The 62,691-nt window shown below is 40.8% G+C and overlaps 5 protein-coding genes and 2 long non-coding RNA genes across 8 annotated transcripts; 6 read left to right on the forward strand and 1 right to left on the reverse strand.

Moving 5' to 3' along the window:
- The first annotated feature begins 309 nt into the window (after positions 1-309).
- chrna5 (cholinergic receptor, nicotinic, alpha 5) lies at positions 310-17,162 on the forward strand. Its single transcript, XM_042062242.1, has 8 exons — positions 310-432; positions 1,133-1,309; positions 5,752-5,903; positions 7,465-7,509; positions 8,608-8,717; positions 13,817-13,994; positions 14,295-14,999; positions 15,914-17,162. Exons 2-8 carry the CDS (start codon positions 1,237-1,239, stop codon positions 16,070-16,072), a joined length of 1,422 nt encoding a protein of 473 aa, XP_041918176.1. The 5' UTR covers positions 310-432; positions 1,133-1,236; the 3' UTR covers positions 16,073-17,162.
- A 1,687-nt stretch (positions 17,163-18,849) lies between these two features.
- On the forward strand, positions 18,850-20,425 carry LOC121682196 (UDP-glucuronosyltransferase 2B1-like). The gene has a single exon (XM_042062243.1). The coding sequence runs from the start codon at positions 18,953-18,955 to the stop codon at positions 20,423-20,425; it is 1,473 nt and encodes a 490-aa protein (XP_041918177.1). The 5' UTR covers positions 18,850-18,952.
- Positions 20,426-22,052: 1,627 nt separating this feature from the next.
- LOC121681726 (UDP-glucuronosyltransferase 2C1-like) lies at positions 22,053-23,950 on the forward strand. Its single transcript, XM_042061644.1, has 2 exons — positions 22,053-22,082; positions 22,345-23,950. Exon 2 carries the CDS (start codon positions 22,349-22,351, stop codon positions 23,948-23,950), a length of 1,602 nt encoding a protein of 533 aa, XP_041917578.1. The 5' UTR covers positions 22,053-22,082; positions 22,345-22,348.
- A 2,038-nt stretch (positions 23,951-25,988) lies between these two features.
- On the forward strand, positions 25,989-30,600 carry LOC121681730 (UDP-glucuronosyltransferase 1-2-like). The gene is made up of 2 exons (XM_042061650.1): positions 25,989-26,272; positions 27,698-30,600. The coding sequence occupies exon 2, from the start codon at positions 27,702-27,704 to the stop codon at positions 29,304-29,306; it is 1,605 nt and encodes a 534-aa protein (XP_041917584.1). The 5' UTR covers positions 25,989-26,272; positions 27,698-27,701; the 3' UTR covers positions 29,307-30,600.
- Positions 30,601-41,981: 11,381 nt separating this feature from the next.
- Positions 41,982-56,672, forward strand: LOC121681731 (UDP-glucuronosyltransferase 2A1-like). Its single transcript, XM_042061651.1, has 2 exons — positions 41,982-42,116; positions 54,967-56,672. The coding sequence occupies exon 2, from the start codon at positions 54,978-54,980 to the stop codon at positions 56,553-56,555; it is 1,578 nt and encodes a 525-aa protein (XP_041917585.1). The 5' UTR covers positions 41,982-42,116; positions 54,967-54,977; the 3' UTR covers positions 56,556-56,672.
- LOC121681733 lies at positions 49,537-50,406 on the reverse strand. The gene is made up of 3 exons (XR_006022264.1): positions 50,383-50,406; positions 49,932-50,020; positions 49,537-49,578 (listed from the first exon to the last, which is right to left on the reverse strand). It is a non-coding gene; the product is annotated as an uncharacterized LOC121681733 (long non-coding RNA).
- Positions 56,673-59,751: 3,079 nt separating the features above from the next.
- LOC121681732 lies at positions 59,752-62,121 on the forward strand. 2 transcript variants are annotated; one of them, XR_006022263.1, is made up of 3 exons: positions 59,752-60,028; positions 60,153-60,245; positions 61,428-61,696. It is a non-coding gene; the product is annotated as an uncharacterized LOC121681732 (long non-coding RNA). The 2 variants fall into 2 exon arrangements; XR_006022262.1 differs by adding an exon at positions 61,751-62,121 and having other exon boundaries at positions 59,754-60,245; positions 61,428-61,623.
- Positions 62,122-62,691: the final 570 nt, after the last annotated feature.

A 62,691-nucleotide genomic window follows, 5' to 3' on the forward strand; every position in this document is an offset into this window, starting at 1 on the left:
AATAGAGAAACATTGGATCTTTCTCTCTAGTTTCATACAGAGACAATAATACAAATACATACATAAATACATAATAATGATAATGTAATGATAATAAAACACTGATTGTTGTTGTTGCTGTGATTTTCATTATTATTAGAGTAGCCTAGGGATAGGCGCAGGTCTAGGGAGCTGCCTCGCTGCAATGGAGAATCTCAACAGCAGGGAAAAAGGCGGGAGAAGGGGGCAGGGCTTTGCCTCTGGAGGAGGAGGAGGAGTGTGTGTGTGTGTGTGTACACGCACACTGGCGTTTGTGTGTGTGTGTGTGTGTGTGTGTGTGTGTGTGCATGCTCATTAGGAGACAGCTGGGGAACAGGCAGCATCGTGCTGAAGCAGCTCTGCATAGAATGGTGGATCTGAGCATCACGTCTCCTCTCCCATCCCACTGTCAAGGTAAGATAAGAACAACAAAAAAAAGACAGACATAAAGAAAGAAAGGAGACGGACAGATGGAGGCAGAGGAAACAGGAGAAGGAGAGAAGGAGAAAAATGGAGATGAGTGATGATGAAAGAGGGCTGAGAAAAAACCTCAAGAGCTGGGATGGAAGGGTAGCACTGATCTGATTCAGTGCTACTAACATGTATAGTGAATAGTGTGCCGTGTGTGCATGTGATCAGTAGACAGGCAGCATTTCTTTGAGACTTACATGAGACTTATGTGCTCCTTTGCAAGAATATGTGTCCTGGTCAGAGGCATTGCAGAATGGCATGCACCACGAGAAAACACCAGTGGATGTTCCTGAATCAGTTATTCTAATTAAATAGCATGACAGTGTCTTATTGATTACAAATGTGTTAATGTGTGTGTGTGTGTGTGTGTGTGTGCTTCTGTCATCCATATCAAAGCCGACTTTCATTTACTAGACATTAGTATTGCAGGAGAAATGTATTCATGTTCACGTCATCCAACTGCTCAGGCTTTTTTACCTGGGAGGCTGATTGCTAGATTGCTGTTGTAGTGGGGGTTAATGTGTATATGTGTGTGTGTGTTTGTGTGTGTGTGTGTGTATGTGTGTGTTCATGTGTATGTGTGTGTGTGTGCACTCCATATGTGTGTGAGTGCCCTGACGTGTTCCCTGTGCTCCTGGGCCAGGCTCTAGCCCTCTTCACCTGCACTGAGTGCTTATGAAGGACCACCAGGGCATCACCATAGCAGACCGCTCCAGGAGCTGAGGGTACTCCACTATCTCTGGACCAATGGCGAGGTATCGCCGAGCAGCGTACGCCTTGGCGCTCCTGGTGTGTTGCTTTTCGGGCTCTTCTGCACTAGGTGAGATCACGTTTACCTGCTATTGAGTTTGCTTATGTGACATTATGGCCGTGATTTAACATAGGATTTAATGCAAGTATTGTGGGTAAGCAGAAGCGCGAAGCTACGCATTGAATGTTTTGGTTGCCTAGCTGCCCTATAGCCCCATAATGCATTGTGTTTTGATCACATGGTTTCTCACAATTCACAATTCTCATCTCTCTGTCTCTCTATGAGTTCCTCATCCCACCAATTAGATGTGATGACAGCTTTTCTTTCTCCCTATCTGGTTTCACTCAGTCCTTTTCTCTCTGTCCCTTATTACATTTTCACCATCCTTCCTCCCCCAATCTCTTCTTCAACCCTTCCGTCTCGACTCAGTTACCCCTCTTGTTTTGCTTCTGCCATCTGTATTTCTCTCCCTCTGTCTTCTGTGTCTATGGTTTATCTGTCCTCGCGTTCTGAAAGTACCTGCATAGCAGAGACATTATATGTATTTTGGGCTGTGATTAAGAGCATAGTTATCAGTACAGTTCTCTGACTCTATTACATTCCCAACTGATAAGCAAAGAGCAGTGGTCTGGAGAATTTGGGAGAATAAGGATATTTCACACACTGTACAATTATACTGCTGATCAGATATAGTGTTTTGATTTTGCAGACACAATGCAAAAGAATGGTTGTAAAAATGGTTGTAATGACTATGTGTTTTACATTCTTCAAAGTCTACCTTGAAATTTGCAAGAAAGGAAAAAAGGCAGGATGTACAGACATAAAACATAAGCGCTACACGGACATAATAAAAGATTTGGCAGTTTTACAGTGAGAGTCAAGCCCTGAGGCTAACCTGCTGCAAGAACACCTCTCTCTCTCTCTTTCTTTCTCTCTCTCTCTCTCTCTCTCTCTCTCTCGGGCTCTCTGTCTTTCTTCCTTGCTCTTTCTCTTAAGAGCTATTGGTTTTTTGCTAAATTCCTTTCAAATGACCAACCTCATGATGACCCATGTAATAATTATACTCACAGAATGAAAATGCTTCCTCGCAAGAACTCTTAAGAGTGCTGAATCAAGAGGTATACCTCCAGAACTCACAACTGGCATGATTCTTCTGTAACTGCTGGTAATTCTTCACAAATGATAAACACAACACAATAATAAACAAAAAATATTTCACAAACAATGCTTATTTTGAGGCTTTAAAAAGTACCGTTTAAAAGCATATCCTGTATCTTGCAAAAAGGGACAAGGAAAAATGAGCTCTTGACCATTTGAAATGGCACTCTGTTTCTACGAGTGTAGCTGGATTTCTGGGCTGAAGGGTAGGCTGCAGCAGCGTGTCCAGCCAGGCAGCATTACTCATTCCTCTGGACAGGCAGTGCCGAGGTCTGGCTCACAGGAGAGCATGGAGATGGAATACAATCCTGAGTCTGTTCCACATGGCCGCTTTCTGATCTGACCTGGCAGGAAGCAGCAGAGATTGTGGTACAGCAGCACTCTTAAAACAGTCTGTTTAGGCCTAATATGTTGTTTGTTTTTTCCTACTGGCCTAGAGCCAAATACTGAACCAGCCTTAGTAGTTTCATACAGTGGTGAAAGGAGGTGTCAGTTGGTGATTGATTTTACTTAGTGGTGGTCTGCATTCATACTGTATACCTTTGAAAGACCCTGAAACATTATTCTGTCAGCTACAGTATCAGCTGTGTTGTTACAGTCCATTACTACATTTCATGGAAATGGTTTGCCCTAGATGACATGTCCCCAGTTACAAATTTGATCTTGTGGCTAATAGTATTATACTACTGGACAGTAATGTATTTTACTGCTTAGGCTATTTGTCATTGTCGCTTCCTCAATTATCACCCTTAGTCTGGTCACAAGTCAGATTTAAATATTAAGTCCTGTTTTTTTTTTAACAAAATACTAAATTGTAGCCTAATTACAAAGGTGGGGAGAGCAGTATAGTGAGATTAAAAATATATGTCTATGCTTAGTTAGACACTCTTCAAGTAAGAAATAACTGCACAATGCATCTAGATAGAACATCCTGCTACTGATCACATGAAGGATGCAGCAATAGGGAGACAGACATGCCTCGGTCTGATGCCAGCATGAATCTGCGCCAAAGGTGAATCTCACCAGGCGAACAACGCAGGAGGAATGGAAGGTCACTCCTGAACATTCAGCAGTCAAACCCCATGCTGAGAGACCTCTACCGCAGCACTGAAAGAGTGATGACGCTCTCAGCGTTTATGTGTGCTTTGCTTTTATACTGCAATGAGGATGCAGAGATTATTCTAGCCCTTCTGTGTTCACTGGAGCTAAAAGAAAGAGCTCATTCTCACCGCTCCTGCAGTCGGTAGAATTCCCTTTAAATGAAAATGAGAAAATGGGGTTTGGGAGGTGTGTGTCGAGAGATGATATATTTGCTAATCAGTAGCACATTGATCCAGGAGGTCCAGAAATGTACTCTATTGACCCACCCTCCTAATGGGGCATTTCTGGAGACTGGGGCTGGATCCAGCGCCCAGTCACCCAACCTTGAGATTTACAGTGGATCCGAGTGCATAAGAAATAAACTCATATGCATATTAGGGTCGATTTAAGACACAGCTCTGATTTAATATGGCAAGAGCTGCAGTCAATAAAAAAATATTTATTTTTTGCTCTCACATTGGGTCTTTCAGTGACTGACCACTGCAATAATGTGAGTTCTTACCCAGAAGCAAAGCCAGTACACGCTCACACACGCTAACACACACACACACACACATACACACACACACACACACACACACAAAACAGCCTGGATCATATAAGTATTTTATGTCTTTTTTTGTTTTTCCCGGGTTGGTCAGACACTCAGACATCTAGCACCCGAAGGCCATAGTGTTGGAGAGTCGGGCTGAGCAGCTGTCTGTGCATCTAATACCTCTAGCTGACAGGTTGTCCTTGAAGCACCACATGTCTCCCATCTTTCGTGCATCTGTGATTTATAACACCTCCAGCCTGTACCTATCTCCTCCGTGAAATCTCTATGGGCAACATTAGGCTGCTGCCACTACTTGCCAGCGCTTGCTCGTACACACAGTATGTAACCTAATATAGCCGACAACACATTACATATCCATCTCCCACTGCGCCGGTGTTAATTAATGACAGCGATGCATCTCTCCCTGTGCTTTAATGTACTTACAGAGACTATAACACACTGGGCTTTCCTCCGGCTAATCCAATTCCAGGAAGCCAAAGAGGCAAATGAAATGAGATCAAAGGATGGGCCTGCGATTTGGGACTTCAGTGTTGAGATCCAATCAAACACAGCCGACTGAAAGCCATCAGAGTTGGCTGATAGCAGGATCATTAAAGTCACAAACACACACACACAGCATAATACAATAAAGTCCTCGTTAGATTTTCATATTCTGAGCTATTTCTGTACAGCAGAGAGAAACAGGCCTGCGCCTGAGTGTACGTGAGCAGGCCTCACGAAAAACCTTTTCTTATTTTTTTTTGTTAGTTTTTTATTATCACATGGACAGATGATCAATTTAAAATGTTCTGGATGAGCTTACAACCGTAATCGTGTACCACTCCCATACCTCTACCATAATTCTCCTTGACCCCTCAACCCCAAAAGGAGGCCAGTGAATTCAAATTAATTCAAGTGAATTCCCTTAGGATGTGCCATTGGGAGCAGATGTTTCCACCATCCATGGGAAAAGGTGACCATGTTACATGCAAAATTATTTAATGATCCAAACAGATTTTGTATTACTGTGACAAACCCGACACTCATGAGTTAGGGAAAAAAAAGGATAGCTGTAGAACTAACACAAGCATGCAAAAAGTAAACTGTTGCATAAAGAACTAAAATAATAGACATTAAAGACTTTGTCACAATATAATTCTCTGTAGCACAAATTAGACAGATTACAAGGTAGATTTATTTGTACATACTCACAACGTTCCATGACTGGATCTAAACATTCTTGATGTGGAAGTGTAGCAGTTGATTTTGGGTGTGGGGACTTGCTGCTGTGCTCACTGCAGTGCCTGTGTAGCTAGAATCAAACATGCGATTTACTGCATGTTGGTCAGCAGATTAATGGTGTTATTGATTGACAAAGTCTCATTTACATGGTACACAAGTCACTGGTCATTGTTTTCCCTGTGAGCACATGGTTGTTGTGTTGGCCAAGTAATTGGATCTTTGTTTGGAGATGTCCATCCATCCTCCCTCTCTCTCTCTCTCTGTCTCTCTCCCTCCTTTCGTCCCATCCTTAATTGTGATTGAACATAGATGTAATTGAGGTAGTTTATGTGCTTATCTGCAGGGAGCCCCACGTTGTCTAACAGATTTCCATCCATCCTCTCTCTCTCTCTCTCTGTCTGTCTCCTCCTTTTGCCTCCTTAAATGTGATTGAACATAGATGTAATTGAGGTAGAGTTTCTGTGTCTCTCTGCAGGAAGCCCCAAGTTGTCCTCCTATGCCAGGACAGAGGACCAGCTGTTCAAAGACCTCTTCAGCACTTACCAGAAGTGGGTTAGACCAGTGGAGGAGCTCAACGGAACAGTGAGGGTTAAATTTGGCCTGGCTATCTCACAGCTCGTCGATGTGGTGAGGAAGTGACACATGACATTTACAGGGGCTACAGACATAGACATAATATACATAGACGCCGCATCGACCGCTGCTCCCTACTAGCGCTGACGAGATTTGGAGCCGCCATCTTGGACCGGTCATCCACTCCACTCAGTGTAATCTGTTTGGCCGGTGCAATGAGCTGTCAGCACACTTAATTAATCATATCTCACTGAATACCGAACAGATTTTCACGCGTTTTTTTTGCTGCAAAGGTCATACATGTAGCTATGATACAGGCCACATTGTTCGAAAATACAAAATACAACCAATAGTACGGTAATGTTAAATCTTACTTGTGAAAAGTAAATCCCCCTGAGTATGGTCCGCCGATTTGAGCAGGAACATGCTGCACAGTGCTGTCATCTTGTGTTTTCTGCTGCAACGCAATGAGGAGTATGACAGGTCCAAGATGGCGGCCGCATTACTTGTTTCCAGCAGCCAATGCGGCGTCTATGTATATTATGTCTATGGCTACAGATGCACATACACATTTGTAATGAAGCAGGAAGAGCCAACAGTCACTCATAGTACCTATCACAACAAAGCTGCTTTTGCAAGTTGTTTTATTGTACTTTTTATGTCTGTTGCCCTCAGGCCCGGGGTGGGTAATCGGGAGAATCGGGAGAATTCCCGGTGGGCCGCTTTACTTTTGGGCCGGTCGAGGATTTTTTTTTTGACATTTGTCACGTTAGTCTAACTTCTCTTAAAGTAGGCTACACGTTCCGCATTCTGTGCATGGCACCGTTGCCTCTGCATGGGTTGTAGCCTACCGTGTGAGGGAGTTCTCCCCCCCCCCCAAAAAGAGTTGGTTGGGTCCATATAGCCCGTCTTTTCCAAAAACTATCACTGACAACTGTAGTCCGGCCAGGATATTGCCATTTAAAAAGTGAAGTTGCAACCCTCAACTGATGTTGATGTTGTGTTTTGTCATGTCATGTTGTGTTTTGGCCTGATGCGCCACCCTCTACCTATCTACTAATCACGAAGTCAGTAGTGTTTTGGCATCCGGGTTGGCAACCTCGAGTCAGGGGGGAGGGGGAGGGGATACACCGCTCTACAGTAATTTGAAAGTGATTGCAGTTTTGGCCAAAATTTTACATATGGTTCCTTTAACTTGTGGAATAGTGGAATATTTTTTGTTAACTTCTCAGTTGAAGTGAATTATTATATAACCTTTACACATTTGTTGAACCATGGTACTAATAAAAACTACAGGATAGTAAGAGCTGAAATGTTGCTTCATTTATCCAATTTCCACCACTATGGAAAACGTGGGCCGGTCTTGGGCCTGAAACTCCCGGGCTGAAAAGTGGCCCCACTCCGGCCCTGGTTGCCCTTGACAGAGCCAAGCTCATTACAGTAATGTATCACTGTAATTTGTTTTATCCCTGACAGGAAACATTAGTGTGAATCACTAGGCACTAGCTGAGGCTGAGTGTTATTTCTCGGAGTAGGTGCTCAATGACCTTTATTCGTCTGCATTCACTGATATATTTAAAAGCTCTCTCCTGTGACAATTTGCCTTCCTCTCCAGAATGAAAAGAACCAGCTGATGACAACAAATGTCTGGATGAAACAGGTACAAACATGTGATGTCCCTTGTGATAAAAAAGGCAGTGCTTGACTAGAGGCATATTAACAACCACAGGAGAAATATGTATCCATTTGTGTTAGATTGGGTTTTATGGCCTTTTGTGTCTAATGGAGCCCTCTCCTAATTTACACCCACCACTCCATGCTCTTTTAACAATCCTCTGCAGCAGACTGCTGTGATATTTAACAGCGCGTTTGCTTTAATCTTTCATCCATCCCATCATGCCCACCCCCACCTCCACACCAACAGCACGCACACCCACTCCCCACGCTGCAGTCTGACAGCTTTATTCATCTGCTGAGATTGCCTGTGCCCTCATTGGCCAGACAGACATCAGTCCCCAGCAGAGGGGTCGATGGGTCACTTGCTGTTGAGGGTGATGACAAACAGGCCCCCAACAGGAGAGAGAGGGGAGGGGGGAAAGGGGAGGGGAGTGCTTTTGAGAGAGAGAGAGAGCTAATAATAGATTAATTTAAAAGACACACACATACATATCAAAGTGGTTGTTTCATGGGAGGTTAGCAGATGCAATGAGTAATCTTACAGATGAAGGAAAGAAGATGTTATTGAAACATGCTGTTTTTGATGATACGGATCTGTAGCACCTTCCGGAGCTGGCTAAAGGTGTATTATGTGTAGGAAGTGCCTACTTGGAATGTCAATGAAATATAGTTGGTATTACAGTAATGTCTAATTTCAGATACCTGCTCATGTATGTGCTAGGGAAGTTGACAGAGTCTGTCAGGGATATATGGTTGGTCAGAGATATGGACAGCAGTTCACATGCAAAACCCTAGAGATAACGATGATGAGTGGATGCTCTCCACACATATACATTAATCAAATGATTTTACTTGTCATTTGATTGAAGCCGCTAAATACCACTCTTCCTGGTCTGAAATATCGATTTAGGCAAAAACCTGCCTGATAAAAATAAATGCTAATTTAAAAGAAAATCTGTCATATGCAGTACTTTAAAGTGGCCTAATTAGTTAATGTCTAGCATATTCCACAAGAGGCATCTTGGTGATATCTGACTGCTAGTTTGGTAGTAATCATGAAAAATTGTCAATGTTCTGGCAGGAATGGATAGACATGAAGCTCCGCTGGAACCCTGAAGAGTACTTGGGCATTACCTCCATCCGAGTCCCCTCCGATTCCATATGGATCCCAGACATTGTGCTTTATGACAAGTAGGTGGCGCTATTAGCTGCTGGAAGAGTGAAGCCCTCCTGATACCAATTCCTTTCAATTAATACTTGTTTCCAAAGAGAATGAATGAATATGAACAGTGTTGGACTGTAACACATTACTCAGTATTACATTATTGCTGTAATGTAATGACTTTCAGTACCAGGGATTGCAATGGCAAACGTAATACACTAATATAACTTAACATAGCCTAGAATAGAATAGAATAGAATATACTTTATTGTCATGCCTGCATGAAAATTGTCTTTGGTCTCACTGATAGGAATAGTATAAAACACATAGGAAACATAGAGTAGACACATTCAGTCCGTTACACACAGACATATAGCCACAGGATGAACACAGCACATCACATGTATCCCCTCCCTCTAGCTCACACACACATGCATACACATCAGATACAAGGCAAAAAGCACCAGTTCCAGCCCATTTGTAGTGCTCTTGGCTACACCTCCCTTCTGTCTAGTTTTTCCATTGTTTGTTGACCATGGAAATTGCATTTGGAATAAAAGAGTTTTTGTATATATTTTTCCTTGCCATGTGTACTCTGTAGCGCCGCCCTAGGGGGAGCAGCTCAAATTCAGAATGGAGGGGGTGTGTGTCATCATCTAGTATGTTCATGGCTTTTCTGTGTACTGCAGTGCTGTATAGATTATCTCGTGTTTTTTGAGGTCGCCCTATGATTTTCCCTGCCATTTTAACAATTCTGGACAGCTTGTTCTTATTGTGTAAAGTCAAGTGACCATACCAGACAGAAATGTTATAAGTAAGGATGCTCTCCACTAAACTGACATATATCCTCTCAAGAATATTACAGCTGACTCCAAATCCCTTCAATTTCCTAATTAAAAACAGTCTTTGGCTGGCCTTTTTGCTTATAGCATCAGCATTTTCAGTATAATTCAACTTATCATCAATGTATGTTCCCAAATACTTAAAACAGTTAACAATTTCAACAGTTTGATTGGTTAATGTCAGTGGTGTTGGAGAACCTGTTTGATTAAGAATTAGCTCCTTTGTTTTACCTGCATTGAGTAAAAGTGAGCTGGTCTTACACCACTGTTCTAGCTTGAAAACATGTTCTTTTTTTTCTTTTTCTTTTTATTTGCAAACATCATTGACATTACAGAAAATGCAACACTACGACATGCACATGAATACTACATACGACAAACAGACGTACATTACATAAACACATACTGTAACTTAACAAGACATCACATTGACTTGGCTTCCACAAACATAACACAACATAACATTAATAACAGAAAGGCTAAGGATGATTTGCGTCCAGGATGATTACAGATATGATTATCAGGGATGAAATTGATGACCGGAATGAAAAGAAGGGGGGATGGGGGGGGGGGGGGGGGTGCGGATGGTAGCTCTAAGAGTGTGAATGAGGTGGTGTTGAGATGGGGGTGGGGATGGGGGGTGAGGGGTAGTGAGTATGTGAGGATGTATGTGTGTGTGTGTGTGTGTGTGTGTGTGTGTGTGTGTGTGTGTGTGCGCATATAAGGCTGGCTTGCTGTTGGGCCAGGAGGAGAGAAGCTGGAACATAGAGAGGGAGTGTTTCAGAGGAGAGGAGTTGTAATTATTCTATTAATGATAAGTATAATAATAGGAATAACTGATTGCCTGGTTGATTGCCTGACTGATTGCCAACCTGGGCACCCATTAATGGCCACAGTTCCACCCAGCCCCCGCAGTTATACTGCGACGAGCTGACAGAGGGGAGGACCTGCGTGCCACCCATCGCCCCAGGCCCCCAGCATATGCACACATCCCCCACTACCACGACCAACCACACCTCGCCCCCAGACCTTCACCCAACACGCCACTCTTGACCTAAATATGTACAGTATGTGAATGGCTAGGTTGAGGGGTCTATCTAGAGTGTAGCATTAAAAGAAGTGGGCATGCATGGTGAATATCTGTCAGGATTTCCCCATGCACACCACACTTACCCTGTGTAAGATGTATGCCTCCTCAATATGTGCATTAAAATAAGTGAGGCATGCAGATAGACACCTGATGAGGCATCTACCTGCACTCCACTCTTACCCTAGCCTGTTTTGTAGTTTTTGTTTATGTATGTCACCTAACATGTAGTGCGATTAAAAGAGAGTAAAGCGTGCTGTGTGCTTCCAGGGCAAGGCATGTGCATGAGCGTATGAGGAGGGTGCACACCGGGGGCCCAGGGCCAATAGATAACCCAAGCTTGAAAACATGTTCAACATAATCAGATATACTGTCGTCCTTGTGAAACAGTCCCACCAGTGCCATATCATCTTCATATTTGAATAATTTAAAAGTACTATGATGTAGTGTCATTTCATTTGTATGACACAGAAAACAGGACAGGAGAAAGAACACATCCTTGAGGGGCCCCTGTATTAAGTACTATTTCATTAGAGGTCATGTCCCTGGCACACACTCGCTGTGGGTGGTCAGTTAGGAAGTGCTTGATCCAGTGCACCAACCCCCCATCCACCCCCATGTCAATAAGTCGTTGCAGGAGTATGTGAATTTGCATTGTGTTGAAGGCAGCAGTAAAATCAACAAATAAAATCCGTACATAAGTATTGGTGTTTTTTTGCAAATGTTTGGAGACCATGTTAACCATGGTGAGAGTGGCATCCTCAGTCCCTCTATGAGGCTTATAGGCAAACTGTAGAGGATCAAGATGTGAGTTCAGGGATGCGGTAAGGTGTTCGGATACAACCCTCTCCATACATTTGGCTAAAATAGGGGTCAAGGCAACCGGACGGAAGTCATTCAGTTCTTTGGATCCAGGTTTCTTTGGGAGTGGCTTGATAATTGATAATTTCCACATATCCGGCACAGTACAGGTGTTCAGTAGTAACTGTTGCTAGTTCAGTGGCGCATGCCTTCAGTGCCCTTCCACGGAGGCCATCAGGTCCAGGCGCTTTATGTGGGTTGATTTTTGAGAGGCATTGTTTAACTGCCTCCTCTGACAGCTGGATTGTGGTGGTTTGGGGTATGTTGATGCAGACAGTATTGCATTTGTCTTTACTATCAGAAGAGTCAAACCTTCCATAGAAATTATTAAGTTTGTTTAAGAAGGGGAGGTCCATGGTTGTACATTTGCTTTTTGGGGGCTCTGCCCATCATTTTATTAAGCCCTTCCCAAGCTTGTTTAGGGTTGCTTGTGCAGAATTGTTCCTCCACTTTATTTTTAAAATCAATTTTAGCCTTCTGTATCTTCACCCTAAGCTCCTTCCGTATGTCTCTGAGTTTCTCAGTGTCACCCCCTAGGAAAGCCTTCTTTTTCTCATTAAGGCAAGTTTTTAGGTCTTTTGACAGCCATTGCTTAATTATTTGGAAATATAACTATTCTTTTGGTTTCAATTGCAGATTCCTCACAGAACTGTATGTATGAGGTGATACAGTCTGTTAGCTCATTGGGGTCTCTGCATGAGTCGAAGAATAAGTCCCAACTTGTGGTTTCAAAACAGCATTTTAACTTGTCCAATGTCTCCCCATTCCATACTTGTACTGTTTTTATGGTGGGCCTTTCGCGCTTTACTAGCTGTCTGTACTTTGGCAACAGGTGTATAACGTTGTGATCTGATTTCCCTATAGGTGGGCGGCATCTCGCTTTTTAAGCATGCTCTATGTTGCCATAACAGTGGTCCAGGATGTTAGATGCGCGAGTTGGGCAGTCTATGTATTGTTGTAGAGTTGGGAGATAAGCTGACAGGGAGAGTGTGTTAAAGTCCCCTAAAATGAAAACGGGTTGGTCAGCTGATCGGGAGAGCGCGTTATTGAAACAGTCTAATATGCGCTCGGCTGCCTCTTTGTTGTTAGGACCAGGCACATACACCAATATGACAGTCAGCTGCCCAAACTCTCGGGGTAAGTAAAATGGTCTGAATGAAACCACTAAGATCTCATAGTGTCTTGTGCAAATCTGTTCTGAAACAGTGAATTGCGTCGCCCATTTATTATCAACCAGCATACAAAGGCCACCTCCGATAGATTTTTGCGACTTAGCCTTGTCTCTGTCTGATCTGATTATATATCCATCAACGCTAAAATGACAATCCCACTTCAACCATGTTTCAGTAAAACAAATGAGGTTACTGCATCGGAAGTCCTCCTCATATTTGATGCGAAGTATTACCTCATCCAATTTGTTGTTGAGCGATCTTACATTTGAAAGGGTGATCACTGGTAAGGGGTGCAACACCGGCTCCCACGTCTCCTTAATCGATTCCGAACCCCTCCTCTGGATCCGCGTTTCTTCTTATTTGGTTTCTTAATCCTTGATGTTAACAGTCCCAGCGGTAATATAAATCTAGTGTTCAGATTACTTGCGTTAGGGCGACAAGTGAGAAGAAATTCACGGGAATAACTAATGCGGGGCTGGGCAACCCCATTGTTAGTAGGCCCATTGTCGGCGTTTGCCTCGGATATCGTTGACAGGAGAGTTACCAGAGCGATATAAACAGCGGAAAAGTTCATGGTCCTTGATATATGATGTGCATACGTTGAAACAACTTCAAAACTACTTCAAACATACATTAGGACGAACTAAAAACAATAAAAGCGACAGAGACGAACGGCAAGGTGAGACACAGGGTCAGCAGCAGAGCCGCGAGAGCCGCTAGCAGATCGTTAGGTCTGGTGTCACAGGTTGAGAGGCATCTTTTTCCAAAAAGTCACCCAATTTGTGTATTAATCCTCACTCACCTTGTGTGACAAACTCGATCAGAAAACCCAGTAAAAATCTATTAGCATTTTTTTTTGCATTTTTATATCCTTTTCCTAATTTACAAAGGTCAATACACTTTCCCTGGTTAAAAATCTTTTTTTCTTTGATTTCCTTTAAGGTTGGATTTTTCCTAATTTTTCCTCATGTTTTCATTGAGAAACTAATAAATAAAATGACTCATCTGTACCAGGGGTGCCAATAGTGCTGTTCTATAACAATAAGAACATGAAGAAATGTGTTTATTTTTGCCTTGATGCCTTGAACAAATGTATTTATTTACACACCTAGTTAATTTGGCAACCCTTCATAATATTAATGCAAAGTTGCTGTTTGCTCTTGCAGTGCAGATGGTCAGTTTGAGGCCACAGTCACCAAAACCGTGGTGAGATATGATGGTACCATCTCCTGGACCCCCCCTGCAAACTACAAGTCCACCTGCACCATAGACGTCACTTTCTTCCCCTTTGACCTTCAAAACTGCACCATGAAGTTTGGCTCCTGGACATACGATGGCTCTCAGGTTGAAACCTCTCAGCTTTTTCTGATTTTACTATTAGTCTTTACATTGTAATTAAACTAATTTAAATCGTGGTGTCTACCAGTAATACATAAATGAGACAAAATGGTGTGATTGGATAAGGCATGAGAAAAACTTTTCATTTCATTACAGTAGCCACCATAATAACATTTGCCAAGGCTTTGACCACTAGATTGCTAGCCATATAGAGAGCTTGAGGCATGAGTTCTGCACTTCCTGTTCTGCTCTGCAAGATTACTGGAGTACAGTCACTAACATGGTGATTGTATCTTTAACCTCTAGGTGGACATCGTCCTGGCTGACGTTCATGTGGACAAACGGGACTATTTTGACAATGGCGAGTGGGAGATCGTCAAGGCGACGGGCAGCCGGGGACTGCGGATGGACGAGAACAGCTACTACCCCTTCATCACCTACTCCTTCCTCATCCGACGGCTGCCGCTCTTCTACACACTCTTCCTCATCATCCCTTGCATCGGCCTGTCCTTCCTCACCGTGCTGGTGTTCTACCTGCCGTCCAATAGCGGCGAGAAGATCTCCCTGTGCACCTCGGTGCTCGTGTCCCTCACCGTCTTCTTGCTCGTGATCGAGGAGATCATCCCGTCCTCCTCCAAGGTCATCCCGCTCATCGGCGAGTACCTGGTGTTCACCATGATCTTCGTCACACTGTCAATCGTCATCACCGTCTTCGCTATCAACATCCACCACCGCTCCTCATCCACGCACCATGGTATGGCGCCCTGGGTGCGCCGCATCTTCCTGCACCGCCTGCCCAAGCTCCTCTGCATGCGCAGCCACGTGGACCGCTACGCCACTACCACTAGTGGGCAGCAGCGAGCAGGCCGGATGGGCCTTGGGGGCTTCACGAAGGGGCTGGAACAGGAGGACACCACTCCACTGCTCTCCTCCAGGAACAACCTGCAGGCTGCCCTGGACTCCATTCGCTACATCACTCAACACGTGGTGAAGGAGAACGAAGTGAGAGAGGTAAGGCATCTGTCAGTGTGCTGTGTGTAACCTACAGTCAAAATTATTTTAGGCAAGTCCCTCCACTCAACGGCCATATTGCAACACTTTTTGGGCACTTATCGTGCATCTATTTCAGCAGATATGCGCGTGCGCAAGGCTTCACGACACCAATCTTGCTCCAGCGGCGAGATCACAAAACATGATTGGCACGATGTCTTCACAACACACCACATGATTGGCTCACTGTATTCACAACACAACACATGATTGGCTCAATGTATTCACATGTTATCGTTTTGCTGTGGAAGGGGTGGGATATGTGTAGACAACTGCCATATTGGTGTTACAAACTAACCCCATGCATTTCTATGGAGGATTTTTTGAGTGCTGTGTCTCTTCATTAGAAAGTCTGTGCTACAGTATCCTATATATTATACAGTATATGCCACCTGCATACATATATCCATAGATTATGTTGGGTTATTCTATGGTAATATTGGGTGTTGTGGAGTGAGGTACAAATAGACCCCATTGTTAAAAGTAAACTTTACATCTGGATTTACAAAATATCAGGTTCCAGATATTTGAATGTACTGTTTTCAGGTAGAGGTTGTTTTTCTATAGTAAATAGGCTTGCTGTGGCAAATCCCCTAAACACAAGGAATCTAACTTCTCCTGTGTATAAATGCCAGGTAATTTTTGTGTCCTCTCTTGAAATGTTCAAGACATTTATGAGCAAATATCTTTCTCTGTGTAAGTCTAAGTGTTGGAAAATCCTATGTGAATCATGTCAGTTTCAGGAGATAAATTATAATAATCTGCTTTTACACTCTGTATGATCATTATAATCACTGTTCATGTGTCAGTTTTTCTCAGAGCAGTAAAAATATCTCACCTTTGGGTGTTCATGGTTGTCTTATTTCCTTCCTCAGGTGGTCCAGGACTGGAAGTTTGTTGCTCAGGTTCTGGACCGGGTGTTTCTGTGGGCCTTCCTGCTGGTCTCGGTTCTGGGTTCGGCTCTGCTCTTCATCCCTGTCATTTACAAATGGGCTAACATCATCGTCCCAAGCTACAACGGCATCAGCAGTTGAGCCGCATGCCTGGGATCATATTGAGATTGTAACACACTGTGCAGTATGCCAATACCATACTGGTGAACCAATGCATCCAAAGCACAAGCACCATATACACTCATGATGCTCTTCTTCGAATGGATCTCAAGAGTTCTCAGTGACAGAAAGCTCATAATGTGTGTCACTGTAACTAAGCTGCGTTCATTCAAGCTGTGTTCACTATAGGCTGGCGGTGTGTGATGTACCAAGGCACTTTTTTTCTTATCATGAACATATCAATGTATATCAACAGAAAGAGACAGACAGCTCTATAAATTAGGTGGCTTGAGAATGGTGGTATCAAAAAATGCCTGGAGAATTTTGCTTGTGATCTAGAAGTCACAAAAGTGTCATGACTCATGTTGTTTTGCTTTCTGACCTGTTTGGAAAATATGATGGATTTGGATGGAATTAATGGTGCAGCCCTTTGACTTCAGAGAAATTCTCTGACCTATTTTTGTCTATCTGTCTGGTGTGTGTGCTCTAAAAAACAGTGCCCCTGCCCAGCCTTGGCTCTGACAATGAAACACGAATGGACCAAACCATATATTATATTCCAGCCAATGAATAATGGTGTTTCAGGAACATGGGAGTGTATTGGATTGGCTGTTGAGCTCCAATATTAACAGTCTTTCACCAGGATGAAGGCCTGTACTTTTAATATAGAAGCTAGGATGAGTCTGGGTGCAATTGTGTCAGTGAGGATTTGGTTTTACCTTTTTTGCACAAGGTACTTGTGGGATGTTCACCCATTGCTTGACAGTGCACTGACTGTGCACCGGAAACTATGCTCTCCTTTTACATGCCTTTGCAGGATCTTGCCTTGTTGTTGTACAGTTCAAATGTAATGCTATATGGAGCAACCAACAATGAAACAACCAAATAATGAATGTATCACTGTTATAAAACAACAAGAACAAAGACAATAGTGAATGTCATATGATTACATTCTGTATCGTCCTGCAAATAGAGCTCTTATTTATAAAGATGTGTGTATTGTTAGATATGTGGAACACACTCACTCTGATAAAAGCCACATTTTTCTCAGTCTTAACCAAAGGCTCTCTCACTGTCTCCTAAGTGACATTATAATAAAGCTCTTCAATTATTCATTTTGCCTTCTCACAAGATGAGATCCCTGTGCTGTGCTTAGCCAGTCATGCTTTGTTTGATAGTAACCAATATTGTGTGTGTGCACGTGTGCGCGCGCATGTGTGAGTATGTGTTGGGTATGTGTTGTGCAGCCATACTATTTTCCGTTTGAAACAGCTGTAGTCATATTCATCATCAGTCATGGTCATATTTTATAAGAAACAGTTACAAGCACTTTATCATAACAAAGTATCTCATCACAGGCACCTGAAACCACAGTGTATAAGCTATTTTATACAGTCTATGGTGTCTAGTCAACAAGCAGACTAAAACATCAGAAAGAAGAGAGGGTAAATATATTTATAGGTGTAGCCTGTTAATGACTATTTCACAGTAACAGAAACAACAGGGAACCATTCGTGTCATGGTCACGGTTTCAGTGGCAGAGCCGGAACAAAGGGGCATGGACCTCCAACACAAATACACTATAACTGTTACATAAGCTCTAGAACTATTGCTAAAAGATAATCTTTTACTTGTATTGTAAGGTATGTGCTGTTATCACTAGGAGGTGCACAATCAGCAGCATGCACCCACACATCCCACACTGGAGTGGAGGTGGGCATTGGCTTCAGTAGGAGTGCTGTCAGTCACACAGAAAACCTAAAGAAAAAACAATAGGGCACAATGGGTACCCCTAGTGGTGAAAGAGTATTAGAGTAGTGACAAAAGTCAAATACTAACCACTTGATAACTTACTGTACCTCCTCAATATTTACAATATAAGAAAAAAAAAATCACATACACCTGAAGACTGGGTCAAACAATTATTGCTACACACATGAAGGCTTGAAGATATGACATCTACAGTAGATATCACGTTTTCTGTTAGATGTGCAAGTGATTTCATATCCATTTAATTGATGACTCCTAAAATGACAAGTCATTTCCATACACAAAAAATAACATTCCAGGTATATTGAAATGTTTTCAAATATTATTTCATACACTGCTGCTCAAGCAAAGATAATCCTGTCAGTTCAAGCCAGATATATGAAATTAAACCCCTCGGCCTCCTACCTCCTACATGCTATTTATTTACTTTATGTGCCCAATGTCCCATTAGTGAAAACAAAACAAAAAAACAAGAAAAAAACAGTGACTGTTACTTTAAAGTTTTCTGTTTTCTGGTTTTAAACATGTTAATCCCATCTTAACATGTCACAATACTTAGGTCTCTATTGACCAACAGAACAAGTGTTAGGCTTGCTGCAGAGTTGAATGAATCCACCCCTCATAGAGTTGCAAACTTTCAGTAGGAAAACTTCTGCCAAGGTAAGTCGTTTTAACTCTTCTACATTTAAAAAGCAAATCTCAAACTTTGAAATGAACTGCACCATAATATTCTTTCATCTAGAACTAATCATGACAAAAATACATGTTTTTTTTCACTGCAGAATACAGTATATGCAAATATACAAATATTTACTTTAAATTATAATAAATAACTGAGCAAGATATACACTAGTATGAATTATGCTGATGCTTGGAAAGATGAATGTTATTTGTATACCTTTATTCTTTATGTGGGATTTGAAAAACAATGACTGTTTACTTTTTTTATTTAAATTCAGCATAATGACAGACCTTATGGTGAGAGGCTCTCTGTCACATCCTCTTCTTCTGCCTCTCCTCTTCTTGTTTGCTTCTGGTTGCCATGGAGGGAAGATACTTGTGGCACCAGTGGAGGGAAGCCACTGGGTGAACATGGACATTGTGATAAGGGCTCTACACGACCGTGGACATTCCATCACTGTAGTACGGACGACCAAGAGCTGGTACATCAAAGAAGACTCGACCTACTATGACTCAGTTACAGTGCCCGTTGAAAAGGCGTTTGATGAGGAGTTTGTCAAACCAATTATTCTTCAGCTAATGGACATTGAAAGGGGAAAGAGTTCCATGATCAATTTTATTCCTCTTCAGCTACTTATGTTCTCAGCCATGTATGATCTCCATGATATAGCCTGTCAAATGGTATCCTCGATGTTTCAGGACAGAGCCCTAATGCAGCGTTTGAATGAGAGTCAGTTTGACCTGGTTCTCACTGACCCCTCATTTGGTGAAGGCATTCTGCTGGCTCACTACCTTAAGCTGCCCTTAGTCTACAACGTGCGGTGGGTTACTGGTACTGAAGGACACTTGCACCTTGCACCTTCACCGGTATCGTACATACCAATTACAGGATCAGGCCTGTCTGATAAAATGACCTTCTCACAAAGGGTGAAAAATATGCTTTATCACCTCCTTGTGCTGTTTCAGTTTAGGTTACCAATTCAAGCACAATACCAGGCAGTCTGTGATAAGTATTTTGAACCTAAAGTAGACTTTCATGAGCTTGTGCTAGCAGCTGATATTTGGCTGATGCGGGTAGATTTCGTGTTTGAGTTTCCACGTCCCTCTATGCCTAATGCTGTTTACATGGGTGGGTTCCAGTGTAAGCCAGCAAAGCCTCTTCCTCACGACCTGGAGGACTTTGTACAGAGCTCTGGAGAACATGGAGTTGTAATCATGTCTTTGGGTACTTTTGTAAGTGAGATTCCAAGTGACTTGGCAGAAGATATAGCAGCAGCTTTTGCGGAGTTGCCTCAGAAAGTCATCTGGAGGCATATTGGAGAGAGACCATCTACCCTGGGTAACAACACCCTCCTAGTGGAGTGGATGCCCCAAAAAGACCTACTAGGTCACCCTAAAATCAGAGCCTTTGTAGCCCATGGAGGAACAAATGGAGTTCAAGAGGCCTTGTATCATGGTGTTCCAGTTGTGGGCATACCTCTGTTTTTTGACCAGTATGACAATCTGTTGCGACTGAAAGAGAGAGGAGGAGCTAAGATGCTCAGCATTGCCACCACAAATAAAGACACGTTCCTCCAGGCTTTGCAGGAGGTGCTCCATGAGCCGTCCTACAGGGAGAACATGCAGAGACTCTCCAGGCTGCACAGAGACCAGCCAATGCAGCCCCTGGACCGAGCCCTCTTCTGGATTGAGTTTGTCATCAGGAACAAAGGTGCTGCTCACCTGCGCACAGAGTCCTACAAGATGCCTTGGTACTCCTACCACTCTGTGGATGTGGTTGTATTCTTACTGGTTGTGGTTATCTCTGTTGTTGTGATTTCTTTTGTTGTAATCAGATATACATGCTTTAAACTGTTAAGAATGAAGAAAATAAAACATGAATGATTTCCTAGCTAAGCCATAGAATGAGATATGATATTGACTTGATGTTGACAGGTGCTCACTGAATAAACTGGTTCGACCGTAAATAATGCCAGTTGCCAACCACTCGGTTGCGTTGCACAGTTTTAAAAACGAACGTTAAGGGTTGTTTTAAGGACATGTTTGTGCATGCCCATAGCCAGCCACTCTGAAAAGGTCAAAGGTGATTCAAAACGAGTCAGAAAATCGAGACAGGACCCATCGTCAAAATTTCGGTGTCCACCTCTCTAGTTCATCCAAAACAAACCAGAAAAGGGACTCAAAGTGCTAAATACTGGAATTATCCTTTAAGCTCAAACAATACAGGCATACACAATTAACAAACAAGACACAGCTGAAGAAAATGGAACACCTAACAAAAAACAAACAGAAAGAATGGGTACATCTAGTGGTGAATAAGTGTCGGGGTATTAACAAAAACTCCTACATGTACATATCCTGACAACCTCATACCATACTTCAATACTTCAGAGATATTCAGTTTCACTCAAAAGTTTGGACACACCTACTCATTTAGACCCATATAAATGATGGGTCTTCCTTTTCTGATTATGTTTTACATTACAAAACAAAACTGGAAAAGTCAGAGCTAGATGTACCGCAAAGTGGTACAAAATATGGCCACACAGTCCTGCACATTCTCTTCACAAAAATAAATCACGATTTTCAATTTGTCTCCATCTCCTACTCCAGCCACTACTGCTGCAACTTTTATGTATGTAAATGAGTGTGTGCATAGTGTGTATTTGTGTTTATGTGTGCTTATGTGTGTGTGTGTGTGTCCGTGTGTTCGCTTGTGAGTGTGTATGTGGGGGCAATGGGGTGTGCATGTGTGTGTATGTTTCTGTGTGTGTGTGCGTGTGCCTGCATGTGTGTATGTTTTTATGTGTGTGTGTGCGTGCATGTGTGTGGGTGTGTTTGTGCGTGTGCGCGTGAGTGTGTGCGTGTGCATGTGTACATGCCTGTGTGCGTGCGCATGTGTGTGCTCGTGCGTGGGTGTGTGTGCGTGTGTGTGTTTGTGTGCGTGTGTGTGTGTGCGTGCGTTTGTGCATGCGTGTTATAATGATCCTACACAATTTTGTGCAGTTTTGAACATGTCAGCCAGAGTTACCTGCAATTACAACGCCTCGTTTTTGCTTTTTCATTTTTAAATAGGTGGCACTATACCTCCATTGAGTGGATATGGGATGGGTTGACATGGCCCCATGGCATCGCCCTTTTGGGGCTCCGTACAAATGCAACTTTCCAGGCAGATTGATTTTTTTTTTTAAAACACTTCATCCATAGTTGCTCACTTTCACAACCTAATATGCTAATCGAAAACGCGCTAACCAAAAGTTATCAAATTAAACCTCCCGACCTCTGTCTGCCTCTGTCCAGCCTGAATTATTTTGTTAGTCCAACGTCCTATTTGTGAAATACAGATACTGCTGCTTTAAAATGATGTTGCTTAAGTTTTCTATTCACTGGTTTTAAACTGTATGGTTAACCCCATCAGGACATGTCACAGTACTTTGGTCTATATTGACCAACATAGCACACAGATAGTACACTGTGTCTGTAGAGTAGATGAATCCACCCCTCAGAGTTGCACACTCTCCGTGAGAGAACATACGCCAAGGTAAGCAAATATCAAACATTAAACTACAGCATCTTTTATATAGGCTTAATTATAGTTTTTTTTTAATGTAGATGTTTGCAAACGTTATACACAAGATTACAAAAATTAAAGTTTAGATAACAGTGCTAGTATCTAGCTACATTTGTAATAAGATTACCGAAATCAATGATGAAAATGGTCGGAGAGAAGAGTTATATATTTTTTTCTTTATTCTTTATGGGATTAAAAAAATAATGACTTTACTTTTTTTATTTAAATTCAGCATAATGACAGACCTTATGGTGAGAGGCTCTCTGTCACATCCTCTTCTTCTGCCTCTCCTCTTCTTGTTTGCTTCTGGTTGCCATGGAGGGAAGATACTTGTGGCACCAGTGGAGGGAAGCCACTGGGTGAACATGGACATTGTGATAAGGGCTCTACACGACCGTGGACATTCCATCACTGTAGTACGGACGACCAAGAGCTGGTACATCAAAGAAGACTCGACCTACTACGACTCAGTTACAGTGCCCGTTGAGAAGGGGTTTGATGAGGAATTTGTCAAACCAATTGTTTTGCAACTGATGGAGGTTGAGAGGGGAAGGAGTTCCATGATCAATTTTATTCCTCTTCAGCTACTAATGTTCTCGGTCATGTATGACGCCCATGATTTAACCTGTAAAATGATATCCTCGATGTTTGAGGACAGAGCCCTAATGCAGCGTTTGAATGAGAGTCAGTTTGACCTGGTTCTCACTGACCCCTCATTTGGTGAAGGCATTCTGCTGGCTCACTACCTTAAGCTGCCCTTAGTCTACAACGTGCGGTGGGTTACCGGCACTGATGGGCACTGTGCTCTTGCACCTTCACCGGTATCGTACATACCAATTACAGGATCAGGCCTGTCTGATAAAATGACCTTCTCACAAAGGGTGAAAAATATGCTTTTTCATCTCCTTGTACAGTTTGAATTTAAGTTCCCAATTCGAGCACAATACCAGGCGGTCTGTGATAAGTATTTTGAACCTAAAGTAGACTTTCATGAGCTTGTGCTAGCAGCTGATATTTGGCTGATGCGGGTTGATTTTGTGTTTGAGTTTCCACGTCCCTCTATGCCTAATGTTGTTTACATGGGTGGGTTCCAGTGTAAGCCAGCAAAGCCGCTTCCTCACGACCTGGAGGATTTTGTACAGAGCTCTGGAGAACACGGAGTTATCATCATGTCTTTAGGAACATTTGTAACTGATATTCCAAGTGACTTGGCAGAGGAAATAGCAGCAGCTTTTGCGGAGTTGCCTCAGAAAGTCATCTGGAGGCATATTGGAGAAAGACCATCCACCCTGGGTAACAACACCCTCCTAGTGGAGTGGATGCCCCAAAAAGACCTACTAGGTCACCCTAAAATCAGAGCCTTTGTAGCCCACGGAGGAACAAATGGAGTTCAAGAGGCCTTGTATCATGGTGTTCCAGTTGTGGGCATACCTCTGTTTTTTGACCAGTATGACAATCTGTTGCGACTGAAAGAGAGAGGAGGAGCTAAGATGCTCAGCATTGCCACCACAAATAAAGACACGTTCCTCCAGGCTTTGCAGGAGGTGCTCCATGAGCCATCCTACAGGGAGAACATGCAGAGGCTCTCCAGGCTGCACAGAGACCAGCCAATGCAGCCCCTGGACCGAGCCCTCTTCTGGATTGAGTTTGTTATCAGGAACAAAGGTGCTGCTCACCTGCGCACAGAGTCCTACAAGATGCCCTGGTACTCCTACCACTCAGTGGATGTTGTGGTGTTTTTAGTTGCTGTATTGCTCAGCTTTATGTACATTTTGCTTTACAGCATTAGTTTCTTTTGCGGAAGGGTTTGTTTGAGAAGGAAAATTAAACATGAGTGACATCATGCTATTGAAAATGTTGATAATCTTTTATTTGTTTTATTTTTTATTTGAGAACAAAGTGCCCTAATATGAAAATGCAACAAGCATTGGGAACTAGCTTTGTACATGAGCAACCATAAGTGGAGATACATTCTTTATCCGTATAATCAATCACATTATCTGATAATGTTTGGATACGGTACAAATTTATCAGTATTAATAATTCATATTTCTACAAGAGTAAACATAAAATGTGCCACAAACAGAGCAGTTTACACCAGATGAGACAGAGATTCTTGTGCGGGAGGTCTGCCTGACATTAAATTATTTCAAAAATTAATGGGAAAGGTCTTGCTTTGAAGGGTCATTAATGCATTGAACTGTTATTTCTGTGCACAAGCACACCACAGAGATTATCAGTGTGTTTTTACATGGTTATTGTTATATACAGGGCCAAGGATGACCTGTAGGATCAACTGTAAATAGTCAGCACATGTTTACTTCAACAGCAGCTTTGTGTGTTATGAAAGTTAGTTGAAGCCCCTTAAAGTTTCCAAAATCATTTTGATGGCACATTTAAAGGGGAACGTGGCAACTATTTCAACGTAATAAACCCGTTTAGAAATCATTTGGATGGTTAAATGACCTGTTCCGGTGAAAATTGTGACTTTTCCCGCTGCCCCTAGCGTCCCCAGACGGAAAACCAACCTTGCAACATTGAGACTACCGTCCCGGAAAGAGAAGTGAGAAATAAGAAACTTGTTTTAAATCGTGTTTCTTACCTTGCAACATCCACATTGTCTACCGAACTTATGCTAACCGTTTTGCTAACTTGTAAACAAATCCATGTGCTTTATCGTTACCTTTTCCCCAGGTTTGAAATAGCATAATGCACAATTTCTCCAGCAGAGGGGGAAATCCTGCCAAGTTTCCCTTTAATAGGGCGAACTTATTGCTTATAAAAAATGCCATAGGAAGTTGCTGTTATAGTATCCCAACTCCAAAATTGAAATCCAAAACAGCTGCTATGCTACAGAAATTCAGTAATCTCTCTTTACAGACTGCTGCCGGTTCAGTCCCTCTATATTGTACTGGAGATCGCATATTTAGGTTGTTTATTATTGCGCTTCTCAACTGTCGGGGACCCCGAGAGCAAATCTTTAGAGCTGCTTTAAGTCCAGTTTTCCTGTATCCTGCCACTAACCACATATTAGAAGTTGTGATATAATGCACACATAGTGGTGTTTGCTGTACTGCAAATGTGTAAAAGTCCCCACATAAAGGACATAAAACATTATATAATTGTTTCATTGTGATCATGCTCAGAACAGCTCACTGTGACTAAGCATTTACCTGTGCATCCAAAGTTCCCCACACTTCCTGAAAGATAAACCAGCTCTGCTCTCTAGTGATATTGCAAAGGACCTACACAGACAGAAGTCTGTATGTCAATAGTTGCTTCATTCATCAAAAAAGAGAAATCTAATACATTTACCACTATAAAAAAACTGCCTTGGGGCACAGCAATATTGTCCTCCAAAAATACCAATATAACACAACTACTGAGATCTGTATAATTTGCTGTATTCTAAATGTAACTTGAGAATGAGTCATGTGGGCATATTGAACTTGAGTGGACCTGAACAAACTTCACTTAACTTGATGTGTAACTCCTGGTCATGACATTCAGGGCAAAATGTAATATTCTTTCTGCCCTCTCCTCACCCAGTCATGCAGTTCAACTTTTTCAACCACGACATAACAGTCATCTTAATGGTCAAAAATAAATTACTGTAGCCCATTCTAAATGTTTTCTACCGAAAAGTTCTGACATGAGACTGGGTCAAATGTACCCTTTTTACCAGATTTAAAATATGTAATACACAATATGAGGATTACCTTTAGCATACAAAACAACAGAGATTGAACTTGAGTGAACCTGAATAAACTTCGCTGAACTTGCGGATTCAGATGGTTGATGCGGTCTTCAAATGTACAAAGTACAAAATGTAATACTCTCTGCCCTCTCACCCAATCGTAAAGTTCAACTTTTTCAACCACAGTACAACCATCATCTCCATGTTCAAAACATGGAAATCGCAGGCTCTTGTTAGGGTTTTATAACACAAGCGATCTGTTACAGTTATTCAGGGGACAACATACCATGGCTATCTTACTCTGCACTTTGAACTCTACAGGCTGAGGAGCAGTATACAATCACACCTAAAGTTAAAGTTAAGTGACACATGCCTCTCAGGAAGCTGGCATGCATGGAATCACATCTATTTGTATTTCTTTACAACAGAAGAACATTTCAGCCTATTTGGTCACTTAACCTGGGTGAGTTGTATGTCAATATATTTCTTGATCTATTATTTGGTTCAACACTAACCTTTTGGGCCTTGGAATGAATTAATATATGACTGTCTGAATTTTCTGAAAAGTTTTTGGGATACAATGGAAGCCATGGGGTGCAAATGCAAAGTACACAACAACAGCATGAATATACCCTGAGAGCATAGTCCAGGGTTTGCACTGTTCAGGCTCTAAGCTCTGCAATGAATTTATCAAAACAATTAGTGCCAACTGCACCACATATGTTATAAGCTGCAAAAGCATGTCTTGCTCAGAATGCTTAGTTTGTGCCTCAAAAGCAAATATTTATCCCAATGAAACAGTCAGTACAATCAAAATGACAAGTCATGATGCCATTGTGTATGTCAAGATAGTCAAGCTGTTTTGTAATGTCAATGTGATACTATTTTCTATTTCAAAACTACAAAGTTACACATTTTTGTGTGTGGATGGGCTTAATTGCAAGACAGTGGATATGTTTCAAAGTTTTTTTTTTCTGTTGACAGACATTGTGACAGTATAAAGTAAACAAATGCAAAGGAAAAATGACCAATATACAGTAAAATATTCCTTGGTCAGAGCTGTGCACATTTTTCTATACATCCTGACGTTCCTGTCAGGTCACATATGCTAGACTAGTTCAACACATTTGCATGTAATGACACAAGCAATGAAAAAAGGCCAATTTGTTTAGGACTATTCAGCTGGGAACCAGTATAGTGGATTTTGACCAACATGACATTAGCCATTGAAAATTAAAAACACAGCAGATATTTGTACAAAATCAGTTGCATCATGGGTGTACTAAAGCATTGCTATTTGTTCAAAATGGGGAGAATGGCTTCAATGATGTGCACAACTGATAAGATGATATGGAGTTTGAACAAAAAGTTTTGAGAATTACCATGCTGATCTGAGAAATGTGCCAAAGCAACTGGAAACTGTATTATCATAGACTTGCTTTTCTTTCATGCAGTTTGCAAGCATGATATTCGATTTAGCAGGATGTGCTGCTAACACAGGATGTTTAACTCATATCACTCTTAATTTTTTAAATGACCTCTGTGTATGAAATGCTTTATATAAACAAAGTTGACTTGATTTGATTTTTACTAGGCTTTTAGTGTTCATTTAGTCTTACCAGTGTCCAAAAATGCATACAACTACAAGAAACACCTCACATTCTTAAAGTGTCAATAAGAATTATGTCAATAACTCAGTTTTGACAAAAATGTCAGATGTCAGAACCTGTCAAAATGTCAGAACCTTATACTGTAATTCTAAGGGGACGGAATGTACAACTCCTGTTGTTTTCCGATGTATGTATAAATGCATGTAAATGAAGTGACTTGACTTGATTTACACATACTAACCTAAATATACATTTTTTCATCTTATTTTTCCTCATAGAAATATGTTTGCACATTTCCACCACGGTCTCCTTTCATCTCTCTTACTCACTATGACAATCCTCTACCTGTCGGGTCCCGGGTGCCATGGCGGGAAGATACTGGTGGTTCCGCTGGAAGGAAGCCACTGGGTGAACATGGACATTCTGATAAGGGCTCTACACGACCGTGGACATTCCATCACTGTGGTACGGACAACCAAGAGCTGGTACATCAAAGAGGATTCAACCTACTACGACTCAATCACGGTATCTGTCACTGAAGGCTTTGATGAGGAATTTATAAAGCCAATCCTGCAAAAACTGTTTGACATAGAGAGGGGTAAAAGCTCAGCTTTGAATTTCTTTAGTCTGCAGCTGGAGGCAATGTATTTCATCCCAAAATCTGTTGATCATGTGTGTTTAATGGCGACCACCATGTTCGAAGACAAAGCCCTGATGCAGAGCCTGAATGAGAGCCAGTTTGATCTGGTGCTCACAGACCCTGCCTGGGGAAGTGGTATAATGCTGGCTCACTACCTTCAGCTACCCTTAGTCTACAATGTCAGATGGATCACCACAGGGGAAGGACATCTTACGTTAGCACCTTCACCGTTATCCTACATACCACTGACAGGATCAGGGCTCTCAGACAAGATGACTTTCTCAGAGAGGGTTAAGAACATGCTATTCTATTTGCTGTTAATGGCACAGAACAACATGATTCTTAAACCACGGTACCAAGCTGTGTGTGATAAGTATTTGACACCAAAGGTGGATTTCTTTGAGCTGCAGCAGTCAGCTGATATTTGGCTGATGCGGGTCGATTTTGTGTTTGAGTTCCCACGCCCCACTATGCCTAATGTTGTTTACATGGGTGGGTTCCAGTGTAAGCCAGCAAAGCCCCTTCCTGAAGACCTGGAGGACTTTGTCCAGAGCTCTGGAGAACATGGAGTCATCATCATGTCTTTAGGGACATTTGTAAGTGAAGTTCCAAGTGACATTACTGAAGATATAGCAGCAGCTTTTGCTGAGCTCCCCCAGAAAGTTATTTGGAGGTACACTGGAGAGAGACCATCCACCCTGGGTAACAACACCCTCCTAGTGGAGTGGATGCCCCAAAAAGACCTACTAGGTCACCCTAAAATCAGAGCCTTTGTAGCCCATGGAGGAACAAATGGAGTTCAAGAGGCCTTGTATCATGGTGTTCCAGTTGTGGGCATACCTCTGTTTTTTGACCAGTATGACAATCTGTTGCGACTGAAAGAGAGAGGAGGAGCTAAGATGCTCAGCATTGCCACCACAAATAAAGACACGTTCCTCCAGGCTTTGCAGGAGGTGCTCCATGAGCCGTCCTACAGGGAGAACATGCAGAGGCTCTCCAGGCTGCACAGAGACCAGCCAATGCAGCCCCTGGACCGAGCCCTCTTCTGGATTGAGTTTGTTATCAGGAACAAAGGTGCTGCTCACCTGCGCACAGAGTCCTACAAGATGCCTTGGTACTCCTACCACTCTGTGGATGTGGTTGTATTCTTACTGGCTGCGGTTATCTCTGTTGTTGTGATTTCCTTTGTTGTAATCAGATATACATGCTTTAAACTGTTAGGAATGAAGAAAATAAAACATGAATGATTTCCTGGCTAAGCCTCAAAATGAGATATGATACATGTGTAACTGGTGCAACTGTAAATAATGTTGTTTGTCAGTTATTCAAAGAAGTAATGTACTATATGAATATATACTGTGTACTCATGAATTGAAACATTTTCCATCTAAAAATATCAGTACCTATGTACTGATGATGCAACTGAATACATTTGTCTCTGCAACAAAAATGATTGAAAAAGATCTTAAAAAGTTACATTACATCAAAATTACATCAAAAGAAACGGTGTGGTTGAGGTGAACAGCAGGTGCACTCCTGCTGTAGTGGTACCTGTACATCTCCAGGTCAGGGGTAGGAATTGCTTTGCTAAGTTCCAGTATGGATTACCAAAAACAATGACTCTATTTTATACAATTGACTCTATTTAATTATTAGCTCTTAAATTGTACTTAATTGCATTTAAAAAAAAAAAATGTATTGCATTTAACACCGATTGCTGTCATTTTGCTATAATTTGGGTCAGGGGTGCCATCACTTGTGTGAAAGTATTACCAATTTCTTGCCAAACTCAATGTGTTGTATTTATTATATCAGAGACAATTCATTCAGAATGGGTCATGCAGGAAGCCTACCTATTTTCTTTGTGATTGACTCTATTGTATTGTAACACTACAATCTTATATATACCACATAGTATACTCATTATAAATATAAGTAGCACTCAGAAATAGGATAACATCAGAAAATGTGCAGTGGTCTCTTAATTGCAGAGCTGTATATATACTTTAGGAGAGTAACTTGTGTCCGTGGTCTGTGTAACACTTTGCAGTGCTTTGTTCTATTTGCTCCATCCAGCTGATCCAAATACAAAATGTGTTCAATAATCCAATTTTCATTTTTTTTAACTGGTCAGCAAATAGATAATTGCTGCTATTTTCTACATTTGTCATTAGTCACACAAGATAAAGAAAAATCAGAAACTGGATTGGAAACAAAAGTAAAATTCAGTTAATATTAGATTTTTGCCTTTTTTTACCGTTTTTGTTGGGCTGAACCACAAGCGTAGGGGGAGTGACCTGATACATATAACAGAGCGCGCGCAGTGTTGGTGATCACATTTTATCAGCGGATGTAGATATGGAGGGCTATCAAACACAGTTCAGCTTGCATCAAGGTGCCAAGCGATTGATAATGTCAGCTCGAGACCAGAACTTCAGATGCAGAGGGAGACATTGCTGCGTCCTGACACTTATGAGTAGGCTAGCCTACGTGTTCTGAGCTGTTCTGGGAGGCTTTGGATACATGAGCATTACCAATGGACTTGAGCCGTAGTAGCCTACAGGCCAATGTAGGCTATTTGCTGTTGAAATTAATAAATGGATAAACTAATAAATTATTCACTATTCTTCGTTTAATGAACCTAGTCTAGTGTAAAGTGTTAAATAAGCAAACACGGCCCATGTCAAACAGTGCTTGGGGTAGCCTATTGTCTGGTGTGTGTGCGCGCAGTTTTTATTGATGAGTCGGAGTGGCAAGTGCTGCGCATAGTTGCAGTGGAATGTGGCTGCCCAGGGCATTATAAAACTTCTCGCTCTTAGGGCTACTCATACACGGCGCTGAAATGGCGTATTTAGCTTTCTAAATTCCAATCATATCAAGCTAGGGGAGAAATCGTTGGACATCCATTATTTTGTTATTCAGCACCCCTGGTCAAAAATATGTTCCCGCGCGCCTGGAGTGGGGGAAGGAATGCAAGAGCGTCTCACTGCAGTGTTCTTCCAGGGGAGTTGTTGTTCCAGCCGTGGCCTTGGCCAAGTCAAGGGGGCCTGAGGGGGGGCCGAAAGCAGATAAGATTGGGATTGTTTGGTTTTAGGGCAAGTAGCCGCTTCCGATTAGATAAATCTAATAGAGATAAGGTTGTTGGAGTGTTTTTGCAGCAATGCAAAGTCCAGGACACAGGTATTGGGGGTGTATGGACAGAGACATTATGTCACAGAGGGATGTCCGATGGGGAGTGGGGGGTTAGACTGTCCATTAAGCAGCCTGACTGCATGGGGGTAAAGGCTGTTGGCCAGCCTGCTGGTTTTGGCCCTGATGGACCTATATCTTCTCCCAGAGGGCAGTGGTTGGCAGAGCCGGACAGTAACGGAGTACATTTACTTGAGTACAGTACTTGATTACAGTTTTGAGGGATCTGTACTTTACTCGAGTATCATTTTTGGGGAGTACTCATGACTTTACTCAAGTACATTTGAGAGGCAAATATTGTACTCTTTACTCCACTACATTTCTATCCATAACCGTGAGTACCTGTTACTTCTTCTAAAAAAAAAAGGAAGAAGCAAAAATCTCGGAAACCCTCAATTTGTTGTTTCCCTCTCAAACGTGATTGGATTGTGCAGGCGCTACTGATTGGGACAGCCAGCAATCACCTTCAGCTTTCCGCCAAAGTCAACTCCATGGTTAGATTTAGATAAGAGACGAAACCATGGACGAAACAATGGATGAAGACGCAACAGGTCCATCCCGGGAATGTGCCAACCTGTGGCCCCACCTTGCCAGACTATTTCAATTTTCTGAACAAGTTAACGATAGTTTTCACTTCAAGTGTTTCAATTACAAAATAGTATTTTGTATTTGAAATACATGTATTAGAAATACTGCCCATCCCTGGCAACATGGTAAAAAGATATAAATGACTTGATTTTACTTTCAATTCCTTTTACATTCTTCAAGGTATTAACAATAACATTTTTCATAAATCCATGTAGGATGTTTCTGTACATAAATGTAAGCACTGTGGCAGTAGTAATGCAATATTTAGAAAATGTACTCTTGATACTCAAGTACTTTTAAAAACAAGTACTTCAGTACTTTTACTTATAAGTAGACATCTGACTGTTGTACTTTTACTTGTACTTGAGTAAAATTTAGCAAAGGGTATCTGTACTTTTACTCAAGTAATGAAGCTGTGTACTCCGTCCGCCTCTGGTGGTTGGATGGATGGATGGATGGATAGATAGATATTTAGATAGATAGATAGATACTTTATTGATCCCTAAGGGGAAATTCAAGGTCTCAGTAGCATACAGACATCACACACAACATGCACCTACAGCAGAAAAAGTAATATAAAAAAAACTCCACTGTACAATAGAGACAGTTGAAGATAAACATGATACTAAAATACTAAATACTGAATGTATATATAAACTAAATCAAATATCAACATAGTGTGCTTAAGGATGATCAAGCATGACAGGGCAGGGACTGAGCCTGTAATTCAGTGTGCAGCTGAGGATGATCGCTTCCTTGTTGTCCCTGTCAAGGGTGCCATGGTCGTGGACCCCTCAACAGACACAAGCAAGATGCAATATACAGTTGAAAGGGTGGGGATAGTGCAATATCAGTATACACTGAGGTTTAAGATTAAAAATAAATATAGTGCAAGGCAGTTCAGTGCAATAACCATATATTAATAATACTATTGTAACTGTAAGGTTGAAGTACACATGAGGTAGATGAGCAGAACAGTGTTGATTGACTTGTTCGGTGTAAGGGGACTAGTGGACAGTACGTACACAAACATGGAGAAGATGAAGAGGCAGACAGACTATGCAGAGAAGTCTCTCTCTCCTCTACCCTTAAGTGAAGCATTGAACAGTTCAATGGCCCTGGGGACAAATGACTTCCTCAGTCTGTCAGTTGTGCATGACAGTGAGCGAAGTCTCCAGCTGATCAAGCTCTTCTGCTTTATAATAGTGCTGTGGAGTGGATGACATTGTCCAAGATGCTGATCAGTTTGTTCAGGGTCCTTTTGTCTGATATTGAAGTGATGCACTCCAGTTCGGCTCCCACGACAGAGCCAGTTTTCCTTACCAGCCTATCTAGTCGCCCAGCATCCTTATTCTTTGTGCTTCTGTTGTAGAAAAATTCTGATCAACTGAGTCAAACTCAGAATAATTTTGACAAAGCGAAAGAATACTGAAGAAGTGTAGCTTTAATGCACACCTGAGCATTGGTTCATTAAACAAGCTGCCCTACTCTGGCTGCTGTCCAGCCTTTATACCCCTTCAAGTTATCCTAGACTGGACCTTCTGTGGCTTTCCCACCACCTATGTTAATAAATAGCAGACAAAATAAAGATACTTAATAAAAGATACATAAAATATATATAAAAGATACCACACTTCCTCCCAAGCATACCACAGCATAGAAGAGGACGCTGGCAACAACAAACTGGTAAAACATCCTGAGGAGCTTACTGCAGACATTGAAGGACTGCAGCCTCCTCAGGAAGTACAGCCTGCTCTACCCTTTCTTGTAGAGTGCTTCAGTATTGGCTGACCAGTCCAGTTTATTGTCCAGGTGTAAGCCCAGATACTTGTAGGTGTTTACCACCTCCACATTGACCCCTTCAATGGAGACTGGTAGCAGAGCGGGCTTTGACCTGCGGAAATCCACCACCATCTCCTTGGTCTTTGAAGTGTTGAGTGGAAGGTGGTTGAGCTTGCACCATTGCACAAAGTCCTCCACCAGGCTCCTGTACTCCTCCTCTTGCTCGTCCCTGATACACCCCACAATAGCAGTATCATTAACAAGTAGTTAATGGCTTGTTCATCATTAGTAATTTCTTGTTCATACATAATTTATCATCAGTAAAGCATTTGTTCACACAATTATAAATGGTTTGTTCATAGTAAATAAGCCTATCCAAAAATATGTTTGTAAGTACATGATTTATACTTAATAAGTAATGAAACAACCACTAATGAAATAATTTTCTTATTATAAACCAGTTGCAAACTATTACAAAATGCTTTGTTCATCATTTGTAAAGCATTGTTCCTATGTTAATTCTCATAAACAAAGTATTTGTACACACAGTTATAAATGGTTTGCTCATAGTAAATACGCCTATATCTAAAATATGTTTATGAATTATTGTTAATACTTAATAAATGATGCAATAATATTTTGTTGATGAAGTAATATTTCTAGTATTTAACAGTTGTTACATACACATGCAGTAATGATTAGTTAGGGTGAGGATACATATTTTATAAACCACTTCCTAATACTATAATTCATGATTAACTCAGGAGTTACAAGTGGTTAGTTAATGATATTTTGTGAGCTTATCTAAAGTGAGAACTTTCTATGCCTTGCAACACATTTTCAAATGAGTTGTAAAGATTACATTCACATTCATTCATTTAGCAGACAAGCGACGTACACATGGCGGCTGAAGTGCCCTTGAGCAAGGCACCTAACCCCTCACTGCTCCCCGAGCGCCGCCGTTGTAGCAGGCAGCTCACTGCGCTGGGATTAGTGTGTGCTTCACCTCACTGTGTGTTCACTGTGTGCTGTTTGTGTTTCACTAATTCACCGATTGGGTTAAATGCAGAGACCAAATTTCCCTCACGGGATCAAAAAAGTATATATACACTTATACTACATTGACATAACAGGGAAAGCCAGGAATTGAACCCCCAACTTTTCAGGCTACTGCATGCTGGTCCAGCTCCTTATCCACTACACCACCTTGGCCCAGCTAGAAACCCCCACAACTATGCAAAAGTTTCTGTTTTCTTCTACTACACACTGTCATTAAACAGCTGTAAACTATTATTAAATGCTGTATTCTTCGTTTGTAAAGCATTATTCCTACATTAATTCTCATCTGTAAATCATGTTTACACACAGTTAAAAATGGTTTGTTCATAGTAAACACACATATCTATATTATATTTTATATGAATTGACTGTTTTAATACCACTGGGCAGAGGTAGTGTAGTGGGTAGGGAGCCGGGTTAACATGCAGTAACCCATAAAGTTGGGGGTTCAAACCCCGGCGTCCACCTATTTGGCCTTGCCCTTTAATTTCATTGACATGTGTAAGTCGCTTTGGGTGAAAGTGTCAGCTAAATTAATAAATGCAAGTGTAAACTTTATAACTCATTTGTAAATGTGTTGCAAGGCATAAAATGTCCTCACTTTAGAGGAGCTCACAAAATATCATTAACCAACCACTTGTACCTCCTGAGTTAATTATGAATTAGTATTAGGAAGTGGTTTATAAAATACCGTAAAACTTAATAATCGCCGAGTCCCTAAGAGACGCCTGTCTCTTTTAAACGCCTGGCGTGGCTACAGGTTTGGGTTAAAGGCCGGTCTCCAGTAGAGGCCCGGTCTGTTTTTTAGTTTCGGGTTGTATTTAATGTTCTAAAACCCGTCAGACCGTCTGCTTAAAGATTCACAATGACACGAAACCGTTACAGAAAGGAGGTTACAGCAGTGTGAATTAGATGTTGCACGTTGTTACAAGCCGTCGCAAAGCATTCACATGTCTGGTCATAGTTGCAAGGTTTTAGAATGTTGCATCAAGTTGCTGCTCATCTCGTTGCGAATCTTGGGTGGGATTTGGGCTTAAGTATGGCGCAGACTGCGCACGTTATGATTAGATGGCATTAAAAGACTGCGGTGGGGAAAAGCTAGAGTTCCAAATTGTATAATTTTTTCCCCAATATGAACTATGCCTATATGTCCGACTTAGTCATCGTTCAATTCATCCCTTGTGTTAATTTGCGGTTAGGCCGATGGTAAGCTTGTTTTTATGCTGGCAACAAAACCAGAACGGTTCGCAAACGTTATTCTTTATTCTAAATGCCATGGCGATAAAGAGAAAGAAGTCAGAAAAGGAATTTACCTTAGACTAGGCTATATCAGAGCCCGTCTACGGACATTCTCTGGCTATACAACCTACTGAAATAGGTTAATGATGTAAAGTCAAGTGCGCTTCTATGGGACTGGTGTGTGAGCACAGTTTTTATTGATGAGTCGGAGTGGCAAGTGCTGCGCATAGTTGCAGTGGAATGTGGCTGCCCAGGGCATTATAAAACTTCTCACTCTTAGACCTACTCATACACGGCGGTGAAATGGCGTATTTAGCCGTCTAAATTCAAATCATATGCTGGGGGAGAAATCGTCGGACATCTATGATTATTTTGTTATTCAGCACCCCGGTCAAAAATATGTTCCCGTGCGCCTGGAAGTAGGCTATGATTTGAATGTAGACTGTTGTCAAATTCGGCAAATACAAAACGGGAGAAACAGTATGGTTCATGCTCTCTCATGCTGTTTCATTCCTGCCGAAAAGGAGGGAGAATGAAACATTAAGGACGTTCCACTTTTGCATAAATAATTCCTGAACGGTTTTGGTCAGGGCTGATAATGCAACTGTATTTGACAAAGGACCGATATAGGCTATTTGCTAGTGACAAAATATGAGCTTTCAGTGTGATACGATTTCTTTGTAGATTACTGTACATTTAATTAAAACGTGTTTCATCTGTTCTGGCCATCCCCGCTATTTGGATCTTACTGTATCTCACTCAATGAACAACATCTCAACACTAAATGAATGATGATCCGTAATTGTCATCAGATAGCCTAGTCATATACAGTAGGTAGACATTCAGTGTGTTTGAAATAATTAATTCGATAATATTTTCCATCTTTGCAGAGGAAAAGTTTTCTGTAAAGGGAATTAAAGGCCTGTCTCATATAGACGCCTGTCTCTAATACTAGCCAGTGCAGTTTGGCGATTTGGGAAAATAAAAGCCCAGGCTATTATTTGGAGTTTTACGGTATGTATCCTCACCCTAACTAATAATTAGTGCATGTGTATGCAACAACTGTTAAATAATGGAAATATTACTGAAAGGGACACCAGGCAAGCTTGATGCTTTTTCTCTACGAAACTCCCCCTTGCTCGGTCTGAAGCTCTTTTCCTTTTCTTTGCATCTTCAGTCAAAGGTTTTCGCTGCTTCTTCGCTGGCTCTGCCATTATACACATATTTGCAACAATCGCTAGCGTTTTGTTAGCCTGCCTCTGTGCTGTATGCAGGATGTAAACTGATCCTGCTTCGGTCTGCGGTAGGATACACCGAACTTGCAAGTGGGATATTCTTCTTACAGGCAGTAGGGGCGGGCGAGAGAGTCTTCATTCGCCCTGTAATGAGTCATACCAACTTACGATATGATTAATTAACAACCATATACCAACTTACGAAGATGATTAATTAACAAGAAAACGTTGCCTGGTGTCCCTTTAATCAAAAACATATTATTGCATAATTTATTAAGTATTAACAATAATGTATAAACATATTTTAGATATAGGCTTATTTACTATGAACAAACTATTTATAACTGTGTGAACAAATGCTTTACTGATGATAAATTAGAAATGACTAATGATGAACAAACCATTAACTAATAAGTAACAAAGGCTTAATAAATGATGAATTGTGTGTAGTTATTATAAAGTGTTACCAACTTTTGCATGTGGCATGACTCAGTGTTGTAGCAGAAGTCAGATGTGTACAGGGGGAACAGGACTGGCGAGAGCACAGTTCCCTGTGGAGCTCCGGTTGCTGATCACAGTGTCAGAGAGACAGTTCTTCAGTCTGACGCGCTGCCGATAAGCCACGAGACAATTGATACTATTTGTTATAGCCTACCCAGACATTCGTCCAGGCTATATATTTTTCCAACTTAGATATTTAACACAAATAATGGCACATGGTCGGCTTCAGTAAAATGTTTTATATAGGCCTACTTGCAATAGGTTTAGGTTTTTGCAGATGACGATGACAATGCCAGCATTAATCACTCGGTTTAAATTAGAAAAATGTCAACATAGGCCGTGGCAGAGCATTTCTAGGGGGTAGGGTATTACACGTTTCCACTGTTTCCACCAATGATATGTATCGCTGCATCATCAAGAAAGTTGTTGGAACTACAGTGTTCGAACGTCGGAGGTAGCGAATTGTGACACAGGTAGGCTACGATACTTTCTGTAAACAGGTGTAACAATGTCGTTGTTTGGTCGCAAGTTGCGTCGTACCATGGTGGTTGAGCATCGTCGTTGCTAACTTTTCTAGAAACGACCCCCTGAAGGTGTTTTCCCTTGGTCGAACCCTGTAGTAGTAGCGCTGTCAGAAACTAATGAGTTTCTCCAGGCGTAATGGAACCAACTTTTATCTCGTAAATTACCCCACTAATAATGCCCTGAATGGTACGAAACTTCTACAGTAGTACAACTATGCTCTTTACTCATAAAAAAAGGCATTGGAAAGTTTGTAAGGACAGGGGCGCCTGCAGGAATTAATGCTATGGTACGCACACCCATCCCCCCCTATTCATTTGGACAACTTGATACAGCCCTATACAGGCTAAAGTTACCTTTAGTTTTGTTCTAGCTTACCGTGACGTCTGGCTTTAAACAGCTTGTCTAATGCAGTCTAACGTTCTGACAAGCAATTGCCTACCTTGTTCTTGCCCATCTGGAATAACTCCTAGCTTTGCTGCATCCATTCTTTCTGTTTTCGTTGTTTAAACTTGTGATATCCATGATGAGTATTGAGTTAGTAGTAAACACTTCGGAAAAATAATATTAAAAACTGGGATATACCAAAAAACGTTGATGTAATCGCTTCTTGCCAGGACTTTTACGGGCTTTTCCCAAATCACGGAAGTAACGTCGACGCAGCGGTATTCACCCCTTGCAAGTGACGTCACGTTTTGTTCGCGCCACAGCAAAATAGCCTAGTGGACGGCAAGAACACGAATCAAATCAATGGGTTGTAATGGGACATATCGCACAGCTAGGAGATTATAGTGAGATTTAACCGTAGTAATGCCCTTCCACGACTGTTGGCTTATTGTTTGGAATACAACAACATCCCATGTTCTTGCATAGATATATTTTGGTTTGTTTTCTTTGTTTCGGGAGTATTTCAACCACAATTGCATGCTTATCTCCTCAGTGTATGAAGCACATCAGCGGTTGCTATAGCAACCATAGACTCTGAACAGGACGGCAGATAGCACTTAGGCAAAGTCTTTGGCAAGATCTGAATGTAAACAGATAATACCGTTCAAGTTTTTTTAAATTTCCTATTTCTTTCAATTCTTTAACTTAAGACATGTAAGAAGTAAGTTTATTCGCTGGGCAACGTACAAACTGACGAGTTACATTAGCCCTAGCACTATGAGCTACGATAAACGTTAGCTAGAATAGCTAGCTTCTAAGTGTGGCAGCTAGTTATTATTTCATGTTCTGATATGACATTCTTAACGTTTTGACTATGTTACAACTGATAAAAGCAAGACAAATAAAGTAACCAAATCGCTTTGCAATATTTTAGTCCAGAAATACTTATGGGTGTTCATTTACCATAATGTTAATTACAGTAGCCTAACGTAACGTTATCTCCCCTTGCTGTTACCACCAGTTTTAATAACTTTACATTTGCGATCATGACCTGGGATTAAATACCTGTTACATGACCTGTTAAATAAACACATTTGCGATCATGACCCATTTCATCTAACAACACCACTGGCATCTTCTTTGACTATCAGACCCCAAACAGTAATACATTGAACTACAAAGATGTTATAGTAATGGTGTTCAGTTCACCATAATCTTTATGACATAATGTAATTTGCCGTCCAGCATGGAGCCGTCACGTGACTTAAGTCACGTGTCTGCAAGGGATGAATAGTAGCAGATAGTAGCATCCATCAGGCAAGTATTATTTAAATAAACTCCTCCCTTCATGACCCTCTACACTGTAGCCTACAGTAGAGCTCCATGAGCTCATTTCACATTGATGTCTCTCAGTGTTTTATGTAAATCTTTCAGTTGCCTTTTGCATGAAGATGACTTGAAATATTGTATTTTCACCCATTTACCAGTGGAACCCTTAGTCAAATAATTTCAATATTATGTTATATGATAGCCAATGGTATGGTGGTCCTAGCCAAAAGCTATGTATAAAAAAAACAAAAAAACGTCATGTTAATGTGTTGGGTTCAGCTGGAAATGTGACCATGTTAAGGAGCAATGTTAGCAATAAAAACAATGCTAAAGTAACGAACGCTGTGCCGTTTGACTGATCGAGAGGCCACATCAATTATCATCATCAGCAGCATGACTCTGTGAACCCATTCATTATGAAGCTACGTTTGCCACGCTATATTCTCCTTCTAATCACGTTCCTCTGCCATAATAGCCTACATTTGCTTACCTCTCCTCACTGAAGTTCAAAACTGTTGCTGACATAGGCTACCTGAATGTCGGGTACAGCACATTTCTGCACAATTAAAGGTGCTCCAAGCGATGTCACGCGTTTTTTAGGCTAAACATTTTGTCACTTACGGCAAACATCACCCAACCGCTAGCTGTCTGTGTCCTGAATACACTGTAAAAAAACACGATCAGCCCATGCTCCAAAAACGGCAACAAAAACAACCTGGGCAAACCTAGCCCATAAAAACATAACAAACTGTTCCAGCAAATCACAGAAGAGATGTGCGTTTAGGAGAGTTTCAATTGCACAGGAGCAGCACGGGAGGGAGGGGGAGGAAGTAGTGAGCTAGCTCTCTGTTTTGTTTGAAAGTCAACAGAAGTGACGTTACCCAGCATCTCTTAGAACACCTTTAACATCCCATCTTTACCTGCCGCAACTTCTGCATGCGCTTCACTTAACCATTTTGACGCGCTCACTGAATTTAGGATCTGAGCCAATGTGGGAGGGGTGTTGATGAGAGTTGTCAATGGGCCTGTCTAGTGTCAGTATAGAAATTGTACCAATGGACCGCTGACTGTCCTTGCTTTGGGACGATTTCGATTGTTGCCCATGTTTTAAAATAACGATAACAAATACTAATTTAATTTGATCGACCCAAAAGGTATGCCGGCCCACCGGGAAAATGACCGGTATGCCAGATGGCCAGTCCAGCCCTGCTCAGCAACCATGGCCTGCGCCAATGTCTGTGAGGTGCTGTGAAATGGCTGTAATGCATCGCATGCTTTGGCAACAGGTCACAGATAACATGGGCGTAGGTTTAGGGTGGGATGATGATACTGAAGACAAGTGTAGACTAATAATTTAAATATCAATATGATGTCTTCAAATTACCAAATATGTTTAGCTATCAGTAATTATGCAGATCATAAAATGCTATAAATAATTAACAATATACAGTATATAAAGTTTATATGAATTCCAGAATATAACATAGAAACCAATGACAACCATCACTTTCTCTGTGTGTGTGCGTGTGTGTGTGTGTGGAGGGTCAATCAAATTATATGATTGCCACTGATGATCACACAATATTCAATATTACGGATGGTGTCAAGGTAGTGGGGGCCCCCAAACCAAATAAAATGTAAAAAAATGGCAAAGGTATCGAAATCGAGATTCTTCACTTGGTATTGAAACAATAATGTTGGTATCATGACAGCAGGGATGTGTTCCCACCAAAGCTGAGACCAAATTTACGCCCTTGACAGATTATGTCTGTAATAGTCTTTACGCCTCTACGCCATATCATTCAGATTGCCATGCCCCCCCCCCCCCCCCCCCCTCAAAGAATGAGCGAAAAACGGACTTGTTTCCCGATCTATCTAATTCAGACTTAGATAGCATGGTTAGAATCAATTACATTTTTTTTACTGCATTTTGCATTTCATTATTCATGATGTTGCTATCTGGGGTAGGCTATTTTAGGTTATGCCATTTGTTGCCACGCCTGTTCAGGGTTTTTTCTACAGTTTGCTCAACCTCATTATGCAATACGGTAAGGGCATGTTGAAATCTAAAGTTCAGCCAAACAGGGCGTTCGCAATTTCAAATCTGCTATGCCTAGTACATATAGCCTATAAGGAAGTTAGCCTACTGTATTTTGTCGTGTGAATCAGACGAGGCTGCTGTTGTTGATTACCCAGCCAGACTTGTTTTAGACTGCATAATAACGGGTAAGATAGTCTAAGTTCACTTCGTTGGTTTTGAATTTGCGTTGATTCAGCAGATAGACTACTATGAAACCTTAAATTTTGGATATATAGTAGTTTAGCCTAGGCTAGGCTATACATAACATTTCCGTTGTCCTCATTTTTAATAATAAAAAATATGGTTAAATTCTGCAAATTGTAGTGCAGTGACTTGCTCATTGCCAAATAGACCTATGTTCCCGACACTTTTCTGGGGCAGCAATAGAGATGGCCACAGGCGCGCGGAAACATATTTTTGACCAGGGGTGCTGAATAACAAAATAATGGATGTACGACGATTTCTCCCCTAGGATGATATGATTTGAATTTAGACAGCTAAATACGCCATTTCAGCACGGTGTATGAGTAGGCCTAAGAGCGAGAAGTTTTATAATGCCCTGGGCAGCCACATTCCACTGCAACTATGCGCAGCACTTGCCACTCCGACTAATCATTAAACTATTTCAGTATATTGCTTTTCTGATTGTCAAAACTACACCAGAGATGTTTGGCTTGAAAATATATGCTAATTAGGCTGCAATGACCTACAATGGCAAACAATAGCCTAACTTATGGCGTCTCCACTCCACAGCAAAAGTGTCCTAACCACGTTACAGCGGTTTCTATCTGATCGACTCCAATAGTGAAAGGAGGGTGTCATATTTCGGTGGCACTAGCTAAGCTGTCGTGGAACTCGAGATGACATGTCTACTGATAGGCAACAGGTCTCACCAACACGAAATTCTAATTGCAAAAGATGCATCCTACCTCATCTGTTGTAGTTAAGTATTCGAAATTGGGCTTTTCACAATCCAACGATATATCCAAAGTGCGAACTAGTTGGTGATGGTCTATGAAAACTGCCAGTATGCATGCTACACGGAGTTCTGACAGGGCTGTGCATGGCCTAATAAGCAGGCAAGATATAACCCACGATCGCCATGGTTTCGTTGTCAATTCGTGTTTGTGGTAATAATGACAGCAACAATAAAACCATCTGTATCTTACGATCTTCATCATTCTTGACAGATCACCAGCCTCTTCTGGATTGTCATATGCATAGTTAGCCTATACCTTTAGTTTGCATTTACATTTTAAACACGAATCTACTGTCTTTACAGCAGGGAGAGAAAAAAATCCTGTATTCTTTTCTGTAGCCTAATTCTTTTCTCAAAGTCAACTAGCCTGCTTGCAAATTCTCTCCTCAGCGAGTCACGTCACTTTCACTTCTATAACGTTTAATCTATGGACAGCTATATTCAAAGCTATCCACAACCTTTGCTATTTGCCTGTTTGATATAAAACAAATATAATGACAAACTGTGAATTTGTAGGCCTAGGCCTATACTGTATATTGATAAAAAGCAAGGGGTGCTGCAGCGCCCTCATCACCCACCTTCCCGCGCCCTTGGATGGCCATGTCATGACCATCATACAGTTAGGGTGGGGGAAAACGCCCCCCTTAAGGAATATGTGATATTACTGTGAAACAAAAAGCTAAATATATGTAGAATTGCTATCCTAGTTTTGAGTGACAATGTCATGAATTATAAACCAAATATGAAAATCGTCCAGAGTTAACAGTTGATTAGTATTTTACCAACAACAAAAATTGTGCAAAAGGGGCGTTTTGCCCCAGCGGTGGGGTAAAACGCCCCCACCCTGTCAAAGCAATGCCCCTCATACATTAATAGCAAAACCAAAAGTAAACAACTAAAGTAAACAAAATCTATTGTGGAGCAATAAAATATAATCAATAAATTGATTACAAGCTACTATATTTGATCAATATATTGGCAATATCCAACTTTGTTTTAGTGACTGCTGAAAATTAGAACACTTGCCTAAAAATCCATTTTTCTTTTGTTTTCTTGAAGTACAGAGCATGCATCCATTTTATGGTGGGTACTTGTAAATTACCATTGTCAACATAGTGCATATAAATAAAAACAACAACATTTTACTTCATCTAGTGATTAGTTTGTGAAATATAGGAGGGGGGGCGTTTTACCCCAAGGGGCGTTTTCCCCCACTCTACCCTATATCTAGATAGAGATAGATAGACAGACAGACAGATAGATAGATAGCCTACTTTTATTGATCTCGTGGGAAATTCTTTCTTTGCATTTGATACTCCCACACACAGTGATAGACTCCGGTTAAGTTGGAAAGAAATTGGCAGATTCGCGGTTCAGTAAATCCTAGGCGAAATGTTTTAAAGGTCACATTCACTGACAAACCGTTTAATACTTGTTACTTTCGAAATACTATAGCTCACTCCAAGTTGCATATGCATGCTGCACGTGAAAATGATCTTCTACCCCCATTGCCCGCATTAGCCAATAAAAGAAAATACACGGAAAAACAAGCGAATCAGAAAGAGCCCTTCCCTGTGACGCCGAAGGGAAACTGACTATTCATGGCCTCGCCCACCTTGGCTTGTGACCGCCTACAGGAAGACTGGAAGATTTTGCTGCTAGGGGATTGTCTCTCTGCAGCTAGTAGGAGCTAACAGCAAGTTGCCAACATGGCAGAAAAAAAATCGTGCCTGTTTTATTTCTGGCAATAACACATCAATGTTGCATGTCTTGCCTTAGAAACATGAGTTGAGGAAGAAATGGTTTGGATTTATCGTTGGAACACCACCACCGAAGTAGTGCAACATTAGTTCTGTGTTCCAATCATTTCAACAACACTCACTGCCTTAGAAAGTGGTTTTACATCGATGTTCTGAAAACCTGGTTCTGTACCGTCATGAAGATGGACCACCAGCTCACAGTCTGTAAGTACAAACAAACTTTTCCACCTAACATCTGTTACATATTCTTCACGTTAGCATGCATGAAAAGGGTACAAGCTAGGCTTAGGCTAGCCTATATTACAGGAAGCTACACCAGGTACGTAACTGAAGTGTTCTGTTCGCGACGTGTAAAATCAGAGAATGCCTAATAGGAAGGGCTCTGGTAAAATCCATTAGAGGAATGGTCTATTTTCCCGAACGTAGCCTACAGGCCACTAACACGCCAGGTGTAGCTACTTCCATTGATTAGGCCTATTGGAAGCTAATTGTTGCAGTACATAACGCGAACGGAAGGCTTCAGTTACGTGCCTGGTGTAGCTACACTCATAAGAAACTGACCACACTACCCAGAGATTTAGCTTGTTGAACCTATAATCTTCTAACCTAAACGTTAAACCACAAATAATAATATTAGCAACAATATTTTATGCTCAACTAAGTACGGGTATTGTTCTAGTCTAAACAGGGAAAATCAAAAACACAATACCCCTGCACTATTAGGCTAAGTTGCTATCACTAGAGCTCAGGTATTTACACTTCAGTCTAATTTGTCTTCTTGCCATTATTACATTGACATACAATGATGTTTTGTTTGATTACTTGCTGTTTACTTAGTGTTTTGTATGTCTTCCAGAGCACATCCTCATGTCAGGCTACACAGCTTTCTAGCCTACATTAGGTCATCACGTTAGAAGCAAAGGTTTGTGATCTAACTTTTATTGTTGTGCTAGTTAGTTTCTAGAAGTCTTTTTCTAGTAGGCTAATACAGGTTCTTATGTGCTCGTCAATGTTTTGGAAAGTCAATTCATGGGTTTCTTCAGGTCACTTTCCACAGGTGTATAAAATCAAGCACCTCGATTATGAATGCAGACTGCATGGTGCTTGATTAATACACCTGTGTAAATGGACCTGATGAAACCCATGAATTGCATAACAGATAGAATTGATATTACCGAATGTCTTCTTGTGGGTATGCTACTTAGTACATCATACACCTTACCACAGTCACTAAAATATTTTTGTTTCCATTGTGCCAGTACAGTTTTGTGAGATAGTGAATGTCCTGTGTACTATTAGTATCTTGTAACTTGACAGTAATACACATTTATTTACTTTAGCTACCCAAACAGAATACTTCATGAAAAGTATGAGTATTGATACAAGCACTTCGGATACACCATGGACATGGGGGCCTGCTACCTCTACTGCCATCAAGCCTGTTCATCCAAGGCCAGCTAGAAGACCTCGGGTTGATCAAGAGGAGGAGGAGGATGAAAGCGACATCTCCACAATAACACCTGATGGCTCCACCTATGGCCCAGCGCAATTAAAGAGCAATGTAATAAAATCATCACAGCCAACGAATGTGTTTTGTGTGTTGTCCCTTCAGATCCCCAGGACAATACAAGCCGAAACAACAACTCAGACCAACTCAGACAAACTTTTCCCTAAATAATCCCAGCACCATTTTACAAAGGATCTGTAGGCCAGATGTCTGCATCGTCTGGCAAAAAGAGGACTGCAATATTACTATTTGTCAGTGTTTCACGGACCACCTAGCAAAAAAAACAGTAGACCTACTTCAACAGTATATTACACAATAGGCCTTCTTACTGAACCACCTTGCTTATTGTCTTTGCAACTTGCTTATGGTGTCAGAGGATTCATATGATTTAAACTGGCATAGGTTACATCAGTGTTGCAGAACTGTTTGGATTTACATACAAGTTGGTTCAATATTGCAAACAACTCATCTATTATATTTTACCACATCTACTTGTGGAACACTTGAGATAGCTTGTGGACCACACTTTGAGTACCACTGCTGTATGTAAATATAATAAAGTTGTTTATAGAAAATTGACCTGTTTTGTATATTTGTTTTAGAAGTTTCATCAGTTTTTGTCCCTTTTAAGCTAAAGGTTTATCTTACCTTTCATATCTTCTGTCTCACAGAGGGCCATAGTCGTCATAGTCGAATGTTTAGTGCATTTTGAAGGGAGTACATTATGCTAAGGCAGACTGGTTCTAATCCTGGGTACAGGGTCATACAGACAACAGGGGTACTGGTGTTGCCCATTTTTCTAACCACATGAGCAATCCCCTTACGAAAAAGTAGTATAGGAATCTTATAGTATTTGGGGTAAAATATTATAGTAATCTTATAGGAATAATTGGGACATACTGTAGAAGTACTACTAATAACTATAATATCCTGTAACCACTATAGTTTTTCTATAGTAGTCTTATAGTACCTATAGTATGTCCAAATACTATAGTATTCCTATAAGATTACTGTAATATTTAGTCCCAAAATACTATAAGATTCCTATAGTAGGCTACTTTTTCTGTCATACGTGACAGAAAACAACTTGAGTAGGCTAACCTCTGCCAATGTCAGGCTATCATAGTTCTCATTACCGGAGAAGTCTTGCAGCACACATTCTCTGCTTCTGTAGGCATTCTGGTACAATTCCAGCAAAATATAGCTAGGTAGGCGTGTTTGCATTTAGATCTATATATATATTTGGCTATGACCAAGTGGTCTTTCAATGATAGTATCATGGAATTCAAACCATAACTATCTAGCTATTCCGATAACATTAGCAGGCTAGGTCAGTGGCTGAACTGCATTTAGGGTGCTTACCTGTGTTGTGAAGTAAAATATCTACTAGGAAGATTGCAAAGACTTTTGACTGTGTAAAGAAATAGGTCTTTATTTTAAAACGTTTCCAACTGTTTATTACTTGAAAGCAAGATGACGATTGTCACAAACGTTTACCTCTTTTAGGAGAAATTTTAAGCTGACAGGCAATTGTTACCATTCTATTAAACCAACGTTCACCGACAAACGATCAGGAAGCGGTTCTTCTTCCTACTCGAACACTAGGATCAAACACATGAAGTTGTATCTCCGAAGACATTTTGTGCAACAGTTTTGACTCGAGTTTTAGCCAGGTTTTAGCACTGTAAAGTTGAATATGGAGCATAGCACAGGCAGATTCGGATGAGGACGCACTGGAGGAAGCGTCACAGTACTGTTAGCCAATCAGAGGTGAATTCATTAGCATGTCATTAATATTCATGACTAGAGGCGAAATCCAGTCGTTCCTCCCCGCCCACCTTCCCCACCAAACTAGAACAGCATGAAACAGACGCAGGACAGCATTTTTTTCACCAAAACCGGCTCACAGGGCATTCATCAATACTACAGACCACTGCAAAATTAATGAAAAAACGATGAGATGAGACCTTTAATAACACACAGCTCTATCTAATCATAAGATAGACAACAAGCTTCAACACAGTTTTCATCCAAACTTGCCAGTCTACAGACATCGATGTATTCTGCTTTCAGCCGGTCGTAGCCTACCAAAGTGCAAATCCGAAAGTAGCCTATAGCATAGGCTTAATTTTCAATAGCTTCACAGCCTCACACTGTAAAAAATGTGACCAATGGTTACTTAAAAAAATTGTGGCAACAAAGTGACAAGTGATATAATTGAATAGATTTTAAGTACTACAACTTTGATTAAAATTCATTGAATAAGTCAACTAGATTTACACACTAGATTTAAATACATTGTAATAACAGCAACAGTTAAAATGTGTAAGATTTAGTAATTGCATGCCAAATGATGAGTTATATAGCCTAAAACTATTGAGTAAATCCAAATTAATTTCACAAGCAAAACTGACTTGCATTTACTAACTTTCTATGCAAAATTGATTTAGATTTACTACATATCTGGTCCAACCTAATTTATATTTACTAATTATTTGGGCAAAAGTTATTTATATTTACTAATTATCTGGTGGAATTTGGTATAAGATTACTAAATGTCTGGATGAAGGTTATTTGCATTCATTAAATAAAACATTAAATAAAATTAATTATGTAAATCATATTTCAGTGCCTTGTCTAATGCCTTCTAAATCACTAAATATCATACCTTCTTATAATACCAAAATTTACTTAAGTTATGTCAACAGATCACCATGCATAAAAATAATAAGAGGTAAACATGTATCATTTCATTTATTTGTGCAACTTTGTCTCACAGGTTTACCCAACATTTTTCAAATGCAAAATGCAGATAGAATTAAATAGAACTGGAACGATCACATTACTCATTTGTGTAACTAAAAATTCTTTGAATAAATCATGTCCAATTTGCATCCTCGTTGTACACAGTAGAATCACAAGATAATTGCCAATATTAAGTAAAAAAGTCACTTCTCTTAAAATGAGTATGGTTGAGCAACTCAAGCATTTGAAGGTATCCATGTGACATTTGACAGAGACTTAACAATTCCTTTTCATTTTGCAAGGGTCCATTTTCCTAAGCTAGCAGTTTGTTCTTGAGAATGTTCACGTTTTGGCTTTGAACAGTCCAGCTCAAAGAGGAGTTTCTGGAGGATTTCAAATGTATATCTGGGCTCCTTGGTATAGGCCGGATTCACTGCATATGTCCACCCAAGGAGCATGGAGCAAGCCCTTGGAAAGTTCTCCAGAGCAGTCAGAACTTTCATTCCCTCTACCACGATACCAACGTCATCGGGACCCTCTGATGTATTGGTCTCGATGCTGTTGATTTCCATTCGTTGTACAGCAAGGTCCTGTGGCACACTATCTTCATCAGCATCCTGGAATAGTAAGAACATTGTGTATATATATATATATGACTGTTCAGCCCTGCACTGTATTGATGAGTATTTTACTCTACATTCACAAAGACAGGCTGGTCACCTATCAACCTATCTCTAAAGGCATTTATGAAGCCAAGGGTCAGCAACTGGATTAACTCTGCTGCTCTGCTTATTAATACGGTCTGTAAAAGTGGCTGCTGTTTGGAAAGAAAACCTTAGCAAGGAACTTTTAGAGGCAAATTAGAAAGAGACATAGTAGTGCAAATCTGCAAACATCAGTAGCGTGGCAAGGATTATTGGGAGAAATACACTTTATATAGGGATGACCTTCATATTTAATATGTACTTACATCATACTTTTTTAGAAGATGATCTAAAGATCCCCCAAACACCGAATGACAACATCTCTGGTCAAGTTAGCGTTAGGATTGGTTGGAGCCTGAAATGACAAAAATAAACATTATTCAAGGGCTGGAAAACATCCACTGACCTAAAACTTTTTAAAGCTGAAATTGTATTACCGGTATATGAAACCCCATCAAGGCTCCTTGATGTGCTGTTTCAGGGACCCGTCTATTGAAACACTTCCTGTATTTATAGTTGGTTACCTGACGTTTTCAGGTAACCAACTATGGCTCCAGGAAGTCATTGGTCCCAGCAAAGCAACAGTGCATAGCATCTGAGCCTGAATTGCAGGCTAGCATTATTTCTTGTACCTTTAAGTAATGCAAACGATATTCCAACCCATTCCTAACCCTTCCTTAAATAAAATATTAGCTAACATAACTCATTAAAGGATACCTTGAGTAGGATGGCCTGCATCCTAAGAGACAGCATATGGCTATAGCCTGCTGTAGCCTATAACATTATACTGTACTTTTCACATGAAATTGTCATATTTTAGCCAAACACTGTTTAGCCCTGCCCTTGCTTTAGGCTAAGTAGAAACAAAGTCAAAACTGAATATAACCAGCTTCAGTTTGAGTTAGGCTACAGCGCAGCAAAATTGATTTGCGAACTTACAGTAGGCCTAGATAAAAATAATGTTCGACTGCATAGGGCTATATGTGTAACAATAAATGAAACGGGTTTTACCTTTGGGAAAGTTTCCATATGTGTGTGTTCCATCCATGTGGCGTGAAATGCATTGAGCGGAAATGTAACTAAGGTGATTAAAAACAACAATCTCCCAATGAGTAAAATTTACTAATTTTCTGTATCTTTGACTTTCCTGATGAAATAAAATTAAATACTACTCAGTGATTCACAGCTAATTTTATTCACACAAAACTGAGTAAAATGCAAGTAACAAATACTTAAAAATTGTTGAATTCCACTCAATTTGATTCCAAACTACACATAGCCTTTTTTATTATGTATAGCTCACTATAATTTATTTATTAAATATCAATTAACCCCAGTCTCAGTTTTTACAGTGCAGGTGACGGGTGACATCCATGACGTCAGGCTGGACATACTGTTTGGGAATAAATTGTATTTCTTTGCATGATTGTAGTCTAATTCATTTTTCCTGTAAAAATCCACATAATGTGTTGTAGCTTGTAACAAGTTTTAATTAGGCGAAAATGTGGAAAATATCATAGTTTACAAATAAAAGATTTTTAGTCATATAACTGAGCTTGCTTAAAAAGAATGTACAAATGAATAAAAATGTACAAATGTTGCAGTGTATAAAAAAATATAAAATATAAAAATTAATAAAAATGTACAAATGTTGCAGTGTAATGACAGATAACCAGTGTGAAATAACTTAGACTTATAGGGTTTTAAGATGTAGAAGCTTAGAATTAGAAGGTGTTATATTAAAGCATAAAATTGTTTTTGCTGATATATCCTGTGTGATTTTGCCTAGAAGAAATAAGAAAATCAAGAGTCAACGGACTTGGATAAAGAAGAACACTCATTTAGTACCCTTTCATCATCCTTAAACTCTGGTTCATGAATTTCAATCTACTGCGAGAGATTCTCTCCGTCAAGTAAACCCTAGTGCAAATCCGGAGCCCGTAGAACAAAGGGCACTCGCACTAAACACTTACACTGATAAGGTGCTTCCTGTTTTCGGGCTGCGAGAGCCTCACAGATTTCAAAGACACATACGCAACAATGAAGTAGCGACCTCAACTGTGTCACGGGAGCCCCGTCTGACACCAGAGTGGACACAAAACGCAACTATAGTGGCATCGAAATAATCCATAGTCTTCTGTCAGTCATACAATGGGAAACTGTCAATTTCTTTCCAACTTTACTGAAGTGATAGATTGAGCACACAGTGAGTAGGCCTAGCCTATGTACGCCGTGGGCCGGACTCCAAAATAGTTAATTCCATTTTCTTGTGGCCAGTAACTAAATATATTTTTACAGATGACTTCTAAAATATCTCATACGAATTTCTGGTCTGATGTCCTTTCATAGCACCCATGGGCGATGTGTCACGTTGTTGAACCCTAGCTTGTTATCATTGATAGCCACGTGCTTGCTAGTACATGTACAGTATGTGCTAGACTAACTGCATTGCCCTAAACAAGTTGGAGCAAAATATACGCAGTGTGCCCAAGAATGGCTGAACCTTAACATTACAGAAAGTGTTATTGTTGAAAAAGCGTAAGTGTCGTTTTCTGTATCAGTAACAACCAAAGACCAAATGTGCCAACTATGGGATTCCACAGAGAATGCTTCACCAACAAAACATGTAGGAGAAGAGCCAAGGCAGTCAAACAAAGTGAAGGTTTCTATCAATTATATTTCAATACTCAATGATTCAAGCATTCAATCATTTTTATTTGTTACATATACTGACACACACATAGATTTTGTCACATAGAGATACTGTTGTAAAACATGTAGTGAAATGGCATTTAGCTGCTACACTTTCCTGTGCAGAGGTGTAAAGGATAAAGAAATAAATATTTAGAAATAACTGAAATCAAATCAAATCAACTTTATTTATATAGCACATTTCATGTGACAAGCACGGACCCAATGTGCCCCAAAAGAAAGGGACACAACAAACAAGACATGACCAAACAATAAAGATTAGATTGAGATAAAAAGATGGAGATTAAAATACATATAATAACAAGTAAATAAAAGTGAATAAAAAATGTAAAATAATTAAAAAATAATTTAATGATCAATAATAATAAATAATAAAAAGTAAAATAATATTTAAAAAAACATTAAAAATAGTAATAATTAAACAAATAAATTACTTAAATAGCCTTAAAAGCCTAATTACAAGCTTGTGAATAAATATGTTTTACCATAATCTGATTTTAAAAGAATACACTGTCGGAGCAGTCCTCAGTTCAGGAGGCAGGGAATACCAGAGAGTTGGGGCATAGTGACTAAAGGTATCATGTGCTGAATTTGAGTTAATATTTGGTATTGCAAGGTGCCCTTTACCTGAGGATCTTAGGGATCTGACTGGTATACTGTATATCCAATGATCATGTCAGAAATGTAGGAGGGAGCTACACCCAATGATTAAAAAAAAAATCAGAAGTATTTTAAAATCAATTCTTTGCTTTACTGGGGGCCAATGGAGTGATTTTAATACTGGAGTGATGTGATGAGATTGTTGTGTTCTGGTTAGTACTATTTAGTAGCATTTTGTATAAGCTGGAGTTTGTTTAGGGTCTGTTTGGTCAGTCCAGCAAAAAGTGTGTTACAATAGTCTAAGGCATGAACCAGCTTTTCTGCTTGAGTTAAAAAGCACCTAACCTTAGATATATTTCTAAGATGATAAAACGCAGTCTTGGAAATATTAGATATGTGCTTCTGAAAGTTAAGATCAGCATCTACAACCCCAAAACAGAAAAAGTTGGGACGTTGTGTAAAATGCAAATAAAAACAGAATGTGATAATATACAAGTCTCATAAACCCATATTTAGTAGCAAAAATGACAGACAACATATCAAATGTTGACATGGAAAGTATATGTTAATTTAGAGTTTGATGCCAGCAACATGTTTAAAAAAAAGTTGGGACAGGAGCATGTTTACCACTGTGCTGCTTCACCTCTTAATTTAACAAAATTCTGTAAATGTTTAGGAACTGAGACCTTTTGCTAGTTTTGATTCAGTTTTGATAATGAAATGTTGTCCCACTACTCCCCGATATAGGATTTCAGTTGCTCAACAGTATGGGGTATTGTTAGTCATGTTTTTTTATTCCATTATGCACCTGATTTGACAATTCTGGACTGCAGACGGTCCATCTTAGCACCTGGACTCTTCCTCTATGGAGAAATACTATTTAAATATGTGCAGAATTCCTTTTGGCATTGTTTTCCTGAAATAGTCAAGGTCTTTCCTGGAAAAGACATCATGGCAGTATATGTTGTTCAAAACCTACATCATTCAGAATTGATTTTGCTTTATCAAATTAGCAAGTTGCCCATGCTGTAAGCACTAATGCTCCTCCACACCGTCAGAGATGTTGGGTTTCGAAACTGAGCACTAACACAAGTAGGTTGGATACTTGGATAGGCCCTCTCCTCTTTAGCTCAGATGAGGCCATGATTTGGTCTAACCACCTGACTGCATGGGGGTAAAGACTGTTGGCCAGCCTGCTGGTTTTGGCCCTGATGGACCTATATCTTCTCCCAGAGGGCAGTGGTTGGAAGAGGTGGTGTGCTGGATGTAAATGGTCTTGGAGGATGTTCTTCACTCGGTTCATGCAGCGGGAGGTGTACACAGTTGGAATGTCTGGGAGGATGACCCCAATGATCTTTCCTGCGGCTCTCACCACTTTAGCGTGGCTGGCCCCAAACTCTGGAACTCCCTCCCACTTGCACTACGTCAAAGCACTTCCCTGTCCACCTTTAAATCCATGTTAGAAACTCACCTTTTCACTCTTGCTTTTCCTTCCTACTCATAACCATGCCTCCTCCATCCCACTTGCTCCTCTATTACTGTTTTATTTTATTTTATTCTACTTTTGTTGGCAATGTCTGTCTCTCAATGTCTGTCTCCGGTTTGTTAGAAAGTCTGTTTGGTAAGATTGTGTTGAATGCTGAGCTGAAATCAACAAAGAGAAGCCTTGTATAGATCGCCAAGATAGACTGTCATCCAGACAATGGGCCCTATGTTGCTCAAAACCTGTGTACATCATTCAGAATTGATTTCTGCCTTGCCAGACATGCGAAATGCCAATACCATAGGCACTAATGCACCCCCAAACTGGGTTTTCAACTGAGCACTATAACAAGTTTGATCTGTGCTCATAGACAATGGTTATCAGTAGTTTTCCTGAGCCCATACAATGATTGTGGAGATAATGTATGATAATGCTGTTAACTGTAAGTTATTTGTGCCATCACTCTTCTAACAGTAAGACAATGACATGTGCTTTTGCTTTCACAGATAGTGTCCTGATGTTTTCATTACCAATTTTGTCCTCGCTCCTATGCCTGACGTGGCACACCTGTCATGGGGGAAAGGTGCTTGTTTATCCAGTGGAGGGAAGCCACTGGGTTAACATGAACATCATCATCAATGCTTTGCACTCTAAAGGACACAACATCACAGTTCTCCGATCAGACAAAAGCTGGTATGTCAAGGAGAATTCCTCGTCCTATGACACTATCACAATTCCAGTAAGCGCTACCTTGGACGAGGAATTCATTGTGAAGGCCATTACATCCGTCATTAATATGCAGAGGGGATACAGTACCGTGTTTGCCTTCATGACCTTGGTGGTTGAGATGTTTAAGAAAATGAATGAGGCTCATGTCACCCTGAAAGAGATGATAGTGAACATACTTGAGAACCCAGAACTAATCAAAAGCATTCAGGACAGTCACTATGACATACTGCTCACAGATCCCTGCTGGGGTGGTGGGACAGTGTTGGCCCATTACCTCCACCTTCCTCTTGTTTACAATGTGCGCTGGTTGACAGTAGGCGAGGGGCACTTTGCTATTGCCCCTTCACCGGTGTCGTACATCCCACTGACTGGATCTGGGTTTTCAGACAAGATGACATTCATAGAGAGGGTTAAAAACATGCTTTACTTTGGGATTATGATCATCCAAGATCGCTTGACCCTGAGGCCAGTATACCAAGAGGTCTGTGAGAAGTACCTGGGTCCGCAGAGTGATTTCTACATGCTGATGCAGTCTGCAGATCTCTGGCTGATGCGTGGTGATTTTGTGTTCGAGTTCCCACGCCCCACTATGCCCAATGTTGTTTACATGGGTGGGTTCCAGTGTAAGCCAGCAAAGTCCCTTCCTGAAGACCTGGAGGACTTTGTTCAGAGCTCTGGAGAACATGGAGTCATCATCATGTCTTTAGGGACATTTATCAGTGAACTCCCAAGTGACATTACAGAAGAAATAGCAGCAGCTTTTGCTGAGCTCCCCCAGAAAGTTATTTGGAGGTACACTGGAGGGAGACCATCTACCCTGGGCAACAACACCCTAATGGTTGACTGGATGCCACAGAATGATCTTCTGGGGAATCCCAAAATCAAGCTTTTTGTGGCCCACGGAGGAACAAATGGAGTACAAGAAGCTATTTACCATGGTGTTCCAGTTGTGGGTGTACCTTTGTTTTTTGACCAGTATGACAATCTTCTTAGGCTGAAAGTAAGAGGGGGGGCAACAATAGTCTCTGTTGCAACACTAGATAAAGACATCTTCCTCCAGGCTTTGCAAGAGGTGCTCCATGAGCCATCCTACAGGGAGAACATGCAGAGACTCTCCAGACTGCACAGAGACCAGCCAATGCAGCCCCTGGACCGAGCCCTCTTCTGGATTGAGTTTGTCATGAGACACAAAGGTGCTGCCCACCTGCGCTCAGAGTCCTACAAGATGCCCTGGTACTCCTACCACTCAGTGGATGTGATCCTGTTCTTACTTGCTATCATGACCACTTTTGTGGCTGCTTTTGTATTTGGAGTGAAGTTTCTGTGTACCAGGATTTGTTATAAGCACAAGTCAAAACAAGACTAATATAAACACTTACTAATGTACTGTAAATGTAAACTAGATGTACCGCATAGCGGTACAAAATATAACCGCCGCTCAGTCCTGTACATCCGTTCCGCGAAAATAAATCACACTAATCAATTTGTCTCCATTTTTTACTCCATCCCCCACTCGTGAAACTTTTGTGTATGCTTGTTTGGCATGGCTGTGTGTGTGCGGCTGCACAGAAAGGAGCCTACTGGCGCTACAAAGGTGAATAGGTAGTAGAATAGCAAAAAAGTTGTAGCATTGTTATAAAACCTTTAAAATCTCTAAACAATCACAAGTAGGGCAGTTCATCACAGTTCATCCATTGCAACTGGATTGATGAAAGGTCACTTACACCTGTAGGCTACATTGTATTTGGGGAAAAGCAGAAGGTAGCAGCATAATGTATTTATTTATTTATTATTAAACAAAACAATCCCTGTCAGTTCCATGCAGTTTTCAACAGCTATCAAGAAGAGAGGTCATGTCATGGATTTTTGTGAATGTTTCTTCTTCTACATATGCATAAGTTTAGTCATCTAGTTCATATGATATTCAGCTTTATTGTCAATGCACAAATTAAATACCACTAGTCTAAAACAAAATGCAGTTTTACCCAGTGGTGCAAATAACTGACATGTCCAAAAGGGCTTCATGAAATGCGTTGCTAGACTGTTCATACACATTTTAATGGGCCAAGTTGAAGAGCTACTGTCCATTATTGTTCGTGCAAATAATAGGCTGATTCATGTTCCCTTGTATTTTGCAACTATGAGGTCCATGGTTAATCTGGCTTTCGCCAGACCAAGCTCAATCTTTTAAGAAATCGAAAAAAAAAATCGCCGGCAGATCAGAGTTCACCCAGCCTAGTCCATGGTAGGCACCCGATAGAAATATTGTTTAATTTTGCGATTGGGATATCCATGCACTGGCGCCCCCCCTGCGACGTGTTCGCCCCCCGGTTTCAGAGCTATTCTCTCTCCGGAATAAGGCCCGCCTCCGAAACAGCCGTGTCCACCCAACTTCCAAGCGTCGAATGTCTATGGGAAATAACATGGCGTTTCGAAAAATCATACCGGTTAAACATCTGTAGGTGGCGAAGTAGAAAAAAAATGGTGGGCCGATTGGCCTACACACTTCTGCCATGAAGCACTAAGCTAACGCACGCTTCAGACGCCGTGACTCCCCCAGTCAAGGTTGCATAGCAACGGCAATGTTTCATAGTTTGTGACGCCAGAGCCTGTCTGCGGAGGTGGCACTAACCCTGCGTGAAATCATCATGTTTGATAGGTTGTTAATACATTCTGAAATGGTTACTGTTCTGATCAAGGTCAAGCAAAATAAAGCTATCGACTCAATACGATTCAGCCTCTGATTCCTAGTCTGCTTATCATTATCCAGGGCTCTCAAGTTTTGAAGTTTGCAAGGAGTGAGGCTGTTTCTCAGGGGGGAGGGGGCATGGCATTGGCACAGTGCCACAACCCCTTCCCCCCTGATCGAAGTACTGTACATGAAAATCCTTTTTTTTCATAATTAGTTTCATTGCTTTTGCATGGTTGCATGATGCTTGCATAAGAAAATAAATACTTCTCAAAACAGCAACAATTATATGGGTTCTATTGTTTTGGGATGTTTCCCTCATGCAACCATCATACATTGGTAGGAAATGGAGAAAAAAATACATGTTTTATAATGAAGTTTAATTCGAATGCCTGAATGTAAGTATTCAGGAAACACAATACCAGCTTTTTTGGCGAGCAGATAGGCGTAAATCACTGATCTGTTGATCAGAAAGAAGGCTACAATAGCTTTTGGCCACGTTATATTCAAATTTGACTATACAATACTCAGTGCTATACAGTGTATTATACAGTCTCTGCTCTGTTTCTATGGAAGTTAAAAAAAAATCAACATTGTTCTATTAAGTGTCGTTAAACAATTAAATAGCATTCAACAGGTTGAAGCGGAGCTTTGATACCAACGTTATCGATTTCACTCCACGACTCCGCGGACCAGCAGTCTCCACGTTGTGGACCCACATCAAAACTATTTCCTGATTGGTTGAGAAATCCTATTTTCTGATTGGCCAATAGGTTAGTAACTGAACAGCAGCTCTCTGAGCTGAATGAGCGCACAGACAGCAACGTTGTGTGACACGTTTGTAAAATATAGCCCTTAGAAATTTCTGTGCGGACAAGTTAATAATTTCTAGGAGTGAGAAATGCCATGTGTGGCGTGTGAGCGTGTGAAGTCATTGAAATGCGTGTCTCACGCTCAATGCGTGAGACTTGAGAGGTCTGTCATTATCTGTTATTCGGGAAAAACAATCTCATCTCGTCATGTCTTTAGTGTCTTCGTCGGCAATTTCTTTCTTTTTCAAATATCTCAATAACAGCCAACAAACTCGCACAGTCAAACCAAAGTTAAGTCATGTTGAAAAGAGGCTGAACCTTGCAAACGATTTACATTTATAGACCACTGAAACCACGCATGAATCACACGTGAAAATGACCATCACGACTGGTTGTGAGCAAGATCTAACGCCCTCCTCCGCCTGCGTACATCAGAACTAGCTCCCGGTTAGCATTAATAATCGTTTACTACTTAAACGGCACCGACAATCAAAAAATCCAGTGGAAACTAGATGGCAGAAGTGTGTAGGCCAATCGGCCCACCAGCTTTTTCTACTTTGTCACCTACAGAGTTTGACAGGTACAATCTTTTGAAACGCCATGTTATTTCCCATAGACATTTGACGACCGGAAGTTGGATGGATACGGAAGTTACGGAGGCGGGACTTATTCTGGAGAGGTCTATTCTAAATGCAAAAATGCTAACAAACTATAAGCTATATAAGGTAGGCCCTATGCTAGGCCTATTACACAACATAAATGGTCACTAGGCTATGCTGGCGACCCAAATAAAATCTCCTTTTGGAACCAATGGCTTACAGTATCAAGCGGACTTAAAGGATAATTCCGGTGTGATATTGACCTAAAGTGTGTTGAAACATGATACAGAGTGTGAACGTATGTCTCATAGCTCACCTCGGCTTGTCCCCTGCACTCAGAAATCTGGCGCTAGTTAGCCATGCTACCAACACAGTGTTTCGTTGTGGTGCCTCGGGCATCGGCCTAGCCATGCAAATAAATCACTGTTTTACACCATTTACGAGGCTCAAAGTAGCTCTGTCATGAACAATTTGTTCCGGCTTGCGAAAAAGTTCCGGATGATGTAATAATCACGTTCCGATCTCACATTAAAATGTTTCTCATAGAATGTTGGCGTCGTTGCTATGACGGTTGCTGTCGCTGGACGATCCATTTACCCCTTTGTGACGTCTATGCTTTGTGACCACCGAATCCTACTGCGGTAAACGTGCGAAGGAGTCCTTCAGCAACAAGGGGTTGATGGCTTGCTTGACAGCACGCTTTGCGTTACAGGAATAGGCCTACCAACCTACGTTCATTGTAATACTTCTGCCGTTCAGGCACCGATTTTATATTTGAACATTTCTTCATAGACATTACATATAGGCTTTACTGTGGTTTGGTTGGTAGGTTTTAAACATATTTTTTTGTTTTACTACGGAAGATTGACTCACTCAACTTGCTAACGTAACGTTACATCTGGATCTGGATGCGGAGCAGCAGAACTACCACACCAGAAGCTCGTGGATCAGCTCAGGTAATAAAGTAATTTTATTTGTTGCTATTGCAAATTATTCTGGTTATTACGGCGTTATTAGGCCTATCAGCAATTCCACAATGTGTGCATGACCGTAACATTTGCAATGCTTGTTATTTGGTGACTTTTGTTGTTTGCTAGTCGTGTTGACATTAGCAGATAGCTTAATGTTTTTAAGACAATCTAAACTGTTTGAATTAGAAATATAGTTTCTTAGTTCGTGTTAGACTATTTGACAAACAAGAAAGGGCAAATATGTCTTGGTTTTGAATGAAATAGTCTAGTTAAAATTCCCTCAGGATGAATAAAGTATTTGTCTATCAATCCATCCATCCAGACTGCCCATAATCAATGCTGGCTGGCAAGCTGGTAGCCTATGCCTTACGTTTAATCTTAGGTTTTTTATTACACACTTGCTACAAGTGAGCTCATGCCTTCAGTCCTCCAGTGAGCATGGTGTAAATAAAGATTATGTGGATGTGGAATATATTATAAGAATATTATATGTGGTATAATTAAGCCCTATGATTTATTAACATGTTTTTATCTTCAATTACCCTACCCTATACCATCCATAGTATTCTATTTATACGTAAAAATATGCATAGTGCAATTACACTTAAGCTTATACATCTATATTCTACAGCTCTTTACTGTTCTTAATGTGCATACACTTACTTATAATGTTGACTGTTACTATACTGCACATATCTGTCTATATATCTGTCTATGGTTCATACTGAATATCCAAATTTATTCTGTTTTTATAATATTACTGTTAATATACTGCATACTGTATATCTATATTGTATTATTTTTGTTAGCCTTATAATGTTACTGCGACTACACTGCACATATCTGTACATGATATTCATACACTGTTCACACTGCATATCCATATCTATCCTGCTCTTATAAGGCTACTGCTAATACATTGCACATATTTATATTTAATTTATATTACTGTAAACCATACCACTTTCTTAACTGTATACTACTGTCTACACTGCACATATGTCTTCTACTGCTTATACTGCACCACCTGTCTATACTGTGTGTCACATTGCACTTTTCTGCTTTTTTGCACTTCTGGTTAGACGCAAACTGCATTTCGTTGTCTCTGTATTTGTACTCTACACAATGACAATAAAGTTGAATCTAATCTAATCTTCATTATTTTAGAAGGAGAGAGAGAAGAATGAGTAATCACAGCCTTGACCATGAAGCAAGGACCATGAAGGGATGGCCATCGAAAAGAAATACCTGTATAGGCAGTTACAGGCTACAGAAAGAAGATGCGGAGAGTGATCTCCCAGCATCCTCAACTGGGTATAAATGTTTGTGTATGTGTGTGCATGAGTCCACATGCACATTTCAGGTCCCTGACAGATATAAAGTGTAGGTGCTTCTCTGACACTCTTCTATTACACCGACATAGGGAGACACTAATAGCATTTACAGCCTAATTACTGCCTTGAATTAACTTGTCCACATGCACATTTCAGGTCCCTGACAGATAGAAAGTGTAGGTGCTTCTCTGACACTGTTCTATTACACCGACATAGGGAGACACTAATAGCATTTACAGCCTAATGACTGCCTTGAATTAATGTGTATACATGTGTCATTTAAAGTCCCCCGTAAAGAGTATTTGTATTTACCTTAAAATAACGTTTCCAAAATCATTTTGATGGCACAAACTTTTAATAGGGCAAACATCACTCAGAGTAGGTTTTATCGCTTGTAAAATAGCCATATGAAGTTGCTGTTTGGGTAGGAACACTGCACTACATTGGTGCTGCTTTAAATGTGCAGTGAAACAGTTGTGCAGGGCTCTGTGGTGCAGGGCTGGGTTACCCAAAAGCATAGTAGCAATAGTGTCTTTCGTAGTTACAGGAATGTAGTTATAGGAACAGTCCACTTCTAAATCAGTTCTACTAACTACTCTCCCCCAAAACCGTTTTTTCATTTGCATTCGCACTGGCCAAATGGACATAGGAACTGATAGGAGGGCGTAAGGAGTGACGCGCCGTCACTTGCTACAGGGTTTAAAATAGGCATGCACTCGCCTTGCCAAATGCGAGTAAATTAACTAACTAGCCTATATTTACAAATGATTTGAATGACCCTCACTGTCTACTGTCGCTTCAAGCATTCCACGGTCGGGACGAATGAAACGGGCATGATGGACTAATGAAGCCAGCAGTTTAATCTATAAACTTTTAACATTGTTGCCATGAATACATACCACAAAATATACACAGAAAGTGCAAACACTTCATTTCATGTTTGGGATATCTATCTATCTCTCTGTCGATATCCTCATCCCCTGCTTCATTCCTCTTCTCGCCCCCATAAGTCTGTCCCAACCACTGCCGCATTTAGTTTAATCTTAACCTATTAAAAAGGAAATATCAATTATCATCAACAATGACAAGCCAGCTGG

This window comes from Alosa sapidissima, chromosome 14 (genome assembly GCF_018492685.1).
Source record: "Alosa sapidissima isolate fAloSap1 chromosome 14, fAloSap1.pri, whole genome shotgun sequence".
Taxonomy (NCBI): domain Eukaryota; kingdom Metazoa; phylum Chordata; class Actinopteri; order Clupeiformes; family Clupeidae; genus Alosa; species Alosa sapidissima.

Bases quoted from the DNA above. Each gene is read 5' to 3' on its own strand.
- chrna5 (XM_042062242.1), top strand. From the start codon at position 1,237: ATGGCGAGGTATCGCCGAGCAGCGTACGCCTTGGCGCTCCTGGTGTGT. The intron at 7,510-8,607 runs GTACAAACATGT...ATGTTCTGGCAG, and splicing joins CAAATGTCTGGATGAAACAG to GAATGGATAGACATGAAGCT. The intron at 13,995-14,294 runs GTTGAAACCTCT...TTTAACCTCTAG, and splicing joins GGACATACGATGGCTCTCAG to GTGGACATCGTCCTGGCTGA.
- LOC121682196 (XM_042062243.1), top strand. From the start codon at position 18,953: ATGGACATTGTGATAAGGGCTCTACACGACCGTGGACATTCCATCACT.
- LOC121681726 (XM_042061644.1), top strand. From the start codon at position 22,349: ATGACAGACCTTATGGTGAGAGGCTCTCTGTCACATCCTCTTCTTCTG.
- LOC121681730 (XM_042061650.1), top strand. From the start codon at position 27,702: ATGTTTGCACATTTCCACCACGGTCTCCTTTCATCTCTCTTACTCACT.
- LOC121681731 (XM_042061651.1), top strand. From the start codon at position 54,978: ATGTTTTCATTACCAATTTTGTCCTCGCTCCTATGCCTGACGTGGCAC.